Genomic DNA, 64007 nt, shown 5'->3' with positions numbered 1-64007 from the left:
CTAAAGGGCCCTTAAGAGAGGAAAATTGTAATGCGCATTGTGACTTTTCCCTTCTGCAGGTAACATGAAGTCCCCTTTCTTGGTCCCAAGCTGTTAGCTGCCCAAGCAGTCTATCCTCAAGGTAATTGTGGGACTGAATTTGTTATGAATGAGGGCCAGAGTTTAACAGCCCCACAGGGGAGAGAGCTTTAGGCTCCTGCGAACTCAGCACGTGTGGATAGAACCAAGAGACTGCCAAAGACACCAGACTGTATCATTGTTGGAGTAGCCACACAAGGGAGATGACGCCCAGTGGCACTCAGCACTATTCAGAGACATGGGCATCGTGGGCAGGGTGGCATATTTCAAGGAACATATACAAGCACAGACATTTCCCAGGGATGCTGACCATTTGGCAAAGGGGCATAGAAATCAAATCCGTTAAGGAATGGATGACAAGATTGAGAATGCTGAGTCTGGGGCTTAGGTATTTCTTGGGACTGGGGACTGGGTGAGGAAGTTGTCATTTACTCTATGGAGAGCTGTCGTAAGCAGGGGGCATCAGCAAATTCCATTGCACTTTATGGAAGGAGGGGTACGGGCTAGCTGGGTTTACAGCCCTCGCTGCTCTTCCTCCCCATAGCTGGCACATGGACGGCCACGTGTAGGTGTCTCAGCTGACAGCTCCGGCTGAGGTCCCAGCCAGCGGCCAGCGTCAACTGCCAGACACATGAGCAAGCCTTCCGATGACTCTATGCACGGAGCAGGGATGAGCTGTGCCCCCTGAACTCTGCCTACATTGCACATTTGTGAACAAAATAAATGTTGTTTTCAGCTCTCTATTTGGGGTGGCTTGTTGGATAACTGGAACGCAAGCCAAGACAGGCTCCCAGTCCATCCTCAGAACCAGTCCTAACCTGAGCTGTCAGACGTTCCTGCCTCTGCAGCGAGCCGGGTGAGCCTGACCTTGACTTTGCTGCCTGCCGCATAGTAGTGACTCAGAGTATTTGTTTAATGAATGAATGAACACACGTTCCAGTCGTGAAAATGGAACCATTTGCCTGAGTCCTGAGACCCAGTCTTCCTTGAGTAAACTAGTTCGGTATTTTTTTAAACCTTGATTTTAGCAATGGTGTTCGTTTTTCAAATACAGTCTGAAGGTATTGATGACACGTGAAAGAGCTAAGTGCGGAGCTCCTTTGGGTGGGTTGATGGGAGGCTTTCAGCCCTGCCAGCCCGGCCTCCCCCTCACCACCCGCAGGACCCGGGCACTGGGTTTCTGTGGCGCTCGGCTGGATAAACCAATGTCCTTGTGATCTCTTACCTTTTGGCTCTGGACTTGCTCCTGGGTTCTGTCCCAACCACATTTCTCTCCTTTGTTCTTTTTCTCCCGTAGATAGCGCCAGGGCTTAAACTGAGCCGGAGCAAGTGGTAACAGAGCCCTTGTTGGCCCCTAAGAGCCCTGGTGAGTTTTCTGAGAGGTTCAGTGCTTCCTCTCTCAGCAGAGGGTGCAGTGGGGCAATGGTGCAGGCCCTCCCTTTGGGGGTGAGATTGGCATGAGCTGGCTGCAGTCTGCTTGGTCACAGTAAGGGAAGGGCGGGGGTGGCGGGAGGGGATTCTGCACCAGTGGGTGACAGAGCACTCAGCCAAGGGCTGAAGCAGAGACCCCGTGAGCTGTCACCTGGGGGAAGACTGCACACTCACCAGATCTGGGTGGGAGGAATGCAGGTGTGAACGCGGGTTTGGAAGGGGGACCGTGAGGCCTGAAGGGACAACGGCGGCACAGTTCACTGTGTCTGGGCCCACAGTGGTGACAGGACACGGGAGGCCGGGCCTGGGAGTAGACTTGGGTTGAGACTGAGATGCAGGGTGGTGGAGGGGTGATGAGCAACGAGGTCAGAAGGCATGGGGACATTGGAGCAGGACCGATGGGGCAAGGCTGAGTGGGTGGCCAGAGAAGGGAACTGCTTAGGTTCCTCCTGAACTACGGTGGAGTCCTGTGGCCCAGGCCTGAGGGACTGTTGCTTCTTTAGCGAGTGAGTGTGAGATAGCAGGAGAGACAGAGTCTCGGAGTCAGGGGGTCTGGCTAGCAGGTTGTTTTGGTTTTCTGCGCCTTTCAGTCCCTTATCTATAAAATGAGAACGCTGATTGTTGCCGTTTGCAGGGTTTGTTTTGGTTCTAGAAAAGGCATGATTCATTTTGATCCAATAAACGTGCGTGGGTCAGGTGCAGCGCTGCGCACGGAAGGCTCAGAGGACCAGGAGCCCCTGACTTCGCGGAGCTGGTGCCGTAGGGAGGAAGGCAGCAGGCTGCAGCGGGAAAGGGGAGCAAAAGCGCCGATTCCGTTGCTGGATGTGGGTTACACGTGAGGGTGAAGTGGTAAGAAAGAGCCGAAAACCTCCAAACAGGAGCTGAAGGAAGGACTGGTGGATTTGAGGTGAGACCAGGAGGTCTGGGAGGGTGTGCTGAAGGCTTCGGAGCAGAGAGGAATTGAGGTAAGAAACAAGGGGGGAGTGTTTGACCTCTGCCTATTAGGTGTGGGTGGGCTGCCCCCAGGGCCCTCTCCTCTGGGGACATCACAGGAATGCCACTCAGCAGCAGATGTGCTCAAACCCATGGCATTCCTTAGGAACATGTATTAATTTTTTAAAGTATTGATTTTCATTTTAGAAAAACTAGAAAATTTAGAAAATGAATTTAATTCCTAAGGTTAGCAGCCAGCAGCAAGATATATATCCTCGTTCTCGCTGTCTCTTGCTACACACACAGACACATGCACACACACAGAGAATTATATTAGGCTATTCTGTGCTTTTCTTACTTGGCAATATATTTGAACGTCTCTCCTTGTCAATAAATATGGACTGACACGATCATTTTTAATGGCTTCATAATAATTTTATGGTATGAACATAACATCAATTATTTAACAATTCCTTATTGTTTGAACTTTAAATCTCTTTCCTTTTTCTATTTGGTTATTATAAGCAAATAGTATGCAAATTGTATTATGCATAGATCTTTGCACACTGACCTAATTATTTCCTTGAATATGATGAGTTTTACAGCTTCTGATATATATTACCGTATTACTCTCCAGAAGATTTGTTCCCACTTATTCTCAATAGGAGCGTACAGATGTCCATTCCTGTCCCCTTGCTAACACCAGGCATTATCATTTTTTTAATCTTTGCCATCTGCAAAGTCAAAAGGGCACGCCATTGTATTAAGTCACGTTTCTTTTATGACCACTGAGGTTGAATATTGTTTATACTTTTATTGTTGTTAACATTTCTTCTCTCCTGATTTGTTTTTTCATATCTTTTTGCCATTTTACCCCTGTGGTATATATATTAGTTTCCTAGAACTGCCATGACAAATTTCTACCAACTGGGTCACTTAAAACAACAGAAATTAATTCTTTTGTAGTTCTGGGGGCTAGATGTCTGATATTAAGGCATTGGCAGAGTCAGGCTCCCTCTGAAGACTCCAAGGAAGAATTCTTCCTTGCTGCGTTCTGGCTGCTGGTGGGGGCTGGCACTCCTTGGCGTTCCTTGGCTTGTAGCTGTATTACTCTGATTTCTGTCTCCTTCCTATGCCCGCCTTCTCTCCATGCTTGTCTGTGTGTCTCCACATCTTCCTCTCTTTATAAGGACACTAATCATTTGATTTATGACATGCTCTAATCCAGTATCTCATCTCAACTTGACTACATCTGCCAAGACCCTATTTCCAAACAAGCTCACATCCACAGACCCTAGGGGACCAGGACTTGAACGTGTGTTTTGGGGGGACAAAATTCAATCCACTATAATGTGCCTGATTTTTTCTTGTTGCTTTAATTGCTTTATACTTTGCCTTTTATACTTGGCCAGAGAGGTCCAGAGAAGGTAATGACTTGGACTTGAGGAAGGTGGGTTCCTACGGCTAGCCACTGTGTGAGTCATGGATCCTGGGGGTCTTAAGAGCTCCTTCATTAAGCCTTTCTTCCCGGAGAAGCTAAGTGGTAGAAGGAGGGAGAGAGGAGAGCATCTTCCCGGTGCTGGTATGAGTGGCTATTGGCAGCTCTTCCACTAACAGGCCTTAAATCCAGTTTGGTAGGTGGACAACGTTTATCATGGGAAATAGGCTGAGTCAGTAGTGACAATCTCTGAATCATAAATAGGTAAATGCCACGGTCCCCAGCCCCCTGGTCCATGGCCTCTTAGGGACTGGGCTGCAGAGCTCCACAACCGCCTGCTTGCCCCATTGGTGGAAAAATTGTCTTCATAAAATTTAGGAACTGGGGGCCTAGGGGGTGAGCAGCAGGTGAGTGAGCGAAGTTTCATCTGTATTTACAGCTGCTCCCCATCGCTTGCATCACCACCTGAGCTCCACCACCTCCCCATCCATGGAAAAATTGTCTTCCAAGAAACTGGTCCTTGGTGCCAAAAAGGTTGGGGACTGTTGGGTGAACGGATGACCCCTGGGGCTGGGAAGGGGTCATCCAGCTCTACTGGGACTTTCTGAGTTGATATGAGGCTGTTTTTTGCTAATAACGGTTTCTTAGGAGCATCATGTGTTTTCGTTCCTGCTTCTTAAACACTCAACCATTTCAATGGCAGTTCCACAGGTCTCTTGCCCTTGAACGGATCGTGTTCATGGTAAGAAGTGGAATGATTAGAAGCTAAGATGACTCCCTGTTCTCCTTGACCTCTGCACTTTTCTTTCTTAGATAGGTAGGAGGATGGAGAAAAATTAGCTTGAATTTCCAGATTGATTAAGCTGGAGCAGTTGTCTAGTGGGGAGTTTCTTTAGGGGCCCACATCCAGATCCTTCTCTTCTGCAACCTTGCCTCAGAGGAGCGGCTCTGCAGAGTCAAGAGCAAGACACGGCGCTGGAGAGGTTCTAGGGTCTCTGAAAGTGAAAAGGTCCTTGCTCCAAGGTGTTGACGGGGTCCTGGGCCAGGTAGTCTGCCCCCTAGTGGGCCTGTGGCAAGAACCAGTGTGGCCAGCTCAACTACGTGTTTCACTAGAGTGGCAGGTGGCATCAGGGCTCGGGAGTGGGGATGAAGAAAGGTGTCCCATGGCACCACCAGCTCCTGCTCAGAAAAGAATGTCAACGTCAATACAAGTGGCTGCCTGAAGCCAAAAGCCTACTATGGCAGAAGTGTCAGGGTAGAAAATTTCTGAAGTTAGGAGAAAATACAGAGCTGGCTTTGAATCCCAGCTCTGCAATTTACTAGCTGAGTATCATGAGTTAATTATCTTAATCTCTTTAAGTTTCAGTTTCTGTTTTGTAAAAGAAAGATGATATTTTGATAAATTATTTATAGGTTAAAATAAAATAATGTATGAGGAAAGCCCATCACTGGGTATGGCACATAATAGGTACTAAATAAATGGTAGTTTATTCCTTTCTGAGAGCATCTTTTCATCCTCTATGAGATGATTTGAACAATATCACTGAATGATTTTTCCCTAAAATAATTCCTCCATCCAGCTAGTTGAAGTTCTGTAATTCTACCTCTCGTTCCTTTGTTAAGATACTGTCCCTTAAATATGCTTTTGAAAAGTTACTTCAGTTTTTGGCCGATCAGAAGTCAGTATCTCTCTGACCTAGCAGGCTCTGGTGGGACACGTGAAGGCTGACTGTGACAGGGAAGGTGGAGGAGGACAGCCAGGGCACAGCTCAGCTCTGGGAGAGCAGGCTGGAGTGGCTTCCTGTGGGTGTGCACTGGATGGGAGGTAAGAGACACAGGAAGGGAGCAGAGCGTGGCACAGCCCGGGCCACACGTTGTCCTCCCTTGGGAAATGTCAGTTACACAGACTGTCTAATCTCCCCTCCACAAGGGGAGTCTTGGGGACTTGGGCAGGTGTGAAGGTGAAGCCATTACTTGTCTACAGGTGAGGAATATGCGACTGAGGGGGTCACCTTGTGGAGCAGTTGCACCCCACATCCAGACAGACTATCGAAACAAGTCATCAGTTGGAAGGGGCTAGTCAGGAAGGGAGAATCTAGGTGGGAAGACAGAGGAACAAAATCAAGGCCATCCAGAAGTTCAAAGCCAGTGTGAGCAATGGAGCTTGTGCTCTGCCTTGAAATGGTAGCTGTAGAGATGCTCTGGAGAGTGCCGGCAGCCTTGGGTGGGAGCAAGGACGATTGGGGGGTGGTGTGCATTAGGATTTTCCTTGCCATCCCAAATTTGCCTTGAATCCTCACCTCCCTGATTGGTTTTAACCACTTTTCTTGTCTCTCCCCTAATGGTGAGAAGGCATGACTGCTCAAGTTTAGGCCCCCAAATCTTCCCCTCCCTCTGAAGCATCTGTGAAGCATCTACAGCCACAGAAACCAATGAATCAAAGCCATTTTAGTGAATATAGATCAACTCTTCCAGAAGCTGCATCATTCCTTTGGAATAATTCCTTATGGTATTGTGGTGGCCAGGAACCTTACTAATGGCAGCTGAGACGCTCTGGCCTTGGGGCTTAGGGAGCATTGGCCCCCTCAAAAATCAGTCTTTTGAAGGATTAGGCATTTTCATCACCAGGGGGAATGAGATACCACAAGGACTACCTTGGTCTTCTTTCCAGGGGGTTCATAATTCCATAGACTAAGACGCTGAATTATGTGGGTGGAGGGGAGCATTGGGCTCTGTGTGATTGAATGTGTGATTCATTTGACACTGAGAATAAAACCAGGTTGAATAATAAGAAAATACAAGCCTCAGAGGTTTTGACGTAAAGCCTTGAAGTCATTGTCAAATCATAAATTAACACCCATAACGAGAGTAAAAATTTACCCTGAATTTAGGACACTCTGTTTTTATTTTTTTCAACCGAGTTTAAATGCTTTCCATAAATCCCAAATATTTGGGGGCTGTAAAGATGATTAAACACCTCAAATGTAGTTCCCTGGGACATAAGAAGAAAAATATTAAGTACTTTCTTAAACAAAGTCCATGAGTGAGGACTGAGTTATGGTTTCTTTGAATAGTGAGACTATGCGTTCTCCACTGAGGTCAAAAGGAAATGAAGAGAAAGGAAATCAATTGGAAAATGACTCTCATGCTTGAATCATTATTTTCTTCTTCCATCAGGCACCTGCTAATGGTTTTTATAAGTAATAGTAAAGTGATTAAAAATATACTAACACCTTGACACAGAGTCTGGGCCAACTGGCCTGAGTAAAAGGTCCTAGCTGCGCCATTATTCTGCCTCCTTGGTGTCCCTCTTTCCTTGCTTTTTCATCCATCTTTTGAGCATGACTCATGCCTTAATGCTGTTACGATGCTAAAATATTTATATGGTGATTTGTCTTTCAAGAGAGTTTGCATCTAGCCTTGCAAATAGGTTACCAGACCTTCCCACAAACACTGTGCTGATGTCCCTCCCTCTTGCTTTCAAGGGCCCTTGTCTACAGCTTGATATCCTTAGTCACAAGTCAAGTGGCCAAGTCAAGTCAATCAGTATTGAGCACTGGCTCTCAGAGTCTACTCTGAGATCGGAGGACCGCAGGCTAGCTAGCTGGCCCCTAGAGACTGGGGACAGAAGCCTCTTATACATAGGCTTTACCGCCCACATTTTTGGTAGATTTGAACCTAAATCTCTTTGGTCTTAAGAGAAGAGGAAAGTAAGGAGTGACAGAGAGGATATCTGGGAAGTCTAGATGAATTCTGAAACAGGCTCACCAGCAGGGATTTTTGTTTTTTTACATCCTCCTGGTGTGCACTTGCTTGGGTGAGCTGGGCTTATCTGATGTGTTGGAATGGATGGACACTAGGTATGATCTTAGCATGACTCCAGGGGCTGTGGGGTTAGACGGTGCCAGCCAGGACCCCACTTCTGCCACTTCTGCCACTGCAGACTTGAGTCAAAGGGGAACAAAGTTGGAGTCTTGAAACCCGGGCATGAAGACATAGTTCAAGTTGCCCAGTTCACAAGGTCAGGCAGATAGCTGGGATCAGATACGAAGAGAAGGACCAGCCACAGAGCTCATGTCAGGAGAGAGAGGGCATCAACTCTCCATCCTGGAGGACCCTCCTGAGGTGGTGGGATGGAGTGGGAGGACCAGAGGAGCTGCTAAGGGGTTGAAGAGGGTCAGCATTTGAGACAGTTCTTCTCCTCTGTCTGAATGCCTGCACTCTGTAATTTTGATGACTTTCCTGTCCATAAGCCCAGTCTTGTCCCTAATACTGGTTACCTAAGTTGAGTCCTATCCTGGTGCCTTGGGGACACTATCCTGCTTCTCCCTGGATCTGCAGGACTGGTGGGTCATGCCCTGGCCCACTGCTTGGGGTCCAGCTGGTAGTGGACATTCCTTGGGTGGTCACTACTTCCTACTGCCTGAGTCTTAAACACCAACTGACACTTGGGTTCTTTGTCCTGTGCTGTCCTTTGCTGTTCTCCCTCAGCAGTGGATTTTCCCAGCATCTGTGACCTAAGTCTTGTCTAGGGTCATGATAGCCTTTAATATTGTACCTCAACTTCTCCCTGAAGGGATGACGCTGCTGGACTCTGCCTCTGCAGTGTCCTAAGTCCCCATCTCACTCCAGTGTGAGGTCCTTGAGCAGATCCTAGATCTGTGTCTCTGCTTCCTTGATTCATTCTGGAAAGCCTAAAATCTGTATCCTGTCCTCAGAGTGCCTGCAGTCTTGCTGGATAAGCAAGAAGTCTGCAAACAAAACAGATGGAGCGAATACCAAAGTCAAACACAGTCCAATGCTAAACTCTAGGATGTGGTGTGTGGTAGGAAGTCAGAGAAGGAAAAGTAGCATAAAGTACTAGAATCAGGAAAGGCTTCATGGAGGAGGTGAAATAAGGAATGGAATTTGAGGATGGAGAAGACAGTCTGCCATATCCCAACCATGGCTACAATTGTTCTGTGCTCCGTTGGGAGAAGCGTAGTCATAAGGTATGTGGGCTTCATGGCATCCAGTTTTTATAGCATATGTGAGTGCCAGCAAAGGGGACCAGGTGGATAAGAAGGTCATACTCTTCTCTAGATGGTCATCAAGAGCTATTAGTTAGGAAAGCAGCTATTGACCAACAGATATTAAATCTTGGGTACTTGTCCATGTGGGTGAGGATCATGATGAAATCTACTCTCCTGCCAAATGGATATGGATAAAATCTTGGAAAATGAAGAAACACGTAGTTTCTTTGAGAGGGAGCTAGAAGTGGCATCTGTCAAGAGCAGGTGCCCCATTCTTTTGTAAGGCTGCAGAGAGGGGTTAAGGGTATGGGTGGAGCTCAGGGCAGGGAGGTGGGGAGTTACGGCAGGAAGGGGGCTGGAGTCAAGTCTGGTACTGAAGCGGTGATGCAGGGCCTTGGACCCAAAGGCTTATATAAGAGATACATATGGAACTTTGATGAATTGTATGTCAGTTCCATTCCATTACTTTCCCGAGATTCTGACACAGGAGGTCTGGGGTGAAGGGGAATCTAGGGTTCCCACTTCTAGTTGGAACACAAGAGGACATCGTCATAGTCCTCACTCAAACCCCAAGTCCACCTGAACGCTGGGAGGTACTGATAGAATGAGTGACAAAACCACATCAAGAATGGACAGGACTTGGGCACCTGGGCGGGCAGTGGTTCTCAGATGTGGTCTGTGCACCACCTGCATCAGAATCGCCTCAGACCTAATGAATTGAATCTCTGAGGGGTGGAAAGCAGGAATCTGCTCTTTTAACAAACACGTTAGGGTGGCAGATATTTATGGACTTACATTCTAGTGTTTGAGAACCACAAGAGAGACCTTAATAAGTACAGAAGCCCACCAAGCTCATACAGGCAGGAAGTGTTAGAGCTGGGGTTCAAATGCAGATCTGACCGACTCTGAAATACATCCTTGTGCTATGTTGAGCTGCCACGATGAGCAGGTAACAGGAGGAATCTTAGGCTGCCAGAGCTCAGAGGAAGACCAACTCTGGCAGCGGGCAAAGGGGACCACATCACAAAAAACCACTGGGCTGAGGCAGGATCCCAACCTCAGAGGGATTGGATGGAGATACCAACCCCCAAAGCCTCCTTCCTGCTGCTAATTTATGATTCCTCTTGCCTGCTGTCTGTTTTGCCTGATGCTAAAGTGACTAGTTTCCCTTTGGAGAGAGATCTTTGGAAAACTCCAGGAAGCTGGAAAAGACCCGGACATGGGATCTGAAAAATAACAATGGGTGACATCTGGCTGGATGAATAATGGGTACAGGCTGACCCCTAGCAGCCTGCCAGAGGTGGGAGGAACATATGCTCTTCAGGGGGAACTGTCATCACATCTCCTGGGTGGCCCATTTTCTTGTCAGTAGGAGGTAAATGAACAGGAAACTGCCTTGGAATTGGGTTTTGGGAAAAAATATTTTTTTTGACCATCAACCAAGTTCTCAATTTTAAACCTGGACTCTGGAATCAGAGTTGTAGGAGGAGGTGGGAATGTGGGAGCTACTAGGGGTTCCCAGGAACCCCAACTAGCTGGTCTGTCTTACTGGGGTCATCTATTAACCCAAGAGAATATGTGGGCCACTTTCCGTGATGTAGTTCAGGCCCCAGTAACAGCTTTAGGGCTTCCCACTGAGCATCTAGGCAGAGAGAATGTGCATATTTTGGGGCCAATCTTTAAACACATTTCCTGTTTCCTCACTCATCTCTTCATTTCCGTCTCCTCTGGTCTCTGCCTCATTCTCTGCTTTTGTCTGTCTTCTGTCTCATGGTCTCTCTCTTCTTCTAGTTTTCTCTGCTCAGGTTTCTAGTCTTCCTCCCGGCTTGGCCCTCATGTCCTTATTGCACTGTTTTGAATAATGTCTCCCCAAAATTAATGTTCTACCTGGAGCTCCAGAAGGTGATCCTACTTGAAAATAAGGTCATTGCAGATGTTAGTAGCTAAGATGAGGTCATACTGGAGTAGGGTGTGCCCTTAATCCAATTTTAATAAAATCCTGATAAAGAGAGGAGAAGAGACACAAAAACAGACACACCCATGGAGAACACCAAGTGACCCTCGAAGCAGAGATTGAAGTGATGCATCTACAAGCCAAGGAACACCGAGGATTGCTGGCGATTACCAGATGCCAGGAAGGGGCAGGAAGGATTCTTCCCTGGAGACTTCGGAGAGGACACGGGCCTGCTGAAATCTTGAGTTTGGATTTCTAGCCTCCAGAACTGTGAGGGAGTGTGTGGTTTTAAGCCACCTAGTTTGTGGTACCCCAGGGAATGACTACATTTATCACTGGGTTCCTGCACACTTCTCTTTCCCAATCCACAGCCCATTTCCCCCCGCCAGATTCAAACCATTAACCTCTCCCACTGCATTTTCAGCATCAGTTATCAGCTGAATCCTTCTCTTTCTCTTTGAGGGCAAAGCTCACATCTGCTGGACTTACAGCTCAATTGCCATGGGGGCTGCTCCTCTGCTCAGAAGTGTCAGGGATTTGTAAATATTTCATAAACGGGACCCCCTTTAGACCCGATCCTCCCAGGTGAGTATGCTTTCTGCAAGAACCACAGAAAGGCTCAAGAATCTGGTTTTAAATCTCCATGTGGCTCTGGGCAAGTCTCTTAACCTCTCTGTGCTCCTCCAGTGTGTTCACTGATAAAATGAAGAACCCATTTTCGCCTTGCTTGCCTCTGGAGAAGGTTGTTAATGTGAAAGAACTTCCAAAAGTATGGCAAAGAATTCTGTGCACACTTTTAGCCCTTTATTATCCAGACTTAGGAAGCTGGGATGCAATAAATATTTATTAAACCCAGAAGGTGACACAGACGTTTTTGGATATTATTACATCAGATCCTCAGAACAACCTGCCAAGTAGGTGATTCTCATTTTTAAGTGAGGAGAAAACTAATTTGAAGGGAAGTGAAGAAACATCACTTGCATAAGAAATGGTGAAGGTCCTAATTAAACCCAGATTTCCTGATGTCCAATCTAGAGATTATTCTACTGTATCGTACTGCAATCCTCTTATTTGTGGATTTATTTATTTATTTTTTATAGCATACTTCCTTCCCATCTTGAAATATTTCTCTGACCCCTCAGGAGAAGCTGCTAATCCAATAGAATCTAATCCACTGTGCAAGGACAGGTTTCATTTTTAAGTATGAATATGAATAACATGTCTGTGGAGGGAACATTTTGGTGGAGCAATTGATGAGAGCAGGCAGGAGCCTATCAGGAGGTGAAGGATTTGTGGAATTGAAGTTAAAGGCAGAGCTTTAGAGGGGAGACAGGAAACGCTGCATTCAGAAAGGAGAAGGGGTCAAATTCAGGATGCACAGTAGGTTGGAGAGTGTGCAGATATGGCCCGAGCTTTGCAACGGACGGCAGCTGGGAGATGTAGAATTTCGTCTGCACAGCATGTGCATGTCTGTGTGATACGTATGTTTCAGAGAGAGAGAATCCCTTTGATGTCTTAGACATCTTCTAAAAGTGCGTGTGCTTGAGACATCACCGTGTTCTCCCTTTCCTGATTCCTCCACTTTCTGCACATCTTCCCACTTGCTGAGCCTTTCCTTTCATTCCAGTGCGACGCTACAGAAATGCCAGCTTCTCTTGTTCATGCGACATCCGTCTCGCTGCCGAGGGAGCAGACCCCTTTTCTTCCCTTCTTTAAGTCCCAACTGTATGCTCTATCCTCCCACTCTGTGTGTGGTTAGAGTGAAGAAAAGCTCATAAAAAGGAAAATCAAATGTCAGGTAATTACGGCCCATAATTTGCTTACCTTTCAGAAGCCCATATGGGAGGAGCATTACTCACCCTGAGGACCCTGGCTTAGGCAGATGCATCACTTATGCTGAAGTATATTATCTGCTGTGATATTTATGATGAAATGAGTTTGCCAGCCATCGTCTATCAGGTTATAAACATCTTACTCAGCCTTGAAGGATGGCTTTTAATATGGTCTTGTTGCAAGATTGGGGTGGAGGTACGATATGTGACTTTCCCACCTCTGCTGCTCCGGGAACAGGGTGTGCAGGGCTGTGTGTTCCTTTGCCTCACTCCACCCCCCACCCTCCGTCCAGTGACACCATGGGTTCTGTAAGGACAGAGGCTATGTCTTACTCATTTTTGTATCCCTTTTGTACAGAGTCTGGCACATAGTTGATTGTCAGCAAAGGTATGTTGAGATGAAATGAACTGATTCACATGGGAGGATGTTTAGCTTCTAGGATCATGACCCCATAAATTTCTGGGGGAAAAATAAAAAATAAAAGAAATACTTACCATCACCTGAGACAATTTATTCATTACCTCATTTATTCAATCATGCATTTTCTCATTCGTACTACAAATGCTTATTAAAAACTATTGTGTGCAAGACACCGTGCTATGTGTCACGTGGCTAAAACGATAAATAAGACATGGCTTCTACCTTCAAGGAGCTTATGGTCTGGTATTGAAAGTAAGAGAGAAATAAATGGTACAGAGAAGAAAATGAAGCCATAACAATGCTCCGGGTGTTCTGAAGATGAACGGATTGCTTCTGGCTGGAGGCATAGGCAGAGTGGGTATTGAAGAGGATTAGAATGGTGTATCAGTTTTTTGTTTGCAAGTAAATTAAAGCAAAGCTAATCTAGTGTTACTAACACTAACAAAAGATGTTCATAGGAGGTAGACTGTACTATCTCATAGAATCTTTGGAAGAACTCAAGGAATAAATTTCAGGTAGGTAGGAAGCAGGGATTCCCCAGGGACCCTGTAGCAGAATCTGCAGCCCTCCCCTTGAAAGTTCCCCTGTCAGCATGATTCAGTGATTCTTCGTTTTTCTGGTCAAACCTTCAATTTCCAGGAGATATAATATGATTAACCAAGCTGTGTGTCAGGAGTCCAGCTCCTAAACTAATCCGCCATGGCCAGAGGAGCTATCCTCAGAGTACAGCTGCAGTGGAAGCAGCTGGCAGGGAATGGGGGCTTGGGCAGCCCCTCTGGCCACGGGGCCCTCCAGGTGGGTAAGGTTTGGAGGTGTGTGAACATGATCACTCAGGACATTCAGATGTGGGGAAGCACAGGGCTAAAAGCCTTCCCAGCAGGACTTCTGCCTCGGTTCCCATCGGTTCTCCCCAGCCTCAGGGATGGTTGTCTGTTCCCTCTGGCTCCCTTCCCGGTGGGCTTACCTATGAGTGTGTGTGTGTTTGCAGCTGTGAGCATGTGTGTGCATGCAAGTGTGAGCATGCGTGGTTGTGCTTGTTTAGTGTCTGTGCAAGTCTGAGCACACGTGTGTGTCTGAGTATGTGCGTGTGCCAGTGTGAATGAGTGTGATCATGTGTGTGCTGTTCTGGATTCTACTCTGGGCAATGGGGTAAGGAAAGCACAATCCGACCTTTCTCGCTGCCAAAATGGGCTTTTTCTTAGCATAGCTTTTATGAACCATTACGCAAGATGAGTTCCTGGTCCTTCACCTGAGAAAATTACTAAAATTACTAACTGCTGTCTTCTGTTGATCTACCTTCCGTATGTGCCAGCCCAGACAGTGGAGTAGAGCCAGGGAGAAAAACACTAGCCTTGCAGCACAACACAATTTCTTCATGTCCAAACCCAGTAATTTCTTTCCTGAAGCAGATGTTCATTTCATCCTCTCGAACTTTCTCTGAATTTTTCTTGTTATGGTAATCACGGGCTGAACACAGCCATCTTCCTCTCTCTTCCCAGCCACCTCCTTTCCAGACCAAATAATTCTGGTTCTGCCGCTCACTGTGGGCTCCTTTCCCACCCCTGCATGCATGGGCTGCTCCACCGTGGGCCCTTCCTGTTCCTCCATTTCTTCTCGCTCGTGCCTCTCTATGCCCACTGAAGTCCCGTGGATTCCCAGACAGCTTTAAACAGGGGACTTTGTTTCCTTCTCCTGAGGAGGATCACACAGGGGCACCTACCTCTCCAAGGGTGTCTAAGTCTCCAAGGGGGTCTGAGTCTCATTGCAAAAGCCAATGGGATGGGGTGGCAGGCATGTGTAGCTTAAAAACTCTGGATGTCCTTCCTGGCATGAAGAGTGGACCCTGCCAAGCTGGTACCAAGGGGAGGGTGCTGTTCTGCATCTTGTTGGCTTTTGTGTGCTTAGAAAATATCTGTGGTTTGACCAGACACTTGGGCTCCCCACAACTCCTGTTATATGGGAAAGAACAGGAGTCTTGCCCACCTTTCTAAACCTTTTGTAAAGGAGTCAGCCCTGCCACTTGGTTCTCCTTTGGAGAGGGCTGGCTGCATGCATGTCACGTGTGGTATCCCAGCCCCAGAGGCCCTGACTTTTTTTTTTAATCAGCTGTAGCTCATTTGTAAATTATTAACCTTTCAAGAGCCAATATTTGCTCAGGGCCTTCTAGTCCATCTCGAACGTCGGCTCGCTGCTGTGCTTGCGAGATTGCCAGGGGAAGATGGTGCAGAGAGCTGGAGTCGGGGAGAAGGATGACGCTTGCCATTGTTGGGGATGTAAAGTGCCCCCATCCAGTGGGAGGATGTGACCCAGAGTCTCCGGAGTCTCCGGAGCCCTCGGCTGTTCTCTGGACCTTCGTTTGCTGTGTCTGGAGGCAGGCGTGTCTTGGCTCGGGCAGAGCTTTTCTGTTTGCCAAAAGAGCCCTCTCAGGGGGTCTGGCCCAGAGCGCAGAGCGACAAACATATGTGCAGCTGCTGGGTGCCAAGTGCCATGTTAAGATCTGCTCCTACAAGATGGGTAGGGCCTGGTGGCAGCTGTCCTTGAGGAAGTCGGAGCCTAGAGAGACAGAGCACATGTAATGTGTAATGTCAGCACAACGATGAGAGGTCAGAGGCAGGGATGTCCACAGGGAGCACTCTGGAGGGCGCTGGCGGGGCCAGGACTGTGAAGGAAGATTTGCTGAAAGAGAAGATGCCAGAACTGAATGTTGAAAAGTTAGTAAGAGCCAAATGAAGAAAAGTGAGGACGAGGTTCAGAAAGAGGGAATGGCAGGAGCCAAGCCACCGAGGAGAGGCACAGCACAGAGTGTGGGGGAACCCCAGGCCATTCAGATTTACCAGAGTAGAAGATGCAAGACAGGAGTGGGTGGACACCAAGCAGGAAGGGTAGGAGGGGCCAGGGCTCAAGTCCTTGTGTCCACGTCTGGGAGTTTGGGCTTGTTCCGGCTCACGCTGGCAGAGGAGATACAGGTAGGAAGGTTGGAGTTGAGGTGAGCAAGGCTGGAGGTTAGGGGACCTGCTGGCTGGCCCCTGTCCCAGGGAGGAGAGGATGAAGGCACTGGTGGCTGGAAGGGGGAAGAATGCAGAGACTCAGGAAATGTTGGGAGGCCGAGTCTTCAGGATCTGATGGGCGACTGGGTGTGGGAGGGAGGGAAAGACAATCAGAGAAGATTTCCAAGATTTTTCCCTTAGACCACAAGGAAAGCAATGCTGCAATTAACAGGATATTAAGAGGAGAAGGCTTATGGGGAAATATAAAGCATCGATTTTCACACATGTGAAATCTGGGGTGCTTGTGGGACACCCCGGTGAGGATGAAAGTGCAGCGGGCATTGTGCCCAGAGACTGAAACCAGTGAGGACATCAGGTCTGGGAACCATCACGTCCTCTCAGCCACGCCCAAGCCCAGAAATTCGCAATGACTACACGTGTCTCTTCTTAACCCCACCTGTCTGACATCTCTATGTGCGTGTCATAGCAGAGAACCACCACTGTGTAGAAAACTAGTTGCCCCCCCCCCGAATTCCCACCCCCACTACGGTGGGCGTTCCACCCTCCTTGTTCTTGTTTGTGCTGTTCCCTCCTTTTGAAAGGTCTTTGCACTTTCTTCACCCAGTGAATTCTTACTCAGCTTTCAAGACTCAGCTCAGAGTTCGGGAATAAATATCCTACAAATAGCTGCCAGGATCCGCCTCAAGACAGATGCACAGGCCAGTTTTAAAAAATAACCGGGAGCTACATCATCATTCAGTTTCATCCTCCCTCTCTCCTTCTCTCCTTTCCCAAGCTTCTTTCAAATGTTTTGGGGCCTGCAGTTTCACACACAAAAATAGTGACTGCAAGTCAGAAGTTTCTCTCCCAGTGGGGTTCTGCATGGAATAACCCCCAGGCCACCCCTATGCTGGGGTTTCTCAGCCACTCCATTGCAATTTGCATTGGCTTATTGAAAGCCAATCACAAGTCAAAATAACAAGCTCACATAGGAGAACACTGTTGTCTGGCCCAGCAGCTCAGGAATCAATACCTTTAATGGTTGAATCTAAAAGGGGAAATAAATAAAAAGGAAGGAAGGAAGGAAGGAAGGGGAAAGAAAGGAAGAAAGAAAGAAAGAAAGAAGAAAGGAAGAAAGAAAGAAAGAAAGAAAAAAGGAAGAAAGAAGAGGGAGAGAAGTGGGTAAGGGGAAGGGAGGAACGAAAGAAACAAGGAAGAATTTATTAAGTTCCTACTAGGTACAGACTCTGTACAAAAAGCTGTTAATCTGTAGATTAATTCAGCTTCCACTTATCACGCACCTACTCAGTTCCAGATATACCAGGCACCGGAGATTCAGAGACAAATACACACCCCAATTTTGCAACCCTTGCAATCTACGGGGGCAGAGAATTGCCTAATGAATACACAATGGAGTGACTGCTATGTACAAAAGGCTATGGAAACATAGGGAATAATTTTCTCCGGTTGGGGAGAAACGTGGGTCAGGGGAGACAGCACAGAGGGCTGGCAGGAGCTTCTAAGCAGACATGGCTCGGAAGGCTGCCTTAAATGGAGATTAGCAGGAACGAAGGCCCAGGGTACACACACTGCATGTTTGTGGATTATTGAGTACTTTGGCACAAAGTGGCTCCTATTTTCCAGAGCCCCATAGACTAGCTCCCTGAATATTTACTTTCTTTATTTGCTTTTAATAATTAAGCATTAAGAAAGTGGCTTTGATTGTCAGTTTCACTCTCGGGGTTAATTAGATATTTCCCAATGACTTGCCAAATGCTTGCTTTTGTCCCCAGCTTGGCTCCTCCCTTCTTCCTCTCTCCCCAAACACTGATTTCTCCAGAGAGCTCTTGTTGGAGAATTGACTGGAGCTAATTATTCCAGATAATTAAGATCACTAAGCAAAGCAATTTAATTCTTCCTATTTCTTTCTTTCTTTCTTTCTTTTTTTTTTGGAGAAATGTTGATGTCTGCATAACACACCATCAATAAAATTCCTTTTAAAAGGTTAAGTTGGCTGAGTGCAATATTGAATTGAGAATGACTAGGATCAAATGAAATCCAGTAAAGATATTTAGCAGAGTAATGAAGTTTACTCTGGAACAAATGGGTTTTTCTTATCAGAGTTTGCTTTTACTTGATGCAGTGTTGAAATGGGAAGAACGAAGTCAGCCCAAGCCAACTGCATTAAAAGAAGTTTGTTTTCAGTGACCTCCCACTTACCTTCTGTCCTTGCCTTTCACCCTCCCTCTGCCCCCTCCAAGCGTGGGTCCCTCTAAGCGTGCAGTTCTCTCAAGGATCCTATGAGTGACAAACAGGTGATACATAGGTCAGAATCCATATGACAACTTTGGGGGGAAGGTTGCAATATATACTGAAAAAACAACTTGAATTTTTGTCAACATTTAAACATTTGGAGATGCCACATAAGTCCAGATTTCCAGCTTGTAGAAGCCTGGCATTCATGCCTAGTAGCAATTGACTGGAACAGACCAGCAGCTGTCCCCTTTAGATGAGGCCTATGGGCTCCAGTTTGCCAACACCCCTCCCAGCCCTCTTCGCTCATCATCTTACCTGCTCGGCCCTGTAGGCACTTAGGTTTGAAACCTCTGATGGAAACTACTCTTTCCGCTCTCTCCCTTTCTCATGGTATCCAAACTAGCATTTGCTCTTTTCCTGGAGAGATTTTAATTTTGTGATTATGAAAACAATCTGATTAAACAAATCCATTTACTAAGAGTAAATGATAGTTTGTTTAATCCCACCAGGGATACTGCGTATTTTAAATTATTTTCCTTGGATCTCCAACTGTTAACATTTTGGGCCATGTGCCAAAAAAAAAAAAAAAAAAAAAAAAGAATATCAGGTAGTATAGGAGGAGCATTATTGGATAGACAGGATTTCTCGGCTTATCTCCAAATATTTTCATGGTTACAGTGTCCTTTAACGGAGAGAGCATGGGCTTTGTACTCAAACAGAGCTTGGTTCACATCTGGACCATCACTTGTTATCTCTGCTGACCTTTACACTGATTCTGAGCCTGTTTCCACATCTGGAAAATATACTCGGTTCCTAATATTGAGAATCTTTGCTGACCTGGCTTATGTAAAGTGTTAGAAAACAGTAGCTGCCAGAGAAGGGCTATTCTCTCTACAGAATCACTGGCTCACGTTTTAGTTACAAAGTATTTTTATTCAAAATAAATGTCAGAAAACATATTCACTATTAAAAGAGCAAGTTGTTTAGATTGATTTGGTGATGTACGTACAGAGCCATAGTCTTGGCTAGGAATTGGATGAAACATAATTCACTCACCCATTCATTGTTTAATCAGTGCACTCAATTATTCAACAAGTTTTTATTGGGTGCTGTATTCACCAACTTTCACTAGATCATGTGGTAAGAAACAACTCCAAAACCCTGTGGTTTCCAACCAAATACTTATTTCTTGTTCATATTATTATACATACTGGTTGCAGGCTGGTTGTGGTTCTGCTCCTGTTGCAAGTTATTTTCTGGCTTTGGGAATCCGGGATGAAGGTGCAACCCTTATCTGAGACATGCCATTCTCATGGCAGAGGGGTAAAAGGAGCTGGTGAAATTAGAGTGCCTCTTGAAGCTTCTACCTAGAACCAGAAGACAGTCACTTCCATTCACATTTCATTGGCCAAAACAAGTCACAGAATCATGCTTTATGTCAATGAGTGGGGCACCCTTATCTTTGAAGCACTGCAAGTCGTAAGCAAGGGGAAGAATGACTCATTCTCTTATAGGGAAGAAGGAAGCCAGGTATTGGGGGACACTATTGTCTTAATCTCTTTTGTGTTGCTATAATAGAATGCCCGACTGGGTAATTTATAAGGAAAAGAGGTTTATTTGGCTCACAGTTCTGCAGGCTGGAAAGTTCAAGGGCATGACCCTGGCTTCTGAGGGCTTTTCTGCTGCACTGTAATATGATGGAAGGTCAAAAGGGAAGTGAACATGCTTGAAGGGCTGAAACATGAGGGGCATTCTCGCTTTATAACAACCCACTTTTGTGGAAATTAATCCATTCCTGCAAGACTGAATCCAGTCTCTGAGAGGGAGAACTCACTACTGTAAGCAGAGCACCAAGGCACCCACAAGGGCAGAGCCCCTTGACCCAAACACCTCCCATTAGGCTCCACCTTTCAACATGGCTAAACTGGCAGTTAACCTTCAATATGAGTTTTGGTGGGGACAAACCACACACAAACTGTAGCATTCCACCCTTGGCCCCCACAACTCATGTCCCAATTACATGCAAAATGTAATCATTCCATTCCAATAGTCCCCAAAGTCTTAACTTGTTCCAGCACCAATTTAAAAGTCCAAAGTTCAAAGTCTAATTTGAGACTCAAAGCAAGTTCCTTCTAGCTATGAGCCTATAAAATAAAACACAAGTTATTTACTTCCAAGACACAATGGTGGAACAGTCATAGGATAGACATTCCAATTTCAAAAGGGAGAAATAGGCCTAAATAAATAAATAAATAAATAAACAAATAAATAAATAAATAAAAAGGAGTACTAGGCCTCAAGCAAGTCTGAAACCCAGCACAGAGGACATTAAATCTTAAAGCTCCAGAATAGTCTCCTTTGGCTTCATGTCCCACATGCTGGGCACACTGGCGTGAGGGGTGGGCTCCCAACACCTTGGGGAGCCCCATCCCCGTGGCTTTGCTGGGAGCAGCCCATGGGGCCATTCTCACAGGTTGGAGCTGTATGTCTGTGGTTTTTCCAGACTGAGGTTGCATGTTGCCAGTGGTTATCCAATTCTGGGGTCCCAGTTTAGCCCCATCCTTGTGGCTCCTCTAGAGATTGCCCTGGTGGGGATTCTCTGTGGCAGCTCCAACCTCACATTTCCACTCAGCATTGCCCTAGTAGAGGATCTATGCAGTGGCTCCACCTCTACAACAAGTCTTTGCCTGGGCCCACAGGCTTTTCTGTATATTCTTTGGAATCTTAGTGGAGAAAGCCATGCCTCGTAGCTCTTGCATTCTGAAGGCCTGAAGAATTAACACCATATTGATGACAAGGCTTACTGCTTATGCCCTCTGGAGCAGTGGCATTAGCATCACCTGGGGCCACTGGAGCCATGGCTGCTCTAGCCAGAGTGGCCAGGATGCAGGGAGCAGCATCCTGAGACAGCGTGGGACGGTGATGCCTCAGGCCTGTCTTCTGGTGCCATTCTGTCCTAGACTTCTGGCCTGTGATAAGAGGGCAGCCTCAAAACCCTTTGAAATGCCTCCAGGGCCTTTCCCCATTGTTCTGACTATTAGCACTTGGCTTCCTTTTAGCCATGATAATCTTTCTAGCAAGGGTTGTTGCACTGCACCCTTGGATTCCTCTCCCAAAAATGTTCCGTTATTCTCTGCCACATGACCAGGCTGTGAAATTTCCAAAGCTTTCTGCTGTGTTTCCCTTTTTCCTAGCAGTTCACAGTAAGCAGTTAGAAGTAACCATGCAGCAGCCTAAGTGCTTTGCTGCTTAGAAGATTCCTCCACCAGATATGCCATTTCATCACTCTTAAGTTCAGCCTTCCACAAAACCCTAGGACATGGACATAATAAGCCAAGTTCTTTGCAACTGTATAATAAGGGTGACCTTTGCCTCAGTTTCCCAATCAATAGTCCTTATTCCCATCTGAGACCTTATCAGAATGGCCTTTACCATCCATATTTTTATCAGCATTTAGGTCACAATCACTTAACCAATCTCTAAGAAGTTTCATACTTTCCCTTGTCTTTTTGTCTTCTTCTGAGCCCTCATCAGAATCATCCTTAATGTTCCAGTTGTGGCAACCAGGCATTTTCTAGTCTGATCCTCCAAATTTTTCCAGCATTTGCCCACTACCCAGTTCCAAAGCCATTCCCACATTTACAGGTATCTTTTTTTTTGTAACACCCTGCTCCTGATACTGATTTTCTGTCTTAGTCTGTTTTGTGTTGCTGCTATGGTTTTGATATGGCTTGTGTGTCCCCACCAAATCTCATGTGGAAATTTAATTCCCAGTGTGATGGTGTTGGGAGGTGGGGCCTAGGGGGAGGTGTTTGGGTTATGGGGGCAGATTTCTTATGAATAGGTTAATGCCCTACCTTGGGGGTGAGTGGCTTCTTACTCTATTAGTTCTTGAGAGAGTTGGTTGTTAAAAAGAGCATGGTGCTTCCCTCTCTCTTGCTTCCTCTCTCACCTTGTGATCTCTGCACAGCCAGCTTTCCTTACGCTCTGCCATGAGTGGAAGTAGCCAGAGCCCCTCACCAGATGCCCAATCTTGAAACCTTCCAGCCATCAGAGTCATAAGCTAGATAAACTTTTTTTTTCTTTATAAATTACCCAGCCTCCTTTCTTCCTTCATAGCAACACAAAATGCACTAAGACCGTGGCTATCATAGAATTCTCAAGACTGGATAATTTATAAAGCAGAGAGGTTTATTTAGCTCAAAGTTCTGCAGGCTGAGAAGTTCAAGGGCATGGCACTGGCTTCTGGCAAGGGCTGTCTTGCTGTGTCATAACATGGCAGAAAGTCAAAGAGGATGTGGACACGTGCAAAGGGGCCAAACACAAAGAGTGTCCTTGCTTTATAACAACCCACTCTTACGAGAAGTAATCCATTCCCTTGAGAACTAATCCACTCTTGTGAGAGCGAGAACTCACTCACTACTGTGAGAACAGCACCAAGACATCCACAAGGGCAGAGCCCCCGTGACCCAAACACCTCCCATGTGGGGGGAGGGCTCACCTCCTCACACTGCCACACTGGCAATTAAACCTCAGCACGGGTTTTGACCAGGACAAACCACATCCAAACCACAGCAACTATGCTAAATGCTGGGCCTAAGAGGAAGGATGAGATATGGACCTTTCCCTTAAAGAACTCGTAGCTTAAAGAGGAAAAGGGACATGCCAAAAATTAAATATAAAAGTGAAATATAATTAATGGCTATAATAGCTCACAATGATCATGGCCCTAAGTAATTTACATTTATTTAATAGTTTAATCCTCACACAACTCTGTGAAGTAGGAATTGTTATTATCACCACCCCATTTTATTAGTGAGGAACAGAGACACCTGCAGACAAGACAGATCATGGCCAAGATCACACAAGTAATAAGTGGCTGTGATCAGACTTGAATCTGGGTTATCTGGCCCCGGAATCTGTTTGTTTAGCCGCAGCAGCAGACTGCCCCTCTGGGTATGATGACAGAGTGTCACAGAGGCTGCACAGAGAAATTCATTTTTTCCTAGATGTCTGCCTCTGTCTCCCTGGGGCAAGGGTGCTGAGTGTGGGGGAGGGGCCGGTGGGCCCTGAGTTGATGAAAGAGGCGACCCATCTGAACAAATTGCTGCATTTTCTACCGAATCATGCTGTATTCCACAGGTCTGCAGAAGCACCGAGCATTTTTGTTTTCCCTAAGAAGCAAAATGTTGGCAGCTTTATTTTTCTCAGGGGTATAGCGCTGAATGTTATTTATTGTTCTGACTCTGAATTCAGTGCTGTCTTTTTTTTTCTGTTTCCTGCTGACAGGTGATTTGCTCTTGAACAATTAACAGACTGAAGGCTGTGTTCCATCTCCTCGCAGGCTCCCGCCAGGCACCCTTGGGAGCACAGGAGGAGAAAGGCTTTTTTCTTGATCCGATTACTGCTGCCCAGCGTTGAGAAGGATTAATTAACCCACCAGGTTTTGCTTCATTACCAGGAAGAAAGAAAAGCCAGCGATGGTGAGTTCAAACATCGAAGAGGCAAAAGGATTCAGGGCTTGAGCATCGTAAGAGCATTTCTAAGACCTAGCTGGGCTGTGAGGTTCGGTGGAAAGCGGGGTGACCTGGCTCCAGGTACACACTCTCCCAGCCCTTGTTTCTTCATCCTCTGGGTCCCATGACTATCCCACAAACTGACCGCCTGCTCTGAGCTTAGCCCTGCAGAGGCCCATAAGAAACTGTCCCTTGTCCCCTTGGAAGCTTACCATCTATGAAGAACTGGAGCACACAGTCGGACCTAATTCCCAGGGCTGTTGTGAGAATTAATTCGATGTGGCACTGTGCGTGAAAGTACTCTGTAGCTAAGCATTATGTAAATGTTAATGATCATTTCAGTGTTTGATGTTCAGGCATTCAAACCATTATTGAGCACTTATTAGGGCAAAGGACTATACTTGGAGCAAATGGTTTTATGAAAGAATTCAAAGACATTGGCTTTGCTATTTAAGAAGGTTTGATGTGGTGAAGACACACACGCGGAATAATTGAATGACAAAGTCGGGGCTTCACAAGTTCCGTCTCACATGCTAACCATGGCTATGGTCATCTGGAGTATTATGCTGGAGAGGATGCTGAAGCTCTTTTGGGGCTCAGTTTAAAAGGATGTTGTGGGGGATTAGCAATGAATGCCATGGCCACAACTGGGCATGTGGCCATATTAAATACATGTGGTAGGTATTGCTAATGGCTGATACTAGATAGCAAATGTAATAATAAAAACAACTATTATAGTAATCTAGCAAGAGTTGGTATCAGCGTGGGCTTATGTGGCTAGCACAGAATGCAGAGGAGCTGAAAGCTGAGCTTGGCCTTGAATTATGGGTAGGACTGTAGTGGGGAGGGAAGCCTGTCTCAGAATGCAGGGTATCCAGTAGGAGGCAGTGGATGGTGCAGTGGATGGTACAGTGGAAGAAACCCTGAACCTCGTTCAAAGCCTGGGTCTCCCAGAGCGGAGCCGTGTGGCTTGGACCACTCTATCCCCTAAGGTCTCTAAGTTTTCACGTATAAAATTACAGTGCTTGTCTTGATGTTTTTAAACAGTCTTTCTAATTCTGCAAAACTGTTCATTTGTAGGCTAGATGAGCATTTACAAAATTGTATTTCCTGGAACAATGGTCCCATGAGCTGCTCTGTGACAAGTAAGTTTTACCATCAGATAATTTTGAGAAATTCTAAATTCTACATATTTGTTGATTCCCATTCCTCTCTTCCACTCTTTCTTGAATTAACTCTGATTGGTTCTTAGGGTTGATGTTTGTTTTGATTATAATTGTTATTGTGCTGGTAGTAAAGATGGGAAACGGCAGATTCCATGGACATCTCACAATAAAAGTCAATAGGACATGGTGACTAGTTGCGTGTAGGTAATGAAGGAAAGGGCCGCTGCAAAGATGACGAATGCATCAAACTGGAAAATGGCCAGATAAGCCACGGGAATATTGGTGGAAGGAGAAGTTGGGCCGTGTTGGTGGATGTGGAGCAGAACTGGGGGCAGAACACTATCCTGCAGGCCAGGGGCCTCACAGGTGCAGGAAGAGATGCATCTAGATTACTCACAGCTACAGAAGTTTATTGCAAAGGTGTAAGAAAAGGTCAAGGAGATGGGCTGATTACCTCAGCAGCAGCAGCAGCAACACAATATTAGGATCTAGAGAGACCAGCCTTCTTGATTTGCCCAGGACTAAGAAGTTTCTCAGGACATGAGACTCTCAGTTCAAAAACTGGGAAAGTCCTGCACAAAAAGAGTTGGTTATCCTTAGTGTATCAGTTTTCCTTAGCCTAGGCTGGCTGGCTGGATTCATAATGAAAAATAATATGTTTGTTGCCAGTAATTTTTGCTGAGCTTCTTATGGACAGAGTTCCAGTTAGCCCCCGAATAGGCGGCTGGTCTCCCCTGCACCCAGCATGTGTAGAGGAGTCTTCAGCTTGTCCCACCTTGCCTGGCTCACTCGGCTACAGCTCGAACATTTGGCTCCACCTGTTAATAGAATATGCCGAGTGCAGTGGGCAAAAGCAGAGGGGAACAGTTACCATATTCATGTGACGGGATGAAGGCCTCAGGAATTCCTCCCTCATTCCATCCAATGTAGAGGAAAGATGAGGGGTCTTTCCTCAGGCTGACTGGAAGGGAGGGCGGAATGCTTAGGCGGAGGAGTATTTACAAAATGGAAGAAAAGATTTGCATTTGAGCTAGAAAAAATTCCTGGATATTATTATTATTATTATTTTTTAAATGTCTCGTCAAACTCTATAGGGAATTACTGAGGAAAGACTCAAGAGAGGGATGGAGAGAAAAGAGGAAAGGTAAAGGGGGAGGAGAAAAGGGAAAGAAGGGAGAAAAGGAGAGGAGGGAGAGAGCAAGAGCAAAGTTATGGGGGGAGGAAGAGGGAGAGGGACAGATTTGTCCCAACCCGTCTTTCCCACCCCCACGTAGGACACTGGAACCTTCCATTATTGCAGCTAGAAGAGTAGAGCTTGTGAACAGCTCATACAATTACGGCAACACAAATGGCTCCAGCTTCCCATACTGGACTCTACTGGAAGGTGCTGTAGATTTAGGGACCTGTCACTTAAGACAACTCTTCACCTTCCAAACAACAATGTGCATTGTGCAATGTAAATGTCATTTCACAGAGAGGGAAGTTCACTGGGGGTGTCTGAAGCCCAGGCCAGCCTGACTCTGGAAGAATGTGCCAAGGCGTGGGGAGTTGGGAGACCCAGGTCTTGACTTTTTCTCCTCTGGGCTCCATTGTGTGATCGTGGGCAAGTAGGCTTTGTTCTTCTAATCTTTAAAAGGAATTAAGGACCCACTCTCTTTTTGTTGAAAGAAGCTGAGAAGAAGAGGGCAGATACAGGTCCATTCCAGTCTGCTGTCATGAGTGCAAACCCTCCACAGTCTGTTCAGCCATGAAGACCGTTCCTTCCTTAATGGGTACACAGGATTTCCAGTCTCCTTGGGCTCTCAAAAGTCAACAGGAGCCACTCAGCTGATCCCATGGGTTGTGACTTGATATACCAGCATGTAATAAAAGCCACAAAGGCCTCCCCAGACTCTGAGCACATCAGAGCTCATCCCTGGAGAGACCAGTAAGAGATAAAATGCACTTTAGCTTCCAAATCCCATTGGCCTAAGGCTTATCCACATCCATGAAGGCTGGAACCTTGCATAAGGTGGAGGCAGATGTGGTAGGTTGGCACCTGGGCAGAGTTGCGTGGGAGATGAGATCTGTCTGTCCTCAGCATCTGACCTACATCTGGGAAAGTGAGTGATGACAGCTGCAAGTGATAGTCCTAAGGAGTGTCCGTTAAAATGGATCAAAGCTTTGTGCTAAAGGGGGCCCTAGGAAGTATGGGAGGAATATCTGGGAACAGCCAAGAGGTACAGGAACTGGGATGGGCACTGAGGCAGAGTGCTGTGAGCTGTGTTGCCAGCAACCAGCACTGCACACGCTTGTTAACATCCAACTGTGCTCTGCTGATGGAGAGCTGGGTGATGCATTTGGAAGACAAAGTCAAGTTTACATCTTTCACTGAGTCTGATCCTTTGGACCCACCTACCTGTTGATCTCGAACAGGTCCAAGACTGTAATGAGGCCTAAGCACCATTAGGTGGCGATACACGAATGCCTTTTTTATCTGGTCCTAAAAGAAGAGCCTCTTAGGTTTGTCTCCAAGCTCAGGCTTACAAGCAACCCATCCATGCTGTCTGCATCTGTAGAACAGCTTTGGCACTCGTGAGTGCCAGCTGCATGCAGAGTAGCGGGGTCCTGTGCGCGTGTGCGTGTGCGTGTGCGTGCACAGATGCTCACTGCTGTGCACTTTCACTGCTAGGTCAGTAACTAGCAAATGGGGCATCACGGATGCGCTGGCAGCGGCTGACCACTCGGGGGCCACACTCCGTGAACTGGATTGCCTCTGCCTTCTCTGCTTGATCTTCACTGGTGGAAAAGAATCAGATTTGATTTCCGGGAGCTCTCCATGGCATCCGACTTCAGAACAAGCTCACATTTTCAGAGGTGATGCCGAGTCTCGAGTTTGCGAAGGCCTCCTCTTCCTCCCTTTGTCCTGGATAGACTGGGTTCCTGCACCTCCGCTTCTCTGCCTCTGTGCTGCAGTTCTGTGCGCCCCCCCCCGCCCCGCCCCTGTGCCCTCTCCCCGTCTGCTCCTCTTCCCAGTCTTGCTGACACTGTTCCCAGGTTTTGTGCCTAAGTACAAGACTTGCACCAGCCTCCTGTTACCCCCGTGGCGTGCCCAGTGAAAGGAACAAAACCAGCCTTTCTCTGCTTGTCCAGGTGCATAGCGCTCATCCTAGGGCCAGCTGGAGGAGGGACATATTTTTGTTTATAAGTCAAAACAAAAACAAGGTATTGTTCCAAAGGAAAAGGCCCCCTGGTGAAAGAAACACTTAAAACTGCCAAAGAATTTGTTTCATTCTGTTCTTGGTGGTCACCCTGTCAGGAAATTTCCTTGATCTTCCGTTGGTTACGGAGTCTCAAACTGAGTGCCAAGGGGAAAATGTCACACATATTCCTTGAATTCCTAGTTGAGGAATAGCCCTGGGCCGACCCAGCCTGTAAAACTGAGTCATTGCTCTGCAGGAGATTTTACCCAGTTAGAGATCCACTGGCCACCCCACTCCACAAACACACACAGTGCGGTAGATAACATTCAAGCATGCAACACACTCCAGTGACTGGGCCCGGGTCAGGCACGGCTTCCTGTGTGGGCTGAAAGAACATTCTTTTCTTCCCTGTGTGAAAAGGCATAACAGGATATAAGGGTGAGTGATCTGACAGGAATACTACTGAATCCGCTCCATTTTACACATTCACAAAATTTGAAGCTACTAACAGACAACAATGGTGTACAAATAACTACAGTAGGAAGCAAAACATGGGAAATGAGAGAAGAAACAGCACTCAGTGAAAAATGGGGCTCAGGAAAGGGAACAATTGTAGCCACTTGGGAGTAGAGAATTGTGCACCAGCAAAGGGTCCTTCTGCAAGAAGCTTTGGAGGAGGGATGAATTTTTTTTCAAAGTATTCTTTTTTTTTTTTAAATCTTTATTGAGATCTACTTCAAATACTATAAAATTCACCCATTTAAATCATACAATGCAGTGGTTTTTTAGTATATTCACAGAGGTATGCAACAACTACCACAATGTAAGTTTAGAACATTTTTGTCACCCTAAAAAGAAACCTTGCACTAATGAGCAGCCACCCCGATTCCTCCTCACTCTCCAGCCCTAGGCAACCACTAATCAATTTTCTGTGTCTATAGAATTGCCTATTCTGGACATATTATTGGAATTATGGTCTTCTGTGAGTGGCTTCTTCAATTTAGCATCATGTTTTCAAGGTTCATCCCATGTTGTAGAATGTGTCAGTCCTTCATTTTGTTTTTTTGTTTTTTTGTTTTTTTTGAGACAGGGTCTCACTCTGCCACCTAGCACCTAGCCTATGATGCAGTAGCATCATTAAAGGAGCTCAGGAAATTTCACCCCAATATATGACTCCTTGGTATAAAGAGTATTTTGAACTGTAGGACCCTGGAGATCAACAAAGCATTGGAGGGGGCTTCCTTCTATCTGCATACACTGGACTGATCCAATCCAGAGATCGAAGGGGGCAATTGATTTCCCTTCCTCTCACTGTTACCTCAATATATTGCAACCAGACCTGGCCCAAATCATTTAAAACATAATAACTGTCTCTAAGGTTAATTTAGAAGTCAATCTGTTTCCCCTGTCCATTCATCCTCCCTAGCAACCATTTATTGCCCCTAAACAGAATTATCTATACTCCTCATTCCCCCCCTCCAAAAGACGTGTATAAAAATATCTGAACTCCACTGGGATATTGAGTAGTCATTCTCTGATTCTCCCCATGCACATGGTAAATAAACCTTTCTCTTATTAATCCACTTTAATTGTGAGTTGATCTTTTAGTGAACTTTCGGAGGGGGGGAGGGCAAGTTTCCCCTCGCCCCTACATCATAATAGCTCACAGCAACCTCAAACTCCTGGGCTTGAGTGATCCTCCTGCCTCAGCCTCCTCAGTAGCTGGGACTACAAGTGAGCACCACCACGCCTGGCTAATTTTTCTACATTTTGTAGAGACAGGGTCTCGCTCTTGCTCAGGCTGGTCTTGGACTCCTGGCCTCAAGCCATCCTCCCGCCTTGGTCTCCCAAAGTGCTAGGATTACAGGTGTGAGCCACTGTGCCCAGCCTTATTTCATCTTATGACTGAAAAATAATTCATTGTATAGATATTCCATGTTTGTTTTTCCATTCACCTCTTGATAGACGTTTGGATTGTTTCTACTTTTCAGCTATTATGAATAATGGTGCAATGAACATTCATGTAGGTGTTTTTGTGTGGACATGTTTTCATTTCTCTTGCGTATATACCTGGGAGTGGAATTGCTAAGTCATATATTGTCTCTATGCTCAGCTTTATGAGGAACTGCCACACTGTTTTCCAAAGTGCCTGTACCTATTACATTCCCACTAGCAATGAATAAGGGTTCCAATTTCTCCATATCCTTGTTATTATCTTTTTCGTGACAGACATCCTGGAGGGTGTGAAGTGGTATTTCAATGTGGTTTTGATCTGCATTTCCCTAATGAGTAATGATATTGAGCATCTTTTCATGTGCCTAAGGCTATTTGTATGTTTTTGGAGGGACAAATGTCTTTTCAAATCCTTTGCCCACTTTTTAATTGGGTCATCTTTTTATTATTGAGTGGATGGATGAATATTTGAGAGGCAGAGTGCAGGAGCAAAAGCTTAGATGTGAAACAGCTGGGCACTGTGAAGAATGGAGATTAAAGCAGATTGGATGATTGGATTTAGAATGTAGTACTTGCAAAGGGGATACGAATCTCTATTTGACAGAGGTGGCTGCCAAACTTCTCTAATTATCTATCAATTGCAAATAAAAATGAGATAAAGAACTAGTGTTTATACATAGCATGAGTTCATCAATAGAAGCTGATGTCACTGCTGTTATTGAATGCCTAAAATGGGCTGGTCAGTGCCCTTGTAGTATTACATATGTCAACGGAAAATAACCTAAACTCTGTAAAATAATTTCAAGAGGTTTCCTCTGAGCTGAGTATGTGCCACCATGGTCTGAAGAGCCACGCCCAAGAAGGCTTGAGCAGTGGTCTCACCATGGTTGGGTTACAGTTTGGTTTTATAGATTTCAGAGAGACAGGAATGACGTGTAAAGTCATAAATCAATACATGGGAGGCATATATCCGTTTGGCCTGAAAAGGCAGGAGACCTTGAAGCTGGGCATTACAGGTTATAGATGGGCTTAAAGATCCTTTGATTTGTAATTGGTTAAAGAAATGAAGCTTTGTCTAAAGGCTTGGAAAGTTTTAAGTTAGATAAGGAAGTCTGTTAATCAGAGACAAGCCACTGGATATATACTGGACATATACCCAGACTCCAGTGATCTAAGTAAATTGATGACCTGCAGGTGTGGTATAAGCTGTGTCTTGCATAGCCTTGGGCCTGTTAATGAGTTACAAAGGTTCTCTCCAAGAAGGGAGGGGGGCATGATGAGGCAGGTCTGACCTCCCTTGTCCTAACCCGCAGCTCAGCTTTAGGGTATTTCTGGGGTCCCCTTGGCCAAGAGGGGGTCCATTCAGTCAGCTGGTGGGGGGATTAAAATTTTGTTTTAGTTCACACATATGATCTTATTTAATCCTCCTCACCATTCTGTTAATTTTCACACTTTTCAGGTGGGGAAAGTAATGCTCAGTAAAGTTAAGTATTATAACCTGCCCGAGGTCACCCAGCTAATGAATGGTAAAGGCAAACTTCAAATCCAGGCTTGTCAGCCTCTGAAATGCCAGGGAGCTGCCCCGCGATGCTTGAGAGGTAAAACTAGAAAGGAGAGTTTGGGGAGTTTGTGTATCGTACAGGACCTTGACTGTGTAGACAAAGAGTGTGTGCCTCATCTGGAGGAGCTAGAGAGTGAACAGTTTTGAGCCGGGGAGATCAGAAGGTACATTTTGGAAAGATAAAGCTGGATGGTTGTGTTAGGCAGTTAGTGAGGAAAATGTGGGTTTCCTAGAGACAAAAGTGGGCTCTTTGCCTCCGTGCTGCTTGAGCAATTGCTCCACCTGGAGAGGAAGAACCAGGGTGGGCTCCCCGTCTTGGTGCTGCCTCACCTTACTCCTGCCCTGAGCAATTGTCCCACCTGGGGGCAGGAGGAATACCTCCTACCAATCTGCAAAAGAATGCAGGGAATTCCCTAGCCCATAGGCCAGGCAGCCCAGGTACAATAGGATCTAGAAAGTGACCCGGAGTAACCTAAGGCTCATTATCATTCCATTAACTGTCCATCAAAGTGGTTCCATGGTGACATCTGAACCATGAGGAGGGCCCAATCCGGACAGCGTAAAACAGGACCCCAGACCATAACCAGAGCCTCTTGTCAAGGCTGGGGCCCGTTAGTTGCCTGTGATGAACGTGTCTTGCTCTTGCTCTATAAAGCTGTCTTATTCTTTCTCAATAAACCTCGTTTTCGTGCTTACTTTGCTTTCAGTGTGTCTTGTCATTCCTCGGCCGAGAGCGCACCAAGAACCGAGAACTAGATGGCTGACCTGACAGACCCGACGGTTGGAAAAGAGGAGACCAGGAGCTGAGAGACAGGTTCGGAGGCGATTAATAGTCCAGGAGAAACATGGGGAGGCCGGGACTCGAGCAGGTCACAAGGGAACCCAGAAGGGAGACAGATGCGCAGTGGTGTGCTGGAGCCGGCCAGGGACACCTCACGAGAACTTAGTTGTTAAATTTTCAGGCAATTGTTAAACGTGGCCATTATTATAAATTAAGCTACATAAACTTAAATTTAAAAATTTATATTGAAGACAAAGGTAATGTATACTTAAAAGTCACTACTTCCTAATTATTTGGCTGCATTTTACTATTATCTATGTTCTTGAGGTTGTTTGCATCTGTTTTTTCCTGTGGTTATGGAAGTACTGTACGGTGGGGCACTGCGGCACCTCTCTTCCTGAGGTTTAATGGCACCATGTTAGTACCTTGAAACTGGCCATGGTTGGGGATTTATAGCACAAGAATCAGCCACTTTCATAAATCAGGGCATTTCTTTTGGGGGAGAAGGGAGGGTGCGGAGGCAGAGTATGTAGAACCGATGGTTCCACAGATATTACGCAAAGGGAGACAAAGCTGTGGCGTGAGGGTTTCCTTCTGGTCCGTGACATGCCTGGAAGGGGTGGGTGACTAGCACTCGGAGCAAAGGGACAGGGCATGCTTCCTCAAGGAGGCAGGTCTGTTTCAGGGTTTGCGAGAGGAGACGTAGATCCCGGGAGGGCGGTGGACACTGGGTGCCCATGTTTAGTCTACGGGAATTTAATCTGGTCACCTGATTTCCTCAGCCCTGGGATGAAGGGCGGGACTTTGCAGGCCAGAGACTGTGTTTTATCCACATCTGAGTGCTCAGCTCAGAGAGGGTCTGATGGGTGCTGAGCAAATTTGAATTGAATTCTTTCTTTCTGAGAGTCAAATGAATACCAGCCCTCTCCATCGTTCCTGCACAGTTAAAACTAAAATCAACATAGTCAGGGTCTCTGGGGACGGCACATGTAGTGAGAATCCAACGCCTTCTTGTAACTAGCTCTCTGATCTTGGACAAGTTCCCTACTTGCGCTAAGCCTCAGTCTCCTCGTTTGTTAAATTTGAATATTGGACTAAGAGATTTTCCAACTCAAGTTCCAGGAGCCTTTGCCCTTCACGCCACGTCTCCTTGCTGTCTGCTCAATCGCTGGGCGGGCTTGCCAGAGTTCCAGGGGCTCTGCTCCCAAGACAGTAATTTATGAAGCAATCATTCACCTGGTCATCATCCATCAGGTGGGGAAGGAGGGCCTGTGTCCCGTCAGCCCGTGTGAAGGCGACACAGAAGGGCTCCATCAGATGAAAGGGGACAGATGGATGGCGGGCTTCCCGGTGTCAGGGAAATATTGATTCAGGCAAATATATGATCTATCACATGAATATCTCCGCGGCTGTTGCAAATAGAGACACTGCGGTGCAGGGAGTGTTTTCCACACGATGAAGGATGGCTTCTGGGTGCCGCATCATTGCAATGAGAAGTGATGTGTAGGGCCCCAGACTCACTCCTCGAGTCATGCATTATGGAAGCACTGATGCTCTCTCATCCCCACAGGTAAGTGGAGAAATGCGCAATTACGGTGCTGGTAAAATCAGAGGAAGAGAGATGATGGCAGCTTCTCTGGGGGTCCAGAGTTGCCTGGGAGCAGGCAGGGTGCACGGCTGCTAATTGGGACTTCCCAGAAGCTGCCTGCTGGAGGAGTTGTTGGGGAGCTGCCGACTCCCTGGACTGTCTGTCTTGTCCCAGAGTCAATGAGTGCACAGGAGCCTTTATCGGGTCTCAGTTGTTTGAGTTATTGTGATCACAGATGAATGTGCCTTTGTCACAGGTGTCATGACTTTACACTTAGGCGGCACTGTCTACTGCTGTCTGTGTTGGCAGGGGCACCTAACCGCACCCCACTTTACTGATGCAGGAACTGGACTCAGAGCTTTTGTGGCTCACTGAGGCTGCTCTGCTGTCTGTCAAAAGAGCCAAGACCAGAACTGAGGCTTCCCAAATAGTCTGTGGATGACTCTACCATGCATTGGCTTTTGAAGCAACTACAGAGAAAGCTCAGCTCAGAAGACCCCTCTACTCGATTTAGAAATCTCAAATGCTGTACTGCGTCCAGACTAGTGTTAAAGTAAGAGGCAGAGGTTTGCTAGCCTTCCTATTATACTAAGGGCTTGAAGAAGGCTGCACCTGGACTCTAGTCTCAGCTGTGCTGTGTATCCCAAATACTTAACATTTCGAAGCCTCGGCTACTACACCTATAAAATGGAGATGAGGTCATTTGATATGGATTAATCGAGCATCTATTATGTGCCAGGTACTATGATAGATGCTGATAATGACAGTGTCTACCTCATAGGTATTTTGGCAAAAATTAAATGATGTGAAGGCAAGTAAACTGCTAAGCAAAGTACCTGGGTAATGATAACCATTCAGCTGGTGTTGGCAATTAAAATGAGTAAAGTTCCTCTATATGTCCTCATTTCTTCCCTTTACAAATATTTATTTAAAGATCCAGTATCATCTGAGGCCTCAGGAATGAAGTTCTTGAAATGGGGAGAATAATACCCACCTTACAGGCTTATGTGGGGTGTTGAGATTATTTATGTAAATATCTAGCTCAGTACCTAGAATATGATTAGCATTCAATTAATGATGCTGGTTATCATTATTAGATTAATATTGCACAGATAAACAGATACTTCAGTATAATGTGAATGTTCTAGATATCTAGAATGCAATTGGCACTTAATAAGTGATGCCTTCATTATTGTTAGATAAACAGATACTTTTAATACAATGTAAATATACCAAGGGAACAAAAGCAAAGGGTCCACAAAGGGGCAAGTTCACAGAGCTGGTCCTTGACAAATATGTTGAAATTGCTCTGGAAAAAAAGCAAGAGCTGTCACAGCAGAGGAAACAGAATTTACAAAGGCTAGAATGGTTAAGGAGAGGAGCCAAGTCTGCATGGCTGGAGGACAGGCAGAGTTGGTGCAGCAAGGTGAGGCTGGAGAGACGGGCAAAGCATAGAAGACCGGACAAGACACTAAGGAGTTTGTTTTATAGAAATCGGCACTGGGGAGTCATTGCAGATCTACGAGGGTACATCCTGGGATGATCACCTGCAGCAGGCTGCTTTCTCTGGACCCTCCCTTCACACCACTTCTTTCATCCAGCTAAATGCTCAGCCATTAGCATTAAGAATTGTCCCTGCCATTGGGGTGCTGACCTGGGGTGAGCCATGTCCATCACACCCTGTCTCGCTGGGAGCACTGCTGAAGGTCTGAATTCACCTCCAAAAGCAGAAGGAAGAAAGACTCCCAGCCAGGCTGTCTGACCTCCACTTCACAGAGCTCAGTTTGTGAAGTGTGCAGCTTCCAGAGACATCGAGGCTGAGAGAGGACCCTGGGGTTGATGGCAAGAGCTTGGTAGGGGAGATCCTACCAACCAGTCTCCCTGGGGTGGGAAAATCAAAGCAGGTGTGAGCAAAAACTCCCCTGCAGGCCTCCAGAGTTAGGGAAGTTTCAGATCCTTACTGTTTTTCCTCTTTCTCTCTCATCTCCTTTGTGTGCTGGGGCATTTCCTGAGGGCCGCCTTTCTGTTCTAGTTAATAATGAACCGTTTTCCAGTTACCCCTTTGAGATTTTGGCACTGTTATTAACGCGTCAACAGGTTTCCCCTCCGTTTTAATTACTCCTGCTCAGCAGCAGATGGTGGAACAGGGGCGCAACTGGTTTTTAAATTGTGTATCCTGTTCAGGAGTGCCTGCTTCCTCCTTCCTAGTGACCTCTGTGAGTCAAAGTCACATTGTCGGTGTGGCACCAGTGCTGAGCCCGGTTCTCTCCCTCAGCGTACAGAAAATTCCACTTCTGGGGCAGGGAGCTCCTTTCCTTTGTTGCTTCTGGAAGGGTTTGAAGGGATGTCAGACTTTCTACTCCAAAGCAAGACTGTACTTATGGAGCAGAGAATCCAGGCCCTGCCCTTGATGGAACTGCTTTGTCTCCTCTTAGGAATGAATCTCCTTGGTAAAATGTCAAAAGGAGATGAAATCTACTATAACTATATCAGCCCTCTCATACTGTGCTGGAACTTCCAGAGTTCCAGGTGCTCCATGGGGACCCAGAGCCTCAGAGCCCAGCCGGTTCCCTGGGAGGAGCAAGGCCCTTCCTGGCCTTCCCCTGACCACAGGAGACGTGGGAGCCACCTTTCTAGGACAATCCTACCGGCAAAGGCACTTAAACCTTAGTTAGTGGTCACCCACTCAGACTAATTATTTTCCCCTTTAAACAAAGTTTTCAGGACACAATGCTTTAATCTAAAGAGTGTTCTTGTGGTGGAGGAGAGCCTGTCAGGGCAGACGGGACTCTGGGACTCTCGAACTACAGTTACTGTGCAGGTAGCTGCCTTAGTCTCTGCTGCATCCGCCTGGCCAGCTTTTCTCTGGCTTTTCTGAGACTCATCACAGGGATGGTGGGGATGTGGCTAAAGAAAGGGGAGGCTCACTTCTAGGATCCCTTTAGTCAGGACCCTGGAATTAGTATCTTGTTGTCCCTGTCTGGAGCTGCCACCTCTTCTTTCGTGTAGGTTGCACTGACTCCCCAACGAGGCCATCAGCTCCTGGGCGTCAGGTACCTGTACTTATGGTTTGTGTGCGTGATGCTGATAGGTAATCTCTGTACAAAGTCAGACGGTCATTATTTTGACAGTCATTATTTTGTCTAATAGTTTCAACACCCCGTGAGCTTTTACAGATGAGGAGAGAGAAAGGTTGAAATGCACTGGCCCAGGGTCACCAGCGAGTGGAAACAGAACCAGGCTTTGAACCGGATTTGACAAAGGCAGTGATCTTTCCACCTCCTGATACCACACAGCATAAGCACCAGGTCTCCTGACTTCCAGTCTGGGCCTCTGGGCTACATGTTTACTCAAGCGAGTCCATGTCACAGATTCTCACTCCTGAACGTGGTAGCTTCATTTGTTTCCCCACCAGTGCTGATCATGGTGAAAGGGCAGAGGTGAGTGTGCAAGGATTGCTCATGGAGTGGCTGAGTCTCTACATGCAGCGGCATGGGCTTGCAGTCCGATTGCCTCGATTTACCTCACTTAAATAATATGATTTTATTTTGCAGCAAAGATATACATGCATTCACACCGTAGCAATCTTTTTCAAAAAGGGTTCCACATTTGGACAACAAGATTATAGAATGTGGTTTGAATGACATCTTCTCAGTTCGCCCAAGGATAGTCTATAACTCGTACTTGTCTACATGATTGGGAGAGCAATTAATTCGTTATAGACAATGGATGCTTCAGTACAGCAGTTCTCAAAACGTGGTGCTTGGATCCCCAGATGTCCCCAAGACTCTTTCAGGAGATCTGTGAGGTCAAAACATTTTTCACACTAACACTAAGACATTATTTCCTGTTTCACTGTGTTGACATTTGTACCGATCGTGTGAAAGTCGTGGTGTGGGAAACTGCTGGCACCTCGGTGTGAATCGGGCACAGGCACCAAACTGTTCTCAGAATCATTCTATTTTTCATCACCACGTATTTGCTGTAAATAAAAAAAGGTTAGATTTCTCTTGAGAATTCCTTCATTAGGTTTTAAAAACACTTAATGTGACAAAGTAAGAAGTATCCGTAAAGCCCTTCTGTGTGTACACCAAAGTACCATGAACATCCCGAGGAAAAGCAGTTGTGTGATTCTTTGAGTTGGGGGCTGAACTAGCAGCCTTTTCTATTGAAAACCATTTGTGCTTGAAAGAATGACTGATAGAAAAACTATCATTATTCTGACTCGGGTATTCGGCAGACATTTTCTAAAAGATGCATGAAATGGGCAAGTCATTTAAAGGAAAACAACTGACAATATTCTTGCCTATGATAAAATGAGCTTTCAAGTGAAAATTGGAATTTTGGAAAACTTTTATCTACTGCTATGAGCTTGACAACTCCCCCATTCTTAAAAGATTTTTTCCAATGAGATGCTTGGTGATATTATTGTTTATGATATTTTTGATATTCTATAATCAAATCTGTCAACATTTGGAAGATCTGCATAATTCGGTGAGCCAATACTTTCCAAATGACCGATGCATGCTGTTACAAGATAAGCATGGATAAAAGAACGCTTCAAAGTACAAGATAGATCAGTAGATCTTAGTGTAACAGAGTACATAGAGTTCATCGATGTGATTTCTGATTCCACGTTACCACTAACCTTTGAGGAAAAGTATTGTTTATTGTATTGTGCTGTAGAATCAAAGAATATTCACAATCATTGAAAAGGGCTATTGAAATTCTTCTCCCTTTGTGTGGCTAGGTTTGCTTCATTACTTCGACAAGACAAAGATTGCACAAAAACATAGATATAAAGATGAGGTCAGATGATGGCTGGCTAGAATGCCCTGGTGCCATGCCCCTCACAAAGACAACCAGAACAATAGATGAACAACTACATTTTAATGAAAATAACTAAGGGAGAGCACCAGGGCGCATCAGGAGTAACAAAAACCCTGATGCACAGAAACTGGGGATGGCCACATGGAGAACAGGAGGAAATACTGAGCCTCCAGCACCCCGTTTCCCAACTGGTGTGGCTGGGCACCCCTGCCAACACAGACAGCAGTAGACAGTGCCACATATGTGTCAAGTCATGACACCTGTGATAAAGCCAGATTCATCTGTGATCATAATAACTCACACAACTGAGATCTGATAAAGCCTCCGTGTCTTACTTTCATCATAACTTGAGGGAGTTAGGCAAGTTGGTATTTTTCAAAGTGAGACCCATAAAACCATTTGCTTCGGAATCAGAACCACTGGGTTAGCAAATAATGCAACTCTCCAGGCCCACCCCAGCCCCACAGAGTCAGAATCTCTCAGAGTGACATTTAGGAATCTATGTTTCAATCAGTTCCTTGGATGATTGCTGTTATCCACTGCCTGCCCTGCCGTTGTGGAAATCTACCAAATGGACTTGAGTACCAGTTAGATTATCAGCAGGAACTTACCACCAGGGCCTGAGGGATCCTGGGACAAGTGATGAAACAGCATGTGGAGTCTTATGAATTTTCCATCACGTAGGTGAGAGTTAAGATGTTCTTCCTTAGCTCACACCAGGAAATCCAGAGATGTGGAATGAAGGTACTTCTTTCTTATGCTTGCGGGAGGTCAGTGAAACATTAATCCTATCCTTTCGAAAATTTCAGAACAAAAAAAGAATTTTGAACAGTGTGGACTAGAAGTAGAATGCTCGCATGTTACAGAAGATAAGCCTTATTTACTAACGGGCATCCCGAGTGAGTGTTCGAGTTTCTAATGCAACCAAAAATCTAGCAGAGCCTAGCTCTTTATAGAGGAAGGCACGTTAGCTTTCAGGTTCATAAACTTTAAATCCATTGGTAGGTTTTGTAAAATAACTGTCCTTGGAGCTCTGGGAGTCATTTGAAGGCAGAGAAAATTCTCTGCTTTGAATTTCTTTAGGGCTCCTCTTACGAAGAGGTCAAAGTATCTGATGTACTGTTTCACATCTCCCCAGCGGACCTGGGGCGGGAGGGTTGTTAGCCAAGCTTGGAGGTGGGCTGAGGGAGGCTCAGAGAGGCTGGACCACCTGACCGAGGGCACGTGGTAGTGAGTGGAGATCAAAGCCAGCTCCACCGCCTCGCCGTTGAGGGCCTTCTTTGTAAGACAGGATTAATGTCACAGGGCGCTCAAGCCAAGTGCTCTTTTAGCCAATTTATACCATTCTCTTTGTCTTTTATTGAGCTTCTGTCTGGAGCTCAGCAGTTGGCCTTTTCCCTAGCTCAGTTTTTTTATTTTTTATTTTTATTTTTTTCTGCTTCTTTTAGAACCACAGTAACCAGGTGAGAGTGGAGGAAGTGGGATAATCAGGGAAGAGCCCATCACAATGGGCACAGGCGTCTGTATCTCCTTCCTGAGCCCTTGTCCCTGCCCTGGCCTAAGCCTGTGAGCTTGGCCTGAGAGCTGGCCACACTGCCTGTCACTCAGGTGACCCTCTGAGGCTGCAGAAACGGAAGTATTTTTCTCTCTCTCTCTTTCACTGAGTGAAGGTGGCTTAATGACTGATATGCTATCAATCCAGAGAGTGCTGGGTCACAGACTCTAGCAAGTGTTAGGCGCTTGCCTCAAAGCAAAAGATCATGCTGATCAACATTAACTAACTCATTAATTAATTCATTAGCTTCCTTGCCCGGCATTGCATGGGGAACTCCTACGCGGCAGGTGTTTTCCTGAGCACTAGACTTTCAAAGATGAGCAAGGTGTGGGTTCTGCTGTGAAGATAACTGATCAAAAATAAAATCAATGACCCTGATGCACTCTGGAAAGTGGTATCATGGGCATATACCTGGAAGGACATAGAAACATACACCTTCTCCTACCTGGTGGGGATGGATAGGTTGGTAAATGACATTCTTCACACATCCTTGAGAATATGTCATGTAAGATTTGTGGCAGGGGTGGGGTGAAAGACAGGGAGAGAAGGACAAGCATCTCTGTGGACAGGCCTTGGGCTCACTCCCTTACTGGGTTCCCAATGGGGCTGAGGAACATGGCAGACCAATCCCACTGCACAAGGAGGTGGGTCGGCAAGTTCAGTGTGAGGGGCTCCTCCCCACGGAGAAGATTGCTGGACTGAGCAAAACTGTCCATACTGCAGAAGTGGATCCTCACGTCACCTACCATTGCCGTCCCACGGGTCCTTGGTCAGAGTAGAGGTCCTGAGTGAATCTGAGCGCCAGTTCCCCTGAATCCACTGGAAAGCCCATCTGGCCAGCCCAGGGGAGGACTATGGGCTGGATCTGGTTGGTCAAGATCACTTCTGCAGACACATTCTCTGGGCTGACAACATCTCCCACCACATAAAACTGTCTTCTTCCACTTTACTCTTTTACTTTCTTTTACCAACACAAACACATCCTGCATGGCCCAGGACTGTCCCAGTTTTAAAACTGAAAGTCTTTTGTCCCAGGAACCCCTCAGTCCAGGGAAGGCTGGGACGGTTGGACATTCTGTGGTCCCTCCCTTCTTCCTCCATGCTTCTTTGCACACAGCGTCTTCCCTTTCTTTGTTCCTTGCTGCCACCATAGGTTTTGTGGTCCTTGTAGGGCAGGTGATGCGTCACCCCTTTGCAGTGCCTGCCTAAGCCACCTGCCATGCTGGGGGAATGCCTGCTTACACCTCTCTGTTATTCTAAAGATCTCCTTTCTTTTTTTTAAATTTATGTAAATGTATGGGGTACAAGTGTAATTTTGTTACGTTGATATATTGCATAGTGGTGAAGTCAGGGCTTTTCCTGTATCCATCGCTACAGTAATGTACAATGTACCCACTAAGCAATTTCTCATCAGCCGCCCCTCCCACCACCAACCCTTCCCAGTCTGCCTTGTCTATCAAAAAACCGTGGTTAGATGGCAATGCCTTAACTGTGTGTGTGTTGCCAAGCCCGAGGGGCTCTTCCAGCCTTGTCAAGCGGTGCTAACCTTCTTTCCTTTCACGCAACACTAAAGATCTCTTTTCTGTGGAGAATGCCTCTGCCTTCTTGGGGCAGATTTGACAAAGGGCGGATTCTATTTGGCAAACTGTGACTTGGGGTGAGTTGAACTCTAATCTGTTTTCTCTCTCTTTCCCTCCCTCTGTCCCTCTCTCTCCTCTGCTGTGTTTATGTGGTTCCACAGAGTGGGTGTGACTGCCTTGCTTTGCCACCACTATGTGCGAGTGCCTTAGCGGGACAGAGTGCCAGGCTGGCCCAGAGGCACCCAGCTTTCCTGCGTCTACACCCTGGCCCAGCTGCTCTGCACAGGGATGATTTCTTTAGCAAGACACACTGCTAGTGCCATAGCAGCTTCCTAGGGCTGCCATAACAAAGTATCACAAACTGTGTTGCTTAAAAACAACAGAAATTTATTCTCAGTTCTGGAGGCTGGAAGTCCAAAATCAAGGTGTCGGCAGAGCCACGCTTGCCCTGAGACTCTCGGTAGAGGTTTTCCTTGTCTCTTCCTGGCTTCTGGTAGTGACTAGTAGTCCTTGGTGTCCCTGGGCTTCAATCTCTGTCTCTATCATCATGTGACATTCTCCCTGTGTCTCTGACTCTGTGACTCTTCTCTCTTTTAAGGACACCAGTCATATTGGATGAAGGGCCCACCCCACTCCGACATGACCTCATCTTAACTAATGACATCTGCAACGACCCTATTTCCAAATAAGGTCATGCCCTGAGATGCTGTAAGGTAGGACTTCAACATATCTTTTTGGGGACACAGTTCAACCTATAACAGCAAGCAAATGGGAAAGGATGGGAAGGGGCCGCTTCCTCTACAAGGTGGCTGTGTGTGCAGAGGGCCCTGAGGCTCCCTGCGTCTCCCCTCAGGCCACCAACTGGCCTTCTGGGAAGCTCATGTTCTGTTCCTGCCTTTTTTTTTCTTTTTGTTTTTTGCCTTCTTATATCGGGTCCTGTCCTTCTCCCGTTTTCATTCCCCAACTCCTTTCACGCCGCTGCTCCCAGCCCCTGCTATACCCTCCTCCAGGGAAGCTCTTTGCTTCCAGAGCTCTGGGACTTACACCGGCCTTTCTCTCAGCTTGGCCCACTCCCTTGGGGTCACTCCCTTTTACACTGAACCCTACAGTCCACAGAAGGGCTGGAGGAGGCAGTGATAGGGCCAGGGCGAATCCACATAAAGTATCACCAAATTATGAAGATTTCACCTGTTTATTCCTTTGATTGCTTTTTCATATTGTGTCCTACATGATTTCATTTAGAAAGAAATTCTGCAAAAAAAGTATGAAAATTGTAGTTCTAGGATACATAGTGAGAACAGGACTCTGGCCGTCAGGGGTCTGGGCAGCAACCTGGGGAGTCACTGTTGAAGAGCTGGGTGAGCATTCGGTGTTAGCACTGGCTCCAGACCTCGGAAGTCACCCCCTTCTAGTCATTTGCACGCTTGTGAACTGTAGGGAAAGAAAGACTTCCGCTCTATTCTCTAGATCCAATAGCTCGGTCTATGAAGTAAACTGACAGCAGGCAGATTAACAGGAGAACAGGCATACAAATTGATTAACTTTTAGGCCAGGCTCAGTGGCTCATGCCTGTAATCCTAGCACTCTGGAGGCCGGGACGGGAGGATCACTTGAGCTCAGGAGTTCAAGACCAGCCCGAGCAAGAGTGAGACCTTGTCTCTACTAAAAATAGAAAAATTAGCTGGGTGTGGTGGTGTGGACCTATAGTCCCAGCTACTGGGGAGGCTGAGGCAAGAGGATGGCTTGAGCCCAGGAGTTTGAGATTGCTGTGAGCTAGGCTGACGCCATGGCACTCTACTCAGGGCAACAGAGTGAGAGTCTGTCTCAAAACAAACAAACAAACAAAAACTTTTTAATACTACCTGCACAGGGGCATTACAGGGGTAAAAATAGCAAATATCCAAAAATGTGGTAGATTTGAGAACTGTATACCATCTTAGTAGGGGAAGGAGTGGGGGAGGTCGGACACCTAGGGGAGAGCAAATAATTTCTAGGGAAGATGAATGGGGCTTTAGAAGAATAGATGGGAGATATCACAGTTTGTGACAAAGTTTTTCTGGGTGTGGTTGGACTTCTACAGATGCTCCTCAGCTTAAAATAGGGCTAAGTCCTGATAAACCCATCACAGGCTGAAAATATCATAGGTTGAAATGCATTTAATGCACCTCACCTGCTGAACCTCCCAGCCTGTCTTAAACATGCTCAGAACACTTCCATTAGCCTACAGTTGGGCAAAATCATCTAACAAACGGAGAGCCAATTTTATAATAAAGTGTTGAATATTCCATGTAATTTGCTGAGTACTGCACTGAAAGTGAAAAAACAGAATGGTTGTACGAATACTCAAAGTATGGTTTCCACCGAATGAGCATTACTTTCACACCATCGTAAAGTGGAAGAATCGTGAGTTGAACCATCCTGAGCCAAGGATCTTCTGTAGGCTCCTCTCCTGTGATGAGTCAATCTTCCCTGGTTGATGAAACTGTCATCCAAGAAATTTATGACAATTGAGTTCCTTTTGAAGGATCTGTCTTTAGACAGATAAGGAGAGTTCGGAAAAAGCCTCTCCCTGCATTTGCTATTTTTCAAGTGCCTTCAGCGTGAAATAATCAGAATACTAAAGCGACACAATTTGGGGTGGAGTGTTCTGAACTCTGTCACAGTCATATTTTGGGGTGGCATATTTTGGTCTCTGACACAAATGTGTGGAATCCCACTCCACACCCCTCCCCCCTTTAAAGCTAAGCAGTTGCCCAACATGGAAAATGAAGGCACTTGGCAGCCATTCTAATGGCAGGGGCCAGAGTCCTGCCTCTTCCCCTTTCCCTTGGGCCATTGCTCAAGTTGGAAGGGACTCATTACATTTTGAAAACCTCCAAGTCCTGATGCAACCCACAAGTTGTAGATGAAGCCAGGGCCCAGATAGGAGGAGTGGTTTGCCCAAGGCCTCACAGTGATTATTGGCAGAGCCTGATGTCGAGGAGAACTTTCTCATGCTGAGCGCAGAGCTCAGGCCTCCAGCCAAGGGCAGAACAGGCCTCCTCTTGCTCTGACATCTGTCATTCCTACCCCTCAGCTGGGAATTTTATCCTTTTGCTGCTCCACCCACCCCACTCTTACTAATCCTCCCAGGGTAAGCCCAAGCATTGCCTCCTTTGTGGAGTCTTATTCAATGCCAACTTAACCTTTTCCATGTTCCCACAGCCCTTTGTCGTTCATATGAGGGCAGTTCTCACATTCTGTGACATGGACTTGTTTGTGGGTCAGTCACTGCCACTTCGTACTCCCTGATAACCTGCCTCATCCTAAAAAGATTTCAGACAGACGTTTCCCTTGCTGTTCTGGGGGTTCAACAGTGTAGGTCCTGCACCTAGTCCAGTATCAGCACATAGTAGGTGCTTAGTCATTATTTTTAGAACAAAAGAGTGCATGAAGCTTGGTAGAAGCAGCTAGGTAGAAATCAGCTTAGATATCTAAGCAAGTGTGTCCAAACCTTGACAGATGCTACATGAAAGCATCTGGAAATTGTGTTAAAATTTAGATTTTGATTCAGGAAGTATAGGTTAGGGCTCACGTTTCTGCATTTAACAAGCATCCATTGGATACAGATGCTGCTGGTACTCAGACCACATTTTTGAGTAACATAGGAGGGAAGGTCGCAGCATGTTCGATTAGCCATACTGGCAAGGGCAGGAGAGCAGGGATAGGGTGGGGGTTGTTTTAGGGGGTTCAGGTCACACCCAGAAGGAATGTAAACAGTGGGGATTCTGAATGAGCCACAAAGAAATGCCTGCAGCTTGGGATTCCTGCCTGCCTGGGGTACAGCCAGAAGTGTACTTTCAGTCTTGTTTACCTTGTAAAACTCAAAGCCATCTGAAGTTCTGTCACCATTCAGCATACCCAGGCCTGTAGAAGGGAAGATAGACCCGGAATCTTTCAGCAATATTTCCCTACATTTAGGCAAGAATACACATTTTACAAAGTGTTACCATATACTATTTCAGTCGATTGTTAGAGGGAGAGGTGTGATGTCCCATTGTAAGATGACAAAACAGAGACAAAACAGAGACACAAGACTTGCCCAAGGTAACTCAAATCACAAGCATTGAAGAAATGGATACAATAATTAGATTTTCATCACATTTATATAGCACTTTCTCTATCTTAACCTCCTTAGTACCTCACTGCTATAACTTGTTTTATTTTATTTTTTATTTTTGAGATGGTGTCTCACTCAGTTGCCAAGGGCTGTAGTGCAGTGTCTTGATCATAGCTCACTGGAACCTTGAACTCCTAGGCTCAAGCAATCCTCCTGCCTCAGCCTCCAGAGTAACTAGGACTACAGGTGTGTGCCACCAGGCTTGGCTATTTTTTTTTAAAAATCTGTTTTGTAGAGATGGGTCCCACTATATTGTCCAGGCTGATCTTGAACTCCTGGCCTCAAGTGATCCTCCTGCCTCAGCCTCCCAAAGTGCTGGGATTATAGGCATGAGCCACCACATGCAGCCTGCTATAGCTTGTTTTAATAATCACCTTCCAGGAAAATTGGGATATTGCCTGAGTTGTTTGCTATCAAACGTTTAATATCTAGCATGGTGTCTTGCACTTATAAGTAGCACTCCAGGAATATTGCTTAAATAAATGAATATAGAGTTTGACCACTAGAGGATTTACACTTAGACATTCCATCAAGATTATGGGCTGTGTTCAGCTGGTTGCATTATGGCACTAATGAGGGGAAGGGGAAGATTCCCCTCCACCCTTGGAAGATTCACTGAAAAAATCAACTCCCAATAAGGCAGGTTAATAAGAGAGAAGACATACAAATTTTATTGTTGCCATGCACAAGGGGAGACTCACAGAGTGATTCCCAAATACTTATATACCCTCACTTGAGAGGGGAAGGGGGAGATGGGGAATATAGGTAATTCTGTTGAGGGGCAATAAATGATTACTAAGGAGGATGAGCAGATGCTTGGGAGAATGACTGGGTAGGGTGAACAGAGATTGACTTGTAAATGCTTCTCTTTGGAAATTAAATGAACCTACGAGACAGGTATTATTTTTTTAAAGGGTTGGGCCAGGTCTGGCTTGCATTCTTGATCTTCTCTCCTACAATAGATACGAAGATAACAGGGAGGGGAAAGAAAGACAATTGTTCTTCTTGATGAGTTCACCTGGTCTTTATGGAGATAGAGGGAAGGTCCCTTCCAATGCCTCATGACCTCTAAGGACCTTTAATTCAAAATACTCTGTATATCCAGGAGTCATAATTTGGGGTGAAATTTCCTGCACTCCTTCAAGGTCGAGACTGTAGGTTTCCATTTCCTAAATGAGTGGCACAGCTTTGTCCTGTCTCCCACTCATACTTCTCAACATGCTCAGGAGGTTGGGTGAGAATGTGGCTATGTGTGCTCGGAATGGCACTTGGCAATGGCATCTTCATCCATGGAGATGATGACTCATGTCATAGGCATCCTGCTGTTTCACCCCTTATTAGTGATGCTGTAGATCAATCCCATTCTCTACTCTATGGTGAAGAAGAGCCATCTCTCAACTGTACAACGATTGACAGAGCCTTGTCCACAGGAAAAGTTAGGGAGGGAAAGTAGAGTTTATTCGCAATTCAAAGGAGAGAACTGGACCTTCTCATTGCATTCGTTCTGCCCTTATACTTCCTTTGGTTGCTTTCTTGTGCCTGGTATGTGTTCCTGCAAAAACATTCAAGGTCTTAACTTCATGTAAGAGCCAATCACACTGCAAAGGAGGCTGGGAAAGTAGTCTTCCTGTGTGTCTAGGAAGAGGAAATAGGATGGATGAGCATCTAGCCAGGCTCTATCAAAATCACCAAGCATTTTTTCCTTGTACCCAAACTTTTTCTAGATTGTTCCATCCATGCATTTATTTTTAAAATTAATGTTAGTAATAATAGCTAACATTTATTGAGCATTTATTATGTGTCAGGCACCACGTGAATCATGCAACATATTAATACGCTAATTTATCAATCCTTTACAAAAATCTTATAAGGTAGGCACTGCTTTTATCTCCATTTCACACACAGAGTGTGTGAATTGCCCCAGGTAGCACAGTTAGAAATTGCCAGAGCCAGGCTAGATCCCAAGTTTGAAATCTATATTTCACACAAGACAAGGTGAATGTTTGAAGAGAAAAAAGGAGTGAAGGAAGGATCCATTATGTCGATGTCCCTGAGTGGGTGGAAGAATGATGGATCTTGTCTTGTCTCTGTTCTGCACCTGGGAAGATAAACCTGTAATCAACATGATTAGTGTGGAATCACACAGACTTTGGTTTTAGGAGCTAGACTCAGCCTGCAGACCCAAGTTACAATTTGCATGTCCTTGCTTATGCCAGCAAGGAATTTCCTTGTGAATGATCTGTGGGGGCCAGTCCTTCACAGGGGCCTGAGGCCTTTTACCTTTCAGTGGGGATCGGGCTGATGTACAATGTTAGTAACAGCTATGCATTTGGAAGGGGCTGTTGCATGACTCAGCCCCCAGGCTTGGCCTTCCCTTTTGCATAACGAGTTTGGGGTGGTGGTCCCGAGGTTTTTATTTTCCTTTACAGTTCCTTCACCAGCCTTTGACACCCACAGCTTGCTGTCACTACTGGCCTGCTGGCCATTGGCCACCCCTTCATTGAGGCATTGAGCTTCTGGCTTCTGGTCTTCTTCTGAAAGCCAGTTGCTGTCACTGGCTGGGCAACCTTGACACCCACGTGGATGATGTGCTCAACTCCACAGCCTCAGAGTCTCTGCTTTCCACACAGAAGCTCACTCCAGCCCCTCCCAGAAAACATCTGGATGGTGCTGTCACCAGGAACTGTTTTGCTTCTGCCTTTTACCTCCTCCATCAACCTCATCATAGACCTTGTAGAGCATTTCTCCACCTTCCCAGCCATCGCTCCCTCCTGGCCTCATTCCCCGTCCTGCAGAGCCTGGAATCCATGGGCTGCTCTTTCCCGAGGGCTGAAGGAGTCAAGTTGGATGGTGCCCCCGGGTAGCAAGGGGTCTGGAGGTGGAAGTCGGAAGCAGGGAAGAGGAAGCATCCTTCTCCTCATAGTGCCAAGGGGCACTTCTGCTTTGGGAACAGAGAAGAGAGTTATGGGAATTGTTAGGCTCCTACTCGAAATGATCTTTCTCTGTCTGGGTGAAGTGTTACCGGGAAGGGAATCTGAGAATCCTCACCCTGGATCTGGTCTAGGCAGCCCAGTTTTTCTCAAGGTATGATCTTGCAGATGACCTTTTGAGAATGACCTGGAGATCCTTGCTAAAGGGCAGATTCTCACACCCAACCCAAGCCTCCTGAGTCAGAGTCTTTGGGGATGGGCCTAGGAGTATGTATTTTAAACAAAATTCAATGTGATAGTTATCTACTTTAGGGTTTGGGGATCATTGATGTAGATTAGTCAGACTCATCTCCCCCAGGAGGCATTAAAAATCTGTCACCTCCTACTCCCACCCCCGTGATTTCTTCCACGTTGGACAGAATTATCAATCACTTGTGATTTTTCTTTGAAGCCCCTTGGAACTAATTCCACTCCCTTCCCCGAAGGGCCTAGAGTGGGACGAGCATACTTGGCTCAGGAACAAACAGAAATTCCACCCCAAGTCCCTGTCATCTTCCCTCTCACCTCCTCCCCATGTTGAGAAACAGTTTTGGTCTCTCCCTTCTGTATGCTCGTGGAAGGGGCATCCGTGTGACCAGGAAACTGATTACTCTACCAGGGTAGGCACCGAGAGATAAAAATCCAGTCTTTTATAACTTTTTAAAACCTGCCTCAGGGAAAGGACAATAAACCGGGACTCCCGGTACTGTGACGACCTGGTAGTTCCTCATCCACAATGAGATAAATCAGATTAATTAAGTTCCCCCCAGAACACAGCGTGTCTCTCTCTGCCTGGTGCTTTCCAAATGGGGGCTCCACCACCAGGGCCTCTGCAGCCCCCTCCCGGTGCTGTAAGGATGGGACATGGCTACTCGTTTCTGGGACAGCTGGTTTCTGTCATTCGAAACAGCACAGGGTTTGATTTCAGAGGAACTGATTCAAATCCAAGTTCTCCTTCCCTGCTACGTGCGTGACCTTTTCCAAGTTACTAAACCTCAGCTCTATTTCCTCATCTCCGCAAAGGAGGGACTCCTACTCTTCCTTACTTTCTCATAGGTCTATTGAGGACAAATGATTCTGGTTTTGAGAAGGGTGGAGCTGTGCATTGTTAGGAGCAGGAATCAACCTGGGCAACACCTCAAGCACCTCTGCCAGGGGCTGCACCTGCAGCCAAGAGGAAGAGACCAGCTGAGCTCCCAGCGGTCCACAAACACTGGTAGCACCAGAACGCTGTCATGCTTGCAGTGTCACACGCCCTGGCCCTACTAGGCAATCGGTGGCGTTCCAGGTACCTTTAGCACACATGGTCCAGTGGGTCGGGTATCATATTCAAGCAACCCTGTGAGATGAAGAGGGTTGGATGCTCCGTAAGTCAGAAGGAGAACTGTTCCTTCCATCACCCTCCAGGGACTGAGCTGTAGACTTTGAACTTAAAGCTGCTGGTTTGTATTAAGAGACAGGAAGTTACTTCTTCAACTTTCCCATCGTTTCCAAACACTCTAGAGCTCGGTGTGGGTAGCAGGGCAGGCTGGCTGTTCAGGCTGTTGGATCTGGAGGGTCTCCTGGCTCGGCCTGTGACCTAGGCCTCTCTTTATCTGTACCCTTCCCGCATCAGAAGTGCCAGGGCCCACGTGGGTTTGAGTGTGTTCCCAATCCTTCATGTTTGTATTTGTAAGAGAGTCATCATTTGCCTGATGGAATAATTTCAGGAGCCGCGGCAGGGGCAACGTAACAAACACCGTAAGGGGCTGGCCCTCTTGGCTATTTGTGAGGATTTCTCAGAAACTGTTAACCAGGAAAACAATTACATCTCATCACTCCCACCCAAGCTGTATGGGTCAGTGGCTCTTTTTAAATCATAAGATCATGTCAGTCTCCTACTTAAAAACTTCTGATGGTTTCTCATTACACTTGGAATAAAATCTCAACTCCTTACCCTGGCCCTGTCTGCGCTCAGCTCAGACTCCTCCCATCTCTCCCATACCAGCCTCCTTCCTGTTCCTCAGACATAAACCAGCCACGATTGTGTCCACCTTGGGTCCTTTGTAGTGACCAGCCCTTCTGCTTAGATTTCCCTTTGCATGGACTAGCTTTTCCTTGCCTTCAGACCTCTCTTTATACGTCACCTCCTCCGAGAGGCCTTCCCTGACTCCCCAGTCTACTGTTGCTTCTATCACATGACCCTATTTGCATTCTCTGCAGAGCACACATCACTCTGGCACTTTTCTTATTTCTTTTTTTCCGTCTATTTCCCTTGCAATGGAAGACAGAGGTCTCATGTTCACCTCTATAATCTCTGCTCCTAGTACAGTGCCTGGCACATAGCAGGCCCTCAGGAAATACTTGCGACTCTCTAGATAAATTGCCCTTAGAGCTGGAAACTCTAATTCAGGCCTCACTAGCCAGGTGATCTGAGCCTCAGTTTCTTTTTTGTTAAATGGAGATAACAACACTGACCTTGGAGGGTTAGGAGTAGTTAATAGGGAGGAGTATGTACACGTGCCTTGGACATAGGAGACGGTCATTAAATACATATGTGAATACATACATACGTGCATATATACATACGTACATACATAAGTTTTCCTTCCCTCTTTTGTCTCTGGCCCTGGCTCTGCCACTTGTGAGGCGCGTGGCCTTGGGGAGTCATTTTTTTCTCCAAGCTTCATGAGAGGAAGGGACTGTCACCACAGTGACAGCACTGTGATCAGCACAGGCAGTCGGGCTGGGTTTGCTCTCTACCGGGTGGAAGGAAACCGGGCTCCTTTCCCCAGCCGCATTGGCCAAAAGGCTTCCGTGAGCTTGAGCAGAGATGCTCCACCCCCGCCTCAATGGGCACCTTGGGGAGCTTCAGAAAGGAAGCTAGTGACAGAGACCGCCCTTTGAATACTAAGCAGGATCTTAATTTCCCCTTGAATTGGCAAGCTTTATATTATGGGCCTGCTGTTGGCAGATAGGGGGGAAACCTTGATGGAGGGTGAGTTAAATATGGCTGGGATTTACAATGGAATAAAAGGTGCCAGATTAATAGGGTTTCTTTTCTCTGAACCGTAAATTGGAAGCTCTGGTGTCTGATCGGCTACTAAATCTCCAGTCCCATGGGCTTCTGGATAGAGATCTGGGAGCACCCAGCTGGGAGCCGAAGGTTGACGCAAGTAATGATCTCACCACTGGCTTTGCCCTGCAAGGGCTCTGGGTCGAAGGGCGAAGGGGCTCACTGGGTCTGCATGATGACGATGGTGTCCGAGATAGCTCCCAACGCTGCTAGGAGGACACCTCAGCCTTTCCTCACATCCCCTCAGGGGACGGCCTGAGCAGAGGACAGTGGATGACAGGCAGGTGTACTTGATCACACTCTGGTAGCCCCACCTCGCCACTCTCCTCTCCCTCCCCCGCATAGATGGAAAATGGCCCAGAGCCTGGAACCCTTGCCACCCTGCAAGCCCCAGGGGACATTTCCTTTGGTAAAATACCCTCCAGCATTTTCAGGAGTACGGTCTTGGAACCTTGTAGAGGATTGAGTCCTCACTTGCTTGAAGTCGGGTAGCAGAGGGGCAGAGAATAGGAGGGAGGTTGGTCTGATTGTTGCTCAAAGCTCTCCCCACACTGCTGCCTGACAGCCCAGGAACTAGATCAAAAGGCAGGGAATCCACTTCATTTAATTGTCACAGTCAACTTTGAGATAGGTAGGACTGAGATCGGTTTCATTTTAGGAATGAAGAAACCAAGGTCCAACCCGATTGGGTGACTTGCACATAGTCACACAGTTGAGTAGCAACAGCTGGAAAAGAAACAAAGTTGCTGGACCACTCGGCCTCCCTGCTTGCTCCCCGGCTGCCTTCAATCTCAAGTAGCCACTGTCTGTAGCGGGGGTAAGGATGTGAGCATGGTGACAATGCTGTGTTTTCCTGCTGCACCCAGCCCTCTTTAGGGGCAGGAGGAATAGCCTGTGCACCGTAAGGGTTGGCATGATAGGAGTGATATAGTCTCAGAGCAGCTCCTTGGGAGGAGTTGCCAACCACGGAGTGCCAATATGGGATTTAGAAAAAAAGCTCGTTTGGGGTAAATGTGGCACTGTGTCGGGCGTGGGTTTTAGCCTCAACTTACCCCTTATAGCTGGGGACTCTTTTGCAGAGAATAATGGCACATCCACATACAGTTGTCCTACTAAGGGGCATTTGAATCTCACCTTCAAAAGAAGAATCTCTATTGCAAAGGCTTTCCATGTACCTCTCTCCTCTTCCCTCTGCTGCCTTAAGCAGCCTCTTCAAAGAGGTGTTCACTAAGAACACCCAGGCAGCTTCCCCAGCCGCTCATCTGGGGCTTCCAAGTAGAACCTCAGCAGGTCATTCAATCCAGGAAACCAGAAAAAAGCAGCAGAGGTTGGGGCAGATGCCCTGAGGTCAACAGTCAGGTGGGGCCCACCACCTCTGCTGGTGTCTTCTGCCATTTTCCTGGTGGCTCCTACTGTCCCCCTGACCAGACTTGGAGCACTCCCAGCTCTTCTATGAGCAACAATCATTAAGGCACTTTGGCTAGAGCCTCCAGGGACATGCAGCAGAATATTTATGTCCAACCTGCTTTTTTTTTTTTATGTCAACAATTCAACTTACTTTTTGGCTTTTTCTTTGTTGCATTAGGAGAAGTCAATTTCTCTTATGGACAGGAAGGTGACCTTCCCTAGAATGAAATACAAACATTTTTCCTGCTAGCCATTGTGCTTTTAAAGACCAAGCCCTCCTTGCTCTAAAGCAGAAGGCAGACCCTTTATTGAGGGTGTGTGTGTGTGTGTGTGTGTGTGTGTGTGCGTGCGCATGCACGCCCACCAGTGTATACACACTAATTATTTAGAATAGCATTACAGTTGCATTCAGAGGTCTTATGGGAAAAAAAGAATGAGATAAAAATTTGGAGTGGAGGGCAAGGTAGGTCTGTTCCAGAATGAAGGAGAGACTGGAAAAGAAGGAAAAGGGGGGAACATCTGGCACCAGGATTTCTGCTGAGCCTGGGTTGTGGTTAGAGTGGCACAGCCACCCAGTGTCAACCAAGAGGGCAGGGAAGACCATTATGAGGGAACCATTTGGGTTTCTAGGAGCTGGTCTGGATCAGGGTCATTGTCAGTGGATGAAGCACCTGACATTCCCCACTTATATGAGGGGGAGTGCCACATTATCTGCCCCTAAAGTCCTCATTAGCCAAAAGTCCAGCGACTTGCCCAGGCTGCAAGTCTTTTTGATGCCATCATCTGGATGTCCTGTGAGTGGGTCTCTCTGCAGAGGTCTCAAGTCAGCTGTAACAGTGGAAAGGGATCCTGATTACACAGCAAGGATGGGGGAAGCGCTGCTACACCGGTTTGATGGGGTTAAGCTGAGCAAACGAAGGTCCAGAGAGTTAAACATGTGAGCCTTGACTTCTCAAATAGATGACCTCATCAAAGCTGATAGAATTATTGTTTTGGTGAGGTTAAATCCAATTGTAAAGGCATGAAGGGAGCTTGCAATTTTGAAGAACCCAACTGCAGATTATTTTATGAAATAAAGAATCCTTTTGCCATAAACTGAGTTTGTTCCCATGATTTAGTTTAAATAAAACCCCATACAAACCCAAACCTCGTGGAAAGTGGATTTTCCCAAACCTAACTGGCAATGCAGCCACTCATGATCTCCTGCCATAGAGGAGAAGCAATAGTGCTTTGGACAAGGGGGAGAGAAGTATTTCCCGGGGAGCCCTCCCACCTTCTCTCCTCTACCTGCATTCAAGCTGAAATGCATTTGTCAGGTTTTCTGGGGCCACACTCTTCATAAACAAGACTCATCAGATGGTATAGTTAGAAAGAATGTTGCCGGTCATCTGGTCTACCCTCTCATCTGCTGTAGCAATGTCCTGCTCATGATAAATGGTCACTTAAGAAATAGGACCACTGGGTCTCATTTGACTTTGACTCCCCAGCACCATCATCATTTGACAAGTAGCAGGTGTTCAATGACTGACTGAATGATTGAGTAGATGCATGAATATCTCTCAGCAGTTCCTTGAACACCTCCAGGGACAGGCAGCTTATTATCTCAGAAGGCAATATATTCTTTTTGTAGGTCTCTCTGATGATTAGAAAGTTGTTTAAATTGAGTCAAGGCTCACTCCTTGCAAATTTTCTCCATGTGTCCAGGTTCTGCTCTCTGAAGGCAGCAAAGCAGTCTGTCTCTTCACTCTCTCACTGTAGCTTTTGTTGTCCTCTTCCTCCTGGTGCTCTTTCTTCATCAGCTAGCGAACGGCATGCTTCTCCCTGTTGTTCTGAAATATATCCCGGGAGCGTTCAGCTCATGGATGCCTTGCTAGGGCAGTGCTCTACGATTCAGACCTTTCCTTTCCTTTTGGCTCTGTTGAATGAACGTGTCTTAGGCACCATTCTTTCTCAGCCAGCTGCTATTGTAGAAAACTAACTAAAAGAGAAGATATCACTGGTGGTGATGTTATCAGTGATGATTACTTTCCTCTTCACATTTTCTTGTTATAACAGAAACTGTTTACAATGAAAATGCATTATTTTAATAATCAGGAAAAACTATAACACTACTTCTATTGTGGGAGAAAGATAATAATAATCTGGTTTATCATCGAGTGTTGATGAATACTCTATCATTGCCCTAGGGAAACTTTATCAAATATCTACTAAGTACCAGGCACTGAACTAGTAATACAGAAATGAACAAAAATAACCCTTTCCTTCAAGTGGCTCTCAGTTTATTTGCTCAAACAATGATGCCGTATGTAAAGAGAATTCCCAGATTGCTATGGGGGCACTAAGGAGGGGCATTGAAAGTAAACAGGGAAAGAAGCAAAGAACTTTTAAAAAATAGGTGTTCAACAGGAAATGATTTGGGGTAAAGGGAAAACTTCTGTTCTGCTTTTGCAAATTTTGCTGAAAAATCAACTCACAGTAAAGCAGATTAATAAGAGAAAAGCTATTCCAATTTTATCATTACCATGTGCTCGGGGAAAATGAGAGTGATTGCCTAATATCCCAATGAGAACTAAATATTTAAATATCTTCATTTCAGAGGGAAGAGGGAGATGGGGAATATAGGTAATTCTGTTGAGGGGCAATAAATGATTACTAGAGAGGATGAATGGATAGGGGAAGAGAGATTGAGCTATATATGATTGTGTTTGGAAATCAAATGGAACTGAGAGACAGGCATTATTTTGGAAATGGGTCAGGCCAGATCTGGTTGTATTCTTGATCTTCTTTCCTGCAATAGATGTTGAGATAACAGGGAGGGGAAAGTAAGACACTTGTTCTTCTTGATGGGTCCGTCTGGTCTTTATGGAGATAGAGGGAAAGTCCCTTCCAATGCCTATTGGTCTCTAAGGGCGTTTAATTCAAAATACCAAGGAGTCATATTTTGGGGTGAAATTTCCTGCCCTCCTTCATGAGGAAGAGATATCAAAACATGAAGACTCACTGATATGTGAAGGACTGTGGCCCCTTCAGGGAATGAGGGGGAAATAAAGACTTTCTCAGACAAGCAAACACTGAGGGAATTTGTCAAGACAAGACCTGCCCTGCAGGAAGTACTCAGAACTGCATTAGACATGGATCAGCACAATACACACCCACCAGTATAAAATCATCCGAAAGATAAAGGTCAAAGCCCAGATACCACAATGGCTCAATAGATAAAGCAACAAAGTTCAACTCAACAGGATGAACAGAAATCTCCATTTATCAATTCTTTCAATAAATATGAATGGTTTGAACTCCCCACTGAAGAGACATAGGCTGGCTGAATGTATAAAAAAATACAAGCCAAGTATCTGCTGTCTCTGGGAAACACATCCAACCCAAAAGGACTCATTCAGACTCAAGGTGAAGGGATGGAAAACAATATTCCATGGAAATGGAAACCAAAAGAAAGCTGGTGTAGCAGTTCTCATATCAGATAACATAGACTTCAAATCAATAAAAGTAAAGACAGACAAAGATGGTCATTATATAATGGCAAAGGGAGCAATTCAACAAGAAGACATAACAATTCTAAATATTCATGCAGTTAACACAGGTGTGCCCAAATTCATAAAACAAATCCTACTTGATCTAAACAAAATGATAAACAGCTGCATCATAATAGCTGGGGAATGCAACACCCCACTGACAGAAAGGGACAGATCCTCCAAACAGAAAATAAACAAAGAAACAATGGACCTAAATAGAATGCTAGAACAAATGGGCCTAACAGACATTTACAGAATATTCTACCCCAAAACTACTGAATATATGTTCTACTCATCAGCTCATGGAACATTCTCTAAGATTGATCATATCCTAGGCCACAAAACACGTCTCAAAAAAATTAAACAAAAAATAGAAATTATATCATGCGTCTTCTCATACCACAGTGAATAAAATTAGAAATCAACTCCAACAGAAACACTTATCTCTACACAAAGCCATGGAAACTAAACAACCTACTGCTGAATAATAGCTAGGTCAAGGAGGAAATTAAGATGGAAACCAAAAGATTCTTTGAACTAAATGATAAAGGGGGTACAAGTTATAAAAATCTGTGGGACACAGCTAAAGCAGTCCTGAGTGGAAAAGTCATAGCCACAAATGCCTACATCCAAAAAACAGAAAGATCAAAATCAACAATTTAATGAATCATCTCAAGGAACTGGAAAAGGATAAGCAAACCAATCCCCAACCCCGCAGAGAAAAGAAATAACCAAGATCAGAGCAGAACTAAATGAAATTGATAATAAAAGACTTATAGAGAAGATTAATGAAACAAAGAGTTGGTTCTTTTAAAAGATAAACAAAATCAACATGCCTCTCACTGGATTAACCAGAAGCAGAAAAGAAGGGACTCTAATAAGCTCAATCAGGAATGAAAAATGAGAAATTAAACTGATACCATGTAAATACAAAATATCATCTCTGAATCCTATAAAAATCTCTATGCACATAAACTTAAAAATGTGGAGGAAATGGACAAATTCTTAGAAACACACAGCCTGACTAGGCTCAATCAGGAAGAAATATAATTCCTGAACAGACCAATATTAAGTAACGAAATTGAAGCAGCAATGAACAAAATCTTCCAACAAAAATAAGTCCTGGACAAGACGGTTTCACACCTGAATTTTACCAGACCTACAAAGAAGAACTGTTACCTATCCTGCAGAAATTATTCCATAACATTGAGAAGGAAGGAATTTTCCCCAACACATTTTATGAAGACAACATCACCTTGATACTAAAGTCAGGAAACGACTCTACAAAAAAAGAAAACTACAGACCAATATCCCTTATGAATATAGATGCAAAAATTCTCAATAAAATCCTAGCAAACTGAATTCATCTTCTCATTAAAAAAATAATCCATCACAACCAAGTGGGCTTCATCCTAGAGATGCAGAGATGACTCAACATACACAAATCTATAAATGTAATTCAACACATAAATAGAAATAAAAACAAAGACCAAACAATGTTCTCAATAGAGGAATAGGGAATTCCCAATGCAAACAATCCCAAATCCCAAGGCCTTACCTAATGAATGGGAACCTACAAATGAGACCCAAATTCTCAAATGAGAACCAACATCTCCTAATCCAAAAGAGAATGAATTCCCCAGTTTCCCCAGTTCCACTCAACTGTGACTTCCACCCCAAATGGTGCCTACAAACAAATGCCCTGCCATAGGGCTGGAAGATTCAAAAACCTTCCCCAAATGGTGGAATCAAGGGTCTCCCTGTGCATACCAGGGAACTAAACAAAATGGCTGAGGCGTCATGACACATCCCAAATTTGTTTCCTTTTTCTCAACAAGGTTCAGGTTGTGTGGAGCTGCGTCTAATTTGGGGAGGAAGAGATGAGAGTTCCCTGGAGCTAAACAGGCCCTGGCAGCTGTTGGGGCAGTCCCTTACTCTCTCACCCCAAGAAGATGCTGCTCTTGCCAGCAAAGACCCATGGTTTGACCCAGGGCTGCTCCCCACCTCTTCCAGCCATGGCAATAGCCATGGGGTGCTGTTCCAGCAGCGTGCCAATGGACCCATCCAAGGACACCAAGTTCTGTTACCAAAAGTTTGGTGCTTGTCCCCATGGCTGAATGAAGAATGAGGACAAGCAGTTTGAGGAAAAGGAAAGAGAAGTTTATTAATTTGCTGGAAAATGAGGAAGATCTCAGACTCTCATCTTTAAGTATCCATTGTCCTCCCTTTTAGCAGAAATACAGAGTTTTTAAAGAGGGGTTTTCAGCTTCAGGTTATTGCTGTTTAACTATAACATCTCCAGTGAAGACGATCTGTGTCCTCTGTCTGGCTCTGTTGAGCCATGTCCTGTGGCTTAAGATACTAGACTACCAAGAACAAAGAACATTTTTCTGTCCCTTTGATTACTGGCTTCAGTCAGGAATGCGGGTTTTAATTCCCAGAAAGAGTTGGGGGGAGCAGTTTTTAAGAGACAAACTGTAATACGTTTTGCCATTTTTTTTTTTCAGGCTCTGACTTCTATTACATGTGACTTGGGCAGATTAACTTCTATGAGACCTAGTTTTCATGTTCAAAATGCAGATGATAATAATTCCTATCTCACAGGGTCTTGTGGAGATCAAATGAAATAATAGATGCAAAAACACTTTATAAATTGTAAACTGTTGAATACCAGCCAATGGATTAATATTTTCTCACTAGTCCTCACATGAAGAGGGTGGGGATGGATCTCACTATTGCATAGAGAAACTGAGGGTTAAAGGGATTCAGCAATTTACTGCAATTCTCCTATGACTCCAGGTTTGGTCTGGCCAGGAATGCTACCTCTGCACTCAGCAGTTTCCCCACACTGTCTGGGCCACGTGTGCTCTGCCTGCTATATCCAGATCCAGAATCCACATAAATAAAAGCAAAATCCTGGGCCAGCCTCCTCCTGCCACTTTGCTGGATTCTAATTGCATCTTACTTCAGAAATAGGAATAATTAAACCAGAAACTTTATTTTAACAGGCCTGAGGTCAGGCTCAGCATTCTGCATACTTGGTCAATTTCCCCAGGATTTCTTTAGCTAATCCGGGAGAGAGGAAACTGTCCTGGAGTGGTTCATTTGCATCAAAACCACTATAATTTGTAAGTAAATGGCATTGCTTTTAAATGCAAAGGAGCATCCCTGAGTTGACAGAGAAGACTGTCTTTGATTCTTCAAATAACTGCAACCCCTAATGTTAAATCTTTCCTTCTCTCCAATTACACCCCTCCTAGGAGGAGCTCCCTTAACACCTCTTCAAAATATAGCTATTAAAGTTTTTTACCAATCAAGGGCAACTCTCCTTGCCTGCAGGGGGACTTATTTGAGGAAAAATTCCCAACTGAGAAGACACATTAAGATGCTTCTAAGTGCAAAGCAATGGGAAACAAAGAAGAGTAAGACTGTCCAAGCCATTAGGAAGTTTGCAATCTTGGAAGTAAGATAATGCTCCAACACATGCAATAGAAGGCAGAATATTTTTGTTGCCCAATGGGTCCCTGGCCTGCTACCCAGACAGAGACCAATATACTGAGATAGCAGGAGTTGTAGCAGAGAAATAGTTTAATATTCTGTGGTGCCAAGTGAGGAGATGGGAGAAATTTCTCAAATCCATCTCCTTGAGAATTTTGGGGCTAAGATTTTTAAAGGTGGTTCAGCAAACAAAGGGCTAGGGAATTGGGTCTGCTGATTGGCTGGAGATGAACTCAGAGGGTTGGGAAGCTGCCATTGTTTTCTTGGTTGAGACACTTCCCGGGTAGTGGGTCACAGGACCTGTTGGATCAGTTCCCAGCCATGGCCACTGGTCTGGTTGATGTCAGCTGGTCCCTCTGAATTCAGAGTATGGAAGTCTTAGGTTTTATGATAGCAATGTTATCTATAGAAGTGATCGGGGAAGTCACAAATCTTGCCCTGTAAGGATACATGACACTGAAGCAGTAAGCAGTTATAGCGATAGATGAGCTAGGGAACAATGGCTGGTTAACTTTTAGCTATGTTTATACTTCTGTAGAAATCAAACTTTTATCACAGTTTCTGTCTTATGGCCTTACATTGTTTTAATATAGGTGGTTTCAATGTGGTATTTTAAGAGAGCTGCAAAGTTCTTCATGACTTAGGGTCTGAATCTGCCTGGGAGATTAGGACAGATGAGGACAGAAAATGGTTGTTCAGTTGGATCTCAAAGGCTGGTATGATTTCTCCACCAAGACAATTCTCTACTGTCCTCCACCCCATACTCACAATCTCAGTCGAGCAGCTCTGCTCAATGTTTGCTTTTCTATCATTTGAGAGTGAAAGCATCTCTCCTTCCAGAAGTCCACTGGAAAGGGAACTTTGCCATCTAAAGTGAATTGGTGTATACAATTAACTAGATCTCTCTTTTCTGGCATTTGTTTTGTATGTTCTGAGCCTCAGTTCTTCCCCACTTTGAGCAATGCCCTGAGTGCTAAGGATAGATAGTCAGAACTAGGAATGGATTGGATTCTCGGTGGTAGCCCTAGCCAGCTGGGTAGCCTTGGGAAGGTTGTTAAACCATCTGAACCTCACACTCCTCATCTCCAAAATATAGTGTGAATGTTTGCCATCTCCTCTCCATTCATATGTTGAAATCCTAACCCCCAGGGTGATAGATTTAGGAAGTGGGACCTTGGAGAGTTGATGAGCTCATGAGGGTAGCACCCCTATGAATGGGATCAATGCTCTTATAAAAGAGGCTTGAAAGTGACCCCTTGTTCTTTCCACCATGTGGGGATGAGGTGAGAAGGCACCCTCTATAATTCAGAAATCAGGTCCTCATCAGAATCTGCCTTGATCTTGGACTTCCCCGCCTCCAAACTGCGAGAAATAAATTTCTGTTGTTTATAAGCCACCCAATTTATGGTATTTTGTTATAGTAGCCCAAACAGACTAAGACGGAAAATTGGTACTAAGAAATCGGGGTGCTACAGTAACAAATACCTAAAATGTGGAAGCAGCTTTGAAACTAGGTAATGGGTAGAGGCTGAAAGAGTTTGAAGCCATGCTGGAAAAAGTCCTGCATTGCTGTGATTCTGGTGAGGGCTCAGAAGGAGAGGAGGAGAGCTGTAGGGAAAGCCTCAGTCTTCTTACAGGACAGTTAAGAGGTCATGAACAGAATATTAATAAGCATATGGACTGTACAGGCTATTCTGATGAAGTCTCAGACAGAAATGAGGAACATGTTATTGGAAACTGAAGGAAAGGTGATGTGTGATGTATAGTGCAAAGAACCTGTCTGAATTGTGTTCATGTCCTAGAGTTTTGCAGAAGGTGGAACGTTTAAGCAAGGAAATTGGATATTTAGCTGAAGCTATTTTTAAGCAAAGTGTTGAAGGTGCAGTCTGGTTTCTCATGACTGCTTATAGTAAATGTGAAAAGAGAAAAATTATTTAATGACAGAAATATTAATCGAAAGGGAAATGGAACTTAAAATATAACCCAAATTCTCATCCTATTTATATTGGAAAAAATGAGAAAGCCTTTTTGAGAGAGAATACAAAGGTGTGGTCGAATTTGATGAGGAGATTAGTATAAGTCAGCCATTGAAATAGAAGGCAGGACCTATTCCAAAGGCATTTTGGAAATCATCAGGGCTGCATTGTTCCCAGCCTGCAGGGAAGAACAATTTTAAAGGAGGGGCCACGTGCTGCCTCTCAGTACCTCCTCAGGGGCTCCACGCCCTACTCTCCGTTGCTGTGCAGGGCTCAGTCATCTTTGACACAGTTTCCAATACTATGCCCTACCCAAATGGCTCCAACCAGTGGCCAGAGATAAAACTTAGAGGCATCTCTCCTGCCTTGCCGGCTGGGCTCCCTGTTTTCCCACCACTTCCTTTAAAGGGACCATTTGGACATATTTGCTCAAGAACTTAAAAGTGACCACCTCTCAGTCACAGCATGACCTCCTGGAACTAGTGTCTGGTTGCTTTAAACCAACCAATAAAATCTCCCCATGAGAAACCTGCTTGCATAACACCCCCCCAATCATATATCGAAATCCTGACCCCCAAGGTGATACTATTAGGAGGTGGGGACTTTCTGGAGGTGACTAGGTCATGGAGGCAGAGCCCTCATGAATGGGATTAGCACCCTTATTAAAGAGACCTTAGGGAGACCTCTCACCTCTTCTTCCCATGTGAGAACATGGCAAGAAGGCTCTAGCTATGAGCCAGGAAGTCGGCTCTCACCAGACACCAAATCTGCCAGTGCCTTTATCTTGGACTCCCCAGCCTCCAGAACTGTGAGAAATAGACTTGTATTGTGTCTAAACCACCTAGTCTATGCTACTTTGTTATAGCAGCCCAAACAGACTAAGACAGACAGTAATAACAACTACTTCACCAAGTTCAGGGCAGGGGGGCGGGTGTGGTTAATAGATATAGATCAATCAGAAACTTCTTGATAAGAATATTCAGCTTTCCTTTATAACTATAAATCATTAGTTACATTGGGTGTATTAGATCATGTAGGAGATGAGAATATGCCAAATAGGCCATGCTGGCACAAGGATTATTTTGAGCTAAAGGCCACTGAGAAAAAGCAGACACAGGATGAGTGTTCTGCCCTCCCCCTACCTGAAAATGGAGCATAAATTCTTCCTGTGAATGTATCTCACCCACCTCGCTCTCTGTACTAGGAAGGGGAGAACAACCTCATCATTAGAGATGAGATGGCACTGCAAATAACTTACATAAACAAGCCTTACTAAATAACCTGTATCTATCCCTACTATCCCTCATATATTTACCTTACCACAATTTACCACCCCTGAAAAGTCCAGAAACTCCTTTC

The 64007-nt window shown here is 45.6% G+C and overlaps 1 long non-coding RNA gene and 1 pseudogene across 1 annotated transcript; one reads left to right on the top strand and one right to left on the bottom strand.

Annotated features, from left to right (window-relative positions):
* The first annotated feature begins 11351 nt into the window (after nt 1–11351).
* Nucleotides 11352–46342, top strand: LOC123626829. Its single transcript, XR_006731033.1, has 6 exons — nt 11352–11431; nt 23632–23825; nt 24939–25003; nt 32428–32534; nt 42653–42767; nt 46277–46342. It is a non-coding gene; the product is annotated as an uncharacterized LOC123626829 (long non-coding RNA).
* On the bottom strand, nt 41933–42042 carry LOC123627183 (annotated as a pseudogene).
* Nucleotides 46343–64007: the final 17665 nt, after the last annotated feature.

This window comes from Lemur catta, chromosome 23, assembly GCF_020740605.2.
Source record: "Lemur catta isolate mLemCat1 chromosome 23, mLemCat1.pri, whole genome shotgun sequence".
Lineage (NCBI taxonomy): Eukaryota > Metazoa > Chordata > Mammalia > Primates > Lemuridae > Lemur > Lemur catta.
This window is presented reverse-complemented; position numbering and strand designations above follow the sequence as displayed.